Source organism: Anolis carolinensis, chromosome 6 (assembly GCF_035594765.1).
Source record: "Anolis carolinensis isolate JA03-04 chromosome 6, rAnoCar3.1.pri, whole genome shotgun sequence".
NCBI classification, from domain to species: Eukaryota; Metazoa; Chordata; class Lepidosauria; order Squamata; family Dactyloidae; genus Anolis; species Anolis carolinensis.
In genome coordinates, this window is record NC_085846.1 from 13,259,009 (window position 1) to 13,329,745 (window position 70,737).

Below are 70,737 nucleotides of genomic sequence, written 5' to 3' on the forward strand. Positions count from 1 at the left end.
CGAGTGGGGAGGGGAGACAAGCACATATGGAATTAAAAGATCAGGGGGTCCCACCTTACCGAGCAAAGACGTCTTTCTGTAGATACGGCAAAAACTTGCCTTCACATCTATGACTAGGATGCACCCAAAAATTAAATGAAACCTTCTCAAAATGTCCAAGCTCTTATCTCTCCCCACCAGCTGTTCTCTTATTGCTTCTCCAAAGGTTCTTATTGCCTATTTACCATTCAACTCCAATCTGAGTTCTTCTCGATTGGTTTGGTATTTTTCACCGAGTAAACATTCTTAGTTGTGGCTTCCAGATATTTATCAATTGAGATCCATCCATAAATTTGGAAGCGCAATCTTTTTATATAAAAACTTTTAAAGATCCACTGATAAACGTCTACATGGGTTTTATTTGATTTGTCAGCTGTTGCCTTGTTTTCTTTCCCATGAGTCTTTACAAAGTTTGATGGTTGTGTTACATCGTATTTTGCTTTCAATTGTTGAGAATTTTGTATTCCTTAAGCAAATTCTATTCAGCTGGTCTAATCCTGTTCTCATGTCACTAGGTAACACAGCCTCCTTCGGATAATGCCATGAGAGGATGGATGAGAGAGACTGGTGCAGGAAGCAAGACATTTTAAAGCTTTGGCTTTTGCCAAGTGAAGGGGCGAGGGCTGACTTTTTTTCAGCCATCAGAAAATTTAATGCAATGTATAAAATTAAACCCAAGACATTTCTCTAGATCAGTGTTTCCTGCTAACATTTGCCTGTCCTTACTTAGGTGAGTGTTGCCAGAGTATGTTGGCCTTGCAAGTGTTGTGTCTTGGCGGTGGACACATAGGAGACTTTAGAGCCCTATTCTTGACTCGCATGTTCTTCCGCAGTGAGGACATTGGTTTCCAGGTAGAATGCGGTCCCCGTCAGGGTTGGCTTGATTCGCCTTCCTCCATTCGTGCCTCTTCAAATTCCACAGCACTACTGGTCAAAGCTGACCTCCAGCTAGAGTGCTCAAGGGCCAGGGATTCCTAGTTCTCGGTGTCTATGCCACAGTTTGTAAGGTTAGTTTTAAGCCCATCTTTAAACCTCTTTTCCTGTCTACCAACCTCTGTTTTCCATTCTTTTGGGAGTATAGAAACTGCTTTGGGTGATGGTGATCAGGCATTCGGACAACGTGGCTAGTCAAGCGGAGTTGATGGCTTAGGAGCATCACTTCAATACTGGTGGTCTTTGCTTCTTCCAGCACATTGACATTTGTCCTCCTGTCTTCCCAAGAGATTTGGAGGATTTTTTGGAGCCAACGCTGATGGAATCATTCCAGGAGTTGAGTGTGACATCTGTAGACAGTCTAAGTTTTGCAGGCATATAACAGGGTTGGGAGGACAATAATTTTATAAACAAGCACCGTGGTATCCCTACGGATGTCCCAATCTTCAAACACTCTCTGCTTCATTCACTTGTCCGTACATGTACTATACCCACAACATTTGGTGATATTTTTACATATCCATTGTGTTTCCATGCCGTGTCTGTGTATGTGTTGTGCACACAGAGGGCCATTCCCCCAACAATTCACCAATAGAAATCTGGATTTGTGGGTCCAAGCAACATTGCAGCATAGTCAGGATGGATAAAGGTATTAATGAGGATGAACACATCACATTGAGAAGTGGCAGGAGTTTGTTTCTGCAAGATTTTCCTGGGAAAGGCAAAAAATACACTCTCTTTTTTCGAACTCAGTTTAAAGCAATTGAAGTAAGCTGAGAGGTAAAGGGAAGGAGAAGACAGAAACTGGGACATTTGAAAAGCTGGATATGATGGAAAAGTCCATTGAAACCATACCTGCCAAATTGGGAGTGTTGGGGGGTCTGTTTTTACCTGGATATGTGCTTTCTCAATATATCCTGACATAATTGTTATTATTACTGTAATACTACATTTCCTTGATACAAGGACACACTTTACCCCCTATATAAATGTCCATAAAAATAGAATGCATCTTGAAATCTCGAGTGCATTATATATATATATATCTATATACAAATCAGGACTTTTTTGTGTTGGTGGTACTGAAATTAGTGTGCATCCTAAGATAGTGTCTTAGAATCCAATAAATACAGTATTTTGTAATTCTAGTATCGACCTGTACCCTTAGAGCAGGTTTGGGGTTGCCAGAGCCATAACTGTAGTGAGATCTTTCACTTCTTATCGTTGTGTAGAAAAGAGGATTTCAGCAGGTGTTGCTTGTTGACAGTTTGCATGATGAACATCCCGGCTGAAATTCTCTCTTGTACACAATTATTAAAGGTACCAAAATTCTCTTCGGTTCTCTGCATCTTAATTCTATCTGAGTTGCTTGAATTTAAGAATGCCAGCTCCTATAAAATCTTTCAGTTCTTTAATATCTTTCTTCCCCCATTAGTTTCTAAAATAGCTGTTACTGCCACCTTCCTACAACTTCAGTTTCCAGATACTCAGAAAAACTGATATGCCACAAAGGAGAGGCATGTGGTGTGGCACTTGAAAGGAGGAACACATTTCATCATCTTAATCTTGGCGTGCCAGGAGGTCGAAACCGTTACAGCCAAGGGAGAGGAACAGGAAGAAATGAAACTTACCAGGCACAAATAAGGTGCCAGGCAATGGGGGATAGTCTGATAACAGTCTATACCCACCCATTGGCGCAGAAAGGGTTGGGCCGCAGAAGAATGACCCACTGCGATAGACAGCAGCATCCATGTAGATCAAGTATGAGCAAACTTTGGCCCTCCAGGTGTTTTGGACTTCAACTCCCACAATTCCTAACAGCCGGTAGGCTGTTAGGAATTGTGGGAGTTGAAGTGCAAAACACCTGGAGGGCCAAAGTTTGCCCATGCTTGGTCTATATCCATCCATTGGCTCAGGAAGGGTTGGGTCGCAGAATTTGGGGCCGCAATTTGGGGACATCTTGTACTCTCGGCTCTCCATATCCATGAATTCTGCACCCACAGATCTCACAATCATAAAATATTCAACAATAAAATATATATAAGCAAACTTTGATTTTGCCATTTTATGTAACACCATTTACTATGCCATTATATATAATAAGACTTGAGCATCACTGATTTTGCTACCCATGGGTGAATCCTGAAACCAGACCTCAGAAATGTCCAAAACCTGTGCTCACAGTTGTAACTTCAAGAAATATAGACTAGCCTGGCACCCGTTTCCCATAGCTGCTGGGACTTCTGTATAGGGAGGTGGAGAGCTGTTATGGGCCATATTTTCTAGTCAATAGAGGAAAACAACAATTGACTTCAATTTAGGATGCAGAAAGGTGGGGTTTCAGTTCCTTCCTAAAGGTATGAGCTAGTTTAGTCAGTAAATGATAGAGAATAGTTTCTTCTGCCTAAATGTTAATACTTAGGTAGAGTGGCCAGATCTTAAGACACAGGTTTTAAACTCCAGAGTTTATGGGTCGTTCTCCAACTTCACTATAATCCACTCTGGCCAAGAGGCAAGGGTTGCAGACAAATGTTCAGTCAAGAGCTTTTTACCAGCCCCACCCGCGACTCTCATATTTATCCTTCCTTGCTTCTCTCCTCTTCAGTTCTTATAGTTGGTTATGCAGTTTCCTTCCATTTATGAAGCCTAATGGATTCTGACCTCTGCCAAAAAAAAAAAAAACTCAAAAGGGTCTGTATGCTTCCTAAGTCAGCTATGCTTCCATCCTTGCTACAATGAAGCCCTCCCTCTTGACATCATTCAGGGACACCACTTGGCCCTAGATTTTGGCTGGAAATCCCAAGGCCTGGGATGACTCTTCCTTGATAACTTTATATCCAAGAGAGTCAAAGTGGACATGCCAATAAGCACCCAGAGTGGCCAGTTAACAGGGCCAGCAGCAAACAGAACTGGGGTGCTTATACATGACACCATTACCTCAATATGGTTCCACTTGAATTGCGAAGCCTGCGTCCTATAGAATGGTGGGATTTGTAGTCTGATGAGGCACTAAATTTCTCTGGTTGAGAATTGTAATTGCCAGTCCCAGGAGTCCACAGGATGAAACCATAGCAATCATAATGCTTCAGTTGTATAGTGTGAGAGGGCCCTGACGTCAGCATTTAACCCAGGCATGGGCAAACTTGGGCCCTCCAGGAGTTTTGGACTTCCAACTCCCACGATTCCTAACAGCCTCAGGCCCTTTCCTTTCCCCTTCATCCGCTTAAGCAAAATACACGGTTCTGATGCAGAATATTAATGTATTTTGTGCATAGGTAAGAATTTTTGTAGGAACCATATTTTCTGTGTTTTACACACATACATATATACATAAATTATACATATTTTTGAGGATTCAGTCAAAAGGCACAAAACAAAAGTATGCTGCATGAAGAGACCAGTGAGGGAATTATTTTGTGGGAAAGAGAAATACATAGATTTACATCCCTCTTATGTCCTAGTAACAAAATATTCAGCCAGTTATAATAGAAACATTCTTAGAAAGGATAAAAAAAATCAGTAATAAATACATTAGAAGCCAACAAATAAAAGATACATTTTTAATTACACAATTTACTTAAACTTACATTTCTGGTAAAATTGGTTTTATTTTATGTTATTTAATGTTTGGGGATTTTTTTGCTCATTTTTTTCCAGTTCCTTGAGAGTTCCGGTCGCTTGAGTTCTGGCTAATGGAGAGTCTATTTTAGTAGCATCATATAGGCCATCAAAATCTTTCAGCCTTTCAGGAAGGAAGGATGAGAGGAAAAAGTGGAGTAAGGTCTTGAACACTTGAAACTCACTGAGGCACAGACCTGTCTTAAGTGCCCCGCTGACTGTGCCGAAAAAAACCAGCCAGGTCCTGTAGAGTAACCCGTGGCTGGACCCCCCACGTTGGTTCATTCTGGTCCCAAAGAGGGGAAGACGTGCTTGGGGTGGATGCCTCCTGGGAGAGGTCAACAAGGGAGTCACAATGCCTTAGTTCTGGGGAAACATCCAGAAACCAGTCATTGGAGCGCTGGATCCAAAGCGGTACAGTTTCCGACTGCCTCGAGAGGACGTCCGGCTCTGCCTGATTCCGCCTTGGCTCTATCCACAAGGTCCCACCCTGTCTCCAGACAGACGGCACTGGTTTGCTATTGTGGGGCAGATACCCACGGAGAACCCGTTCGCAGAGGATGGCGGAGATCACCATGAAGACGCCTGCAACGAGGGCCAGGCAGGTCATAGCCAGCAAGCAGTTGTCGCAGTCACTGAGCAGAGAGGCATCAGAAGGAGGAGGCATCACAACATCTGTACGAGGCACCAATGCAGAAGAAGACCAGACCAAAGCTGGATCTGGAGCTCCTATGGTATCATCAGCTGGATGCTATGAAGGGGGGGAAACAAACAAAGGCAAATCAGTGGTTTGTAATTATGGACTGTCAGGACCCAGGCTGCAGAGCACCAATAACCATACACAGAGGCCAGAATCTATCTAATATCTTTATTGAAGGAATATATAAAGTTAATAAAAACAAGTGTAGAAAATAGTCCAGAAATAGACCTTTCAGGAAAGGTCAAAATTAGTCCAAGGAAACAATGTCCAATATGAAATATTAAGGTCCAAAGTTGTAATCCAATAACCGAAACACTCACTTTGCCAGGCAAGGTGAGGGGAGATGACAAGGTCTTTTAGTCCATGAAACTTGAGCGAGGCTAGGAAGTAACTTGATTCTTGGAAAAACGAGGCTTGATTCAAGGCAACAAGGAAACAAGGAACAAGAACAAGATCCGTGGTAAATTCTTGGCAAAATCCGGGAAACAAGACGAAGCTGAGTCTAAGAAAGCAAGGCAGGATTCGTGGAGTAAACAAAGCTGGGAACGAAGGCTTGGCGACAGGAACGGAGGCTTGGAAGCGGAGTAGCTGTCCACACACGCTACTCCGGTTGCTGACGAATTGACTCCGCAAGATCCCTTTGTGGGTAAAACACCTAAATAGGGTCCCGTTTTCCCGCCCAAGAGCAGTTCTCTGGAGAACCAGAAACGAAAGCTATTTTCTGAGTCCAGATGCATGACTCCCTAAACTTTCCCATGGGAAGCAGGCTTAATCAGCTGAATGCTTAGCAGCTATCCTAGCACTCCTGCGAGACGCCTGATCGACTCCTCTCTGTTGTTTACAAAAATCATGGCGAGAAAACGTAGGAGATTTAGGCTCAGGGCTTGTTTGACAGACTTCTGGAAGACAAATCTCTTGCAGGTGCAAGGTTTCCAAATCTGGCTGGGAAAGTTCCAATTCTGACTGAAACGGCGAAAAACCCAAGTTCTCCTCCTCATCTGGCACAACAGTGCCAGAAACGGGACTACATGGCCCATGACTCATCACACTATCCCCCTCCTCAAGCCCCCTCTCAAACTGGGACTCTCTCCCCGAGGCGCGAGGCCGCGGCTTGGCGGGATAGGTCTGATGGAAGCGGCGGGTTAAATCGGGGGCATGGACTGTGGAAGCGTCTTCCCAAGAGCGTTCCTCGGGGCCAAAACCCACCCAGTCAATGAGATATTGTAGGCGGCGGCGGTGAAAGCGAGAATCCAAAATGTCCTGAACCTCGAACTCCTCCTCCCCATCCACCAAAACAGGAGGGGGGGCCGGCCGGTCTGTATCAGGGCGCACACCATCCGCCGGAAGGAGCAGGGAGCGATGGAACACTGGATGAATGCGCATAGAGCGTGGAAGTTGGAGTTTGAAAGTCACGGGGTTAAGTTGCGCCACCACTGGATAGGGACCAATGAAACGGGCATCTAACTTCCGGCAAGGGCGATGGGAGGGCAAAAAGCGAGTGGACAGAAGAACCCGGTCTCCTACCTTGATTTCGGGGCCCGGCTGGCGATGTTTGTCCGCGTGACGTTTATAGTCCTCCTTGGCTTGGTCTAGTTGCTGGAGCAAGAGTTGTTGCACCGCTGTGAGTTCCTGCAGCCAGTCCTCTGCTGCGGGAACTTCTGAGGTTTCAATGACAGGGGGAAAGAAACGTGGATGGAAGCCGTAGTTTGCAAAGAACGGGGTTTCTTTAGTAGAAGCCTGGACCCCATTGTTGTAGGCAAACTCTGACAGCGATAACAGGGAAGCCCAATTGTCCTGCTGGTAGTTCACATAACAGCGAAGGTATTGTTCCAAAGTGGCATTGGTGCGCTCAGTTTGCCCATCTGTTTGGGGATGATGAGCCGAAGGTAAACGAGAGTCTATGCCCAATAGTTTTTGTAGTGCTTTCCAGAAACGAGAGGTGAATTGGGACCCACGGTCTGTGACCAAACTCTTGGGCAATCCATGCAATCTGAAAACATGTTGGAGGAATAGATCTGCAGTCTCTTTGGCCGTGGGAAGGCCATCACAGGGAATGAAATGGGCTAACTTGGTGAAAAGGTCCACCACCACTAGGATCGTGGTGAATCCACAGGAAGGTGGTAGATCAGTGATAAAATCCGCAGAGATTATTTCCCATGGGTGGGATGGGGTAGGGAGGGGATGCAGAAGCCCTGAGGGCTTTTCCCTTCTTGTCTTGGAGCGCTGGCATACTGGGCAGGTGTTGACATATTTTTCCACATCCTTGCGGATCTTGGGCCACCAGAAATCTCTTAGGATCAAATGCATGGTTTTAAATAGTCCGAAATGCCCTGCTGGCTTGCAGTCATGACACAGACGAAGTGCTTTTTCCCTGCCCGGTCCTGGGGGGATGTAAACATGATTTCTATAGCAAAGTAGCCCATCCTTAAGCGAAAAGGGAAAATGTAGTCCTTGGCGAAGTTGGTCCTGTGCCCAGGCATCTGCTTGCTGACTAGCCCTGATTTCCTGAGCACAAAGGGGCCCTGGAGTAGAGGGAGTTGATTCAATGGGAGTGGATTTGGTGTTTCCCACTGTGAGCGTGGCAAAGTTCTCAGGTTGTAGCAGCTGGGACTCCAAGGTCTCCTTGCGCCCTGCAGCGTATTCCGGTTTCCGTGACAGAGCATCTGCTTGCTTGGTCTGGGCTGGGGTTACATAATGAATTTGGAAGTTAAAACGTTCAAAGAATAAAGCCCAGCGTTGTTGCCTCTGATTTAGCTTGCGGGCAGTTCTTAGATGCTCTAGATTCCGATGATCAGTATGGACTTCAATGGGAAATTTGGCCCCTTCTAACCAATGTCTCCAAGTTTCAAAGGCTGCCTTTATGGCCAATAGTTCCTTTTCCCAAATGGTGTAATTTCTCTCTGGTGCGGTCAATTGACGGGAATAAAAGGCACAAGGATGAAGATGATCTCCCACTGGTTGTAGGAGTACAGCCCCAATTGCCACATCGGAGGCGTCCGCCTGCACGACAAAAGGGGTTTCAGGATCTGGATGCTGAAGGATTGGCTGGGACGTGAATAATTTCTTTAGTTGCTGGAACCCTTTCTCTGCTTGATCTGTCCAGCGGAAAGGCTGTTTCCCACGGATGCAGCTGGTGATTGGGTCAGACCAGCGGGCAAAGTCTGGAATGAACTTGCGGTAGTAGTTCGCGAACCCCAAGAATCGTTGCACCTCTTTCTTGTTGGTTGGCGCCCGCCATTCCAATACTGCTGAAACCTTTGCCGGGTCCATGGAGAGCCCTAGTGGCGAGACGCGGTACCCCAGGAAATCTACCTCTTGTAGATCAAAAGCGCATTTTTCCAGCTTGGCATAAAGTCCATGATCCCGCAATCGTTGTAACACCATTCTGACGTGGTTCTCATGTTCTGATTGTGATCTAGAAAACACCAAAAAATCGTCCAGGTAGATGATCAAGAACCGATCTAGATAATCCTGAAAGATGTCATTGACAAAATGCTGGAACGTTGCGGGAGCTCCACATAAACCATAATTCATAACTCGGGACTCGAATAATCCGAATTTAGTCTGGAAGGCGGTCTTCCACTCGTCCCCTTCTCTGATGCGAACTAGATTATAAGCCCCCCGAAGATCCAGCTTGGTGTAGACCTTGGCTCCTCGAAGTCGGTCTAGTAGGTCCGAGATCAAGGGCAGGGGATAGCTGTTCCGCTTAGTGATATTGTTCAATGCTCTATAGTCCACCACCAAGCGTAAGTCCCCTGACTTCTTTTTCACAAACATCACTGGGGAAGCGGCTGGGGATTGAGAGGGTCTGATGAATCCCTTGCGAAGGTTTGACTCTATGAACTCCCTGAGAGCTTCTTGCTCCGGTTCAGTCAGGGAGTAGAGATGTCCTCGCGGGATCGGGGCCCCCTCCACCAAGTCAATGGCACAGTCATAAGGTCTATGTGGGGGTAATCTCTGGCGAAGTGGCCCCCGTTTCCGCAGTACCAACAGAGATTTAGGCGTTGGCGGCGGGCCTTCTCGGCGGCATCTAATCTGGGACGCACATTGCCCAACTGCATCGGCACCTCCTCGCTCCCTCTGGGGTATGGGGCTGGTGGCGGGGGTCTCCATACTGGACGCGGCTGGACGCCGGTGGGAGCGGGAGGTTTCACCCCAGCTCTACCGCTCTGGCCTCGGACCCATTGTTTTCTGTTGGCGAGCATGACTTCAGCTCGTAAACATTGATCAATGAGTGCTTCAAGAGAGTGGGGAGGATCCACCTTGGAGATTTCTTCCAGCATCTCAATGTTGAGACCCTCCCGAAATTGTCCTCTGAGGGCTACATCGTTCCAGCCGGTGTTGTGGGCCAGCACTCGGAACTCGGCTATGTACTGGGACAAGGGTCTGTCCCCTTGGGAGAGGCGCCGGAGTTTGTGGCCGGCTGCCTCCAAATTGTCCTCGATTCCCCAGGTCGCCTTAAGGTGGTCCAAGAAATGTTGCGCTGACCTTAGATGTGGGGAGACTTGGTCGAACAGTGCCGTCGCCCAGTTGGCCGCTGGCCCGTCCAAGAGACTGTAAATCCACGCCACCTTGATGTCTTCTTGGGGAAACTCGGCAGCACGGGCCTCTAGATAAGCCTGGCATTGGCGACGGAAAACATGAACCTTAGAAGCTTCTCCAGAAAACTTGGTTGGCAACGCCATGGCCGGGAGACGGATTCCGCGCTCCTTCAAACCCCTTATTTCCCCATCCTGCGCATTGAGCTTGTCACGGATGCGGTCCACTTCGTCCTTGTCGATGGTGTAGCTAAGTGGCTGGTCACCCGGCACGGTTCCGGTAGACATACTGGCCTAGGTTAATTGGTGCTTAGGGTGGCGGAGTCAAACTGTCAGGACCCAGGCTGCAGAGCACCAATAACCTTACACAGAGGCCAGAATCTATCTAATATCTTTATTGAAGGAATATATAAAGTTAATAAAAACAAGTGTAGAAAATAGTCCAGAAATAGACCTTTCAGGAAAGGTCAAAATTAGTCCAAGGAAACAATGTCCAATATGAAATATTAAGGTCCAAAGTTGTAATCCAATAACCGAAACACTCACTTTGCCAGGCAAGGTGAGGGGAGATGACAAGGTCTTTTAGTCCATGAAACTTGAGCGAGGCTAGGAAGTAACTTGATTCTTGGAAAAACGAGGCTTGATTCAAGGCAACAAGGAAACAAGGAACAAGAACAAGATCCGTGGTAAATTCTTGGCAAAATCCGGGAAACAAGACGAAGCTGAGTCTAAGAAAGCAAGGCAGGATTCGTGGAGTAAACAAAGCTGGGAACGAAGGCTTGGCGACAGGAACGGAGGCTTGGAAGCGGAGTAGCTGTCCACACACGCTACTCCGGTTGCTGACGAATTGACTCCGCAAGATCCCTTTGTGGGTAAAACACCTAAATAGGGTCCCGTTTTCCCGCCCAAGAGCAGTTCTCTGGAGAACCAGAAACGAAAGCTATTTTCTGAGTCCAGATGCATGACTCCCTAAACTTTCCCATGGGAAGCAGGCTTAATCAGCTGAATGCTTAGCAGCTATCCTAGCACTCCTGCGAGACGCCTGATCGACTCCTCTCTGTTGTTTACAAAAATCATGGCGAGAAAACGTAGGAGATTTAGGCTCAGGGCTTGTTTGACAGACTTCTGGAAGACAAATCTCTTGCAGGTGCAAGGTTTCCAAATCTGGCTGGGAAAGTTCCAATTCTGACTGAAACGGCGAAAAACCCAAGTTCTCCTCCTCATCTGGCACAACAGTGCCAGAAACGGGACTACATGGCCCATGACTCATCACATGGACTGAGCTTTCCTCATGATACCTGTTGAGCATCCTTCATTTGGGTATCCAAAATACAGCCGTCCCTCCACATTCATGGTTTTGACTTGCAGATTTGATTATTCATGGATTTGAATAATCTAGGTCCTCCAGTGTGACTTTATGGTCAACTTTCTCCAGTCATGCAGGAGGATTAGAGATTTCTAGAGAAAACACCTCTTTAGAAATCTCTAATGTCCTCCAACATGACCCTGTGGTCAACTTGCTTCAGTCATACTGAAGAACATAGAGATCTTTGAAGGGAACACTTCCTTAGAAATCTCTAAGGCCTCCAACATGACCCTATGGTCAACTTGTTCCAGTCATAGTGAAGAACATAGAGAGTTATGGAGAGAATACTTCTTTAGAAATCATTAAAGTCCTCCAACATGAGTCTATGGTCAATTTGCTTCAGTCATACTGAAGAATATATAGATTTCTGAAGAGAACACTTCTTTAGAAATCTCTAAGGTCTTCCAACATGACTCTATCTGTGATCAACTTGTTTCAGTCATACTGAACAACACAGAGATTTCTGAAGAGAACATCTTTAGGAATCTCTCGGTCTTTCTGATCAGTGTCCAGGTTGACCACTGAGTTATACTAGAAGATCTAGAAATTCCTAGAGAAGTGTTCTCTTAGGTAAAAATTAGTCATTTCTTTGATGGCATTTTTTCTCTTTTATGGAGGACCTGTGCCTCTAATCTCAGCAAATGGGGAGGACTGACTATACTCCAAAATCAAAAATTGTCCACACATGTGGCTGAAATAGTGACACCTTTGCTTTCTGATGGTTCAATGTACACACACTTTATTTCAAGACATAACATTCTTAAAAATGATCTTCAGGTTATGTGTATAAAGTGTATATGAAACTGAAATGAATTTCTTGTTTAGACTTTAGTCCCATCTCCAAGATCAACAATTACGGTATGTACATGTATGTAAATACAACAGTTTGGACTGCATCTTCTCTGATGAACCTACACAAGCCCTGAGATCATCAGGAGGGGCCTTACTCTCGGTCCCACCATCGTCACAAATACAATTGATGGGAACGGGAAAGAGGGCCTTTTCGGTGGTTGCCCTACAGCTCTGGAACTCCCTTCCTAAAGAAGTTAGAATGGCTCCCTCCCTGCTATCGTTCAGGAATCAAGTAAAAACTTTCCTGTGGAAACAGGCCTTTCCTAAAGGAGAACAATAGTACTGAAAATGCCAGATCTATCGTGTGCAATGTTGGAACCGTAATAGACCTCTGGCAATGGACCTGAGTATAGCCTAAATGAATTGATACCAGTTGGGATTTTAATCTATTGGATGTTTAATTGTGTTTTTGCAAATAAAAGAACAACAGAGCAGTTACCCTTTACAATCAAAGCTCAAAATAATTCTGCGACTTTGCAATTATAACTAAATATTTTTATCTGTGTTAACTGAGGATGGTGACCAAGATCAGCATGATTTTGGAAATGTTGGTCAATTCTGCTCCTTTTAAAAAAAATTATCTTGAAATTAATTTCCTTCTTGCATTTCTTTGCAATCACATTGGCTTAAAGAAGTGCAAGTTTTAATATGAAAACTGGAAGATGATGAATAAATTCTACTCCGATCAGCACATTATACCTGTTTTGCCCAACCTGTTGGTCTCCATATGTGTTAGGACTGGAATGATAGAAACTGGCCAGGAATGATGGGAACTGTAAAAGCAAAATACAATGAATAGGAAGCTGGTTAGCAACTGACTACTTCAACTTCCCTACAGAAGTATTGGAATGACATCTCTCATCAACAGAGAGCAAGCACTGGCTATGTGATGATGGGAGTTGTAGTCCAAACCATTGGAGGGGGAGACCAGGCTGGGCAAAATATGGCAGAATATGATGTTGGGACGTCATTTTAAGAGATGTAGTCAGGAGGCACCTGAGGAATGTCTTGAAAGCCATGAAAATGCATTCTTATATTTGGCCTCCCTTTCCTAACATGGTGACAGATTAATGCGTCCGTTTCTGAGAAAAATGCTATCTTTTTTTGTAAAAAAAACCCACAACAACCCTATTGCAGACAGTAACAGGATACAGGCTTGAAGTAACAGGATACACCCCTTCCTTTGTGGTGTTGTGTTGTCAACAACTCAGTTACTCCCATCAAAAAGGCTGATTACAATAAAGCAGTTCCCTAGGGATGCCAGATTGAAAACTAGAGATTGTTCCTGTGACTTTAATAGCTGTGTAGAGGAAAGGTTTCAGCACTCATTGTTCATCATGCAACCAAGCAACATTAGAAGTTCCCTCTTGTTGTCGTGTGCCTTCAAGTCATTTCAGATTTATGGTAACCCTATGGTCTCCACAGTCATTGTCCAACGCTCAGACTACACTACACTGGCTCTTCTATATAGCCATTAAAGCAGGCATGGGCAAACTTCGGCCCGCCAGGTGTTTCAGACTTCAGTCCCTAATACCTGAGAATTGTGTGAGTTGAAGTCCGAAACACCCGGAGGGCCAAAGTTTGTCCTTGCCTGCATTCAAGGCATAGGAGCTCTTTCCAGTTTTCACTCTAACAACCCTAGATCCCATGTTGGCTGTAGTAGAAAATGAAAGGAAAGGGAGACCAATTGTACATGTTTCATATCAACTTAGAAGCAACCCCACAAGAGTTGTGTTTGCTAGTTCCTTCTTCTGAAATATAGTTTTTGGTATTCGCTGGTCTCCCATTCAAGTTTTAACTGAGGCTGACCCTACTAAACTTTCAATATCAGAAAAGACCCGGTGCCTTTAGGGCATTGGGACCATTTCAGGAATCCTACTAGGTTGACATTTAGAGGAACTGGTTTTTATGAAGTCAACAGGATTGCCAGAGTGAAAACTGGGGAAGGATGCTATACTTTTAAGACTTTTAAGTGTCGTTTTAATTGTATTTTAATATTTTTATGTTCACAACATGGAAAATGTGGTTATTTTAAAGTTTTTTATATTCATATTTTAATGCATTTGCTCTATTTTAATTGTTAGGCCACCGTGAATCCCTATCTCCAGAGAAAGGCAGGATAAAAATTACGCAAATAAATAACACTGTGTAACAAAATTTGAAAAATGTTCTGTTCCTGGTTTTAAAGTGTTATTTCCTGTTTTATTGTGTGGTCCTTTCTTTGAAAGTAGTTGTTATACTCCAGAAATTTTATTTTTGTGGCTGCCACAAACTAGATTTTTTTCGTGTCAAAGGCGAATTGGAGTCGCTTCTGGTGTGAGAGAACTGGCCGTCTGCAAGGACGTTGCCCAGGGGAAACCTGGATGTGCTACCATCCTGTGGGAGGCTTTCTCATCTCCGCGCATAGGAAGCTGGAGCTGACAGATGGGAGCTCACCCCATCTCATAGATTCAAACCTCCGACCTTCAGGTCACTAGTTCTGCTGGCACAAGAGTTAAACCATTTTGCCACCATGGCTCCTCACAAATTAGGTTGAATTGGTTGACGCTCTATGAGGTATTCATTGTGAAATTGTAGCAAAATGTGCTGCAGGATGTCCCTTCCGCAAAAACAAAGTTTTTTGCAGTTTTATAAACCTTTTTCATGTTTTTATGATAGAACTAATTAGGAAATGGCATTTATAACCCAGGAACAAAAATCATGTTACATAGTGTAATCAATCAATCAATGATTGTATAGAAGAGGGAATTCCAGCAAAGGCTATTCATCAAGCAAGTTCCTTCTTGTGTATAGGTTTGAGCATTGGAATATGACCTGGGTTCAAATTCCCACCCAGCCATAGAAACGCACTGGGCGAGATTGGGTGAGTGACACACTTTCAGCCCCAGAAAACATTGCAATAGGTTCGCCTTAGAGAAACAACTTGAAGACACCCAACAACACCACACCCAACAATGAAAGGTACCTTTCTAGTTCTTAATTTGGAACCTTAGCTGTAATGGAGAGGAAGGAGAGAGTAAATGCTCACCTCCAGTATGTTAAGGCAATTCTATTCCCTGGTTTTTGAATCCCGAAAGGTGCTGTATGCAATTCTGCTTCTGAGAGCCTCCAGGACAAAGTCGAAATTGGTTCATCTTTTGACAACAGTGGGGGGGGGGGGGGGCGGATGTGGTGGGCGAGACGTAGAGCAGTCACATCATTTCCGGAGTACACCCCGCAAGAAGCTCACACAATAGCGCTTCCTAAAACCAAGCTTGTTTCGTAAGGTTCATATTCACTGAGAAACACAGCTGCCACTTTGCTATCCCCCTAAAAAGAGTTACTAGCATTTAATACTGTCACCAGATGGACACACATTAAATTTAGTAATTTTGGAGAATGATAAAATCAGGAAAGAAAATAAAGAACAACACTCAAAAACAGGGGCATTCCAGATAAGAAACTATCAGGGCCAGCTAATCACCTCCCAACAAAGTATTCCAACAAAGGGAATTGAAGACTTGCATGTTTAGATGAGCCTTTGCAAATGTCTAGCCCAATGGTCTGCAATTATGATACAGCACAGCACTTATATCCCATTCCCTTGGTCCTTAGCTACAACTTGCGCTATCCCTTTCCTTTCTTCTTGTCTACAGTTGGCCATGTTTTTACAACAGATAAACACTATAGGTTAAAGGCTGCTTTTCTGAGTTCAAATTGTTGTTTCATATACTAGTGGTTTTATTTTGTATTGTATGGAGGCTGGGTACAAAAATAAAATTGTTATTATTATTATTCCTCCAGGCAGGAAGCAGCCAAGCTTTGAAGCTGCAAGGCTATTCAATGCTAATCAAGGTAATCAGCTGCAACGTTCACATTTGCCTCAAACAGACAAGAGTTCTTTCTTCCACCCTGGACCTTCCACAGATATATAAATCCCACTTGCCTAGTTTCCAACAAGCCTCACAAGCCATAGATGTGGGTGAAACATCAGGAGAGAATGCTTCTGGAACATACAGCCCGGAAAACTCACAGCAACCCAACAATATGACTTTTTAAAAAATAAACCACAAAAGAAATTACACAGCATAAATTTAATTCAGCTACCAGGGAGCATGATTAAATTAGGGGAGAGGGGTTATTACAGCCAAGACAGTTCAAGTTTTCAGGTTGGATTTTTTTTCTCTTCCAGGGACAAGGGTAGAATATATATATATATAATATATTTACGCACAGACACACACGTGCTCAGAACTTGAACAAGTATATAAAAACTGCTGTAACCATAAATAAAGGAAATGGACCAAACCAAACAAAAACAATTAGAATGAAACACCCACCAGCTAATTTTTTAAAAAGAAAAACAAACACGAGGAAAACAAAAATGCCAACAAATTAATGCACCAAAAGAGTGTGTTTTTTTAAAAAAAAAACTACAAGGAAGATAGAGGTAGATTTTTGAAAGGGTATGACAAAAGTGAAGGAATACATTGAATAACATGATCTGTTGGGGGGAAAGGGTAAAGGGAATAATCTGGCTGCAGGGAGTGAAATTATTTTAATGGTAGGAGAAAGGCTTTACTGAAATTTATAGGGAACTCCAAGTGGCTTTATATTCGTCTTGATAGCAAAATGAAATACAAAAGTGGCAAAAGGAACAAAACCTTGGAGGATAATTACTATTTGAGAGTATACAACTCCCCAAATAGTCTAAAAAAGTAACTTTTTCAATGTTTTGCCCACTCCAGCTGAGGTTCTGGGGGAGCACTCAAACAGTAGTCAAGGGAGACATTAAATATTCTTCTATATCTGTAGTCCTTAAATGTTGGTCCTCTAGGTATTTTTGGACTCCAACTCCAAGAAGTCCCAGCCTGTACGGCAAATGGTCAGAAATTCTGGGATCCAAACTCCTAAACATAGAGAGCAACGAAGTCAAGCCTCACTACTTTATATATAGTTCAAGCTCCTGCTTCCCAATGTGCTTTTTTTGTTACTGGGGCTTCACTATGTGAAATTCAATGTCTCTCTGAAGGCTATTGGTTCCAGGTTCTAGTCTAGACTAAAACCAAACTATTGAAATTATTGAACCCTATCAATGAAATGAATCCAGCACATTTGATAGTTCAAGTTTGCCCAGAGTGAATTCATGGTATATTGGCATTGGAATCATCCTTGATTGCAAGGAATGGCAAAAGATTCAGAGTAGAAAGTTACTTTTGGGGCATCTAAGGCAAGAACAGGCAATATTTGCCACCCATGCTGGATGAGTCTGATGGGAAATGTAGGTCAAGACATCTTGAACACCAAATGTTCCCAAAAAATGACCTGGCAAATTATTAAGGTTTATTCAGGGGAACTTTGAGGGCTATTGTCCACATACACATCTAAGACGTTTGAATGTTTTGTCCCCCCAAAATACTCATTTGTGGGTTCAGAGGGCAATTTAATCATGTTTCCGACCATTTTAGGCCTTTTTTTCAAAGTCCCAAAATGTGTCAACATTGACCTCACGTACAACCTAGTGGTATTTCTTATTTTTAAAAAAGAATTTGGGGTTCTAGCATATGCCCCAATGTAAGAAAATTAAAATAAAATACCACATGTTTGGAGGGTGTTGTTTTGTGGAAAGGAACAGGCAAACACAGCCAGACTGATTCAACTGCAGATTCAAGAGCAAGGGGAAGGAGGAGAGGTCGAAAGAAGTGTCATAAATATATCCACTCCCACATCACTACCCCTTTGGATGTGGCAAGATGCAGCCCACACACAGGATCACAAGGAAAGGCTAACTCGGGAAGAAGGGGGGAAATACAAGTGTGTCAGGTCCAGTGCAGATTTGGGCAGGCAGGGAGGTCCTACGAGGAAGAGACCTACAACCTACGGGGTTTTCCAGTGCAGAACAGTAACGGTGGAGGGAGAAAAAGACACCAATCAATGCCAAAAGAATCTCTTCCTAACCATCCCACCACAAATAATATTAATCATAATAATTAAAAAAGACATCATCATTCCCCAACCCCACCCCAAAAGTCTGTCCATGAGTCAAAATATTCAAGAGTGCAGGATTAAGAACAGTGGCTCTTCTCTTTTTTCTCCTTTTCCCCCCTTCTCTTTCTTTTTGTCTCCCAACAGGAAGCTCGTCTGCCTTCTTCATTCTTTTTCTTCTTTCCAGTCTCCCTTCTTTTCCTTTTTCTCTGTCTGTTTAAAAATGGTCACCTTCATCTCTCTTCCTTTTTGGAGACTTTGGAAGAGTGCCACGCTGTGGAGCTGCCAAAAGGAAAGCAAAAGAACCAGTTTTAATGTTTGATCTGAAAGGGTTGGGAAACTCTCTAGTAAAGATGGCCGGGGCCATTTCAGCTGGGTCAGTAAAAGGGACCTACCGAATGAAGGTTTTGAAGGCAGCCGACTGGGGGTTGATACAGAGTGGGACCCGCTTCCCTCGTTGTTGGTCCAAGATAAACCTGTGCACCAGTTCTGAAAAAGAAGACATCATTTGAATGACTTCGTCTCTATTTTCCATTCTCCATGGAATTACCCTCAACTTATCCACAAGCCACATCAAAATCCTTAATTTTGGCCCCCAAGCATTCCCTCGACTTACATATGAGGTTAATCTATGTCAGAAATACTAAACATTAACTAGGTATTTTTAATTACAAAAATGTGAGTCAAGCACTGAAAGGGTTAAATGGATGAAATGACTCAGCAAAAGCTGCAGTTCAATATAAGCAAGAGTGACTGTAGCTTAGTTTGCCTCAGTGTTAGTCAGAGTGAGGTAGGCCTCACCATGGGAGAATGCCTCAGTATGAAATATGCCTCTGTGTGTGAGAAGGCCTGGTGTGAGAAGCTTCAGTGAGAAAAGCTCCGGTGTGAAAGATGCTGTGTGTACAGCTACGGTGTGAAGCTCCAGTGTGAAGGCTGCTGTGTGTAAACTTACTGTGTGAAGCTCCTGTGTAAGTTCGTTGTGAGAGGATGCTCTGTGAGAGCGAAGCTGTTTATCTACATGAGAAAGAAGCCCAGCATGGAAGCAGTGTTAGCTTCAGAGAGAGGTCTCACTGTGAAGTAGACCTCAGTATGAGGTAACCCTCACGGTGAGAGAATGCCTCAGTGTGAAATATGCCTCTGTGTGTGAGAAGGCCTGGTGTGAGAAGCTTTGGTGAGAGAAACTCCAGTGTGAAGGCTGCTGTGAGTAAAGCTCCTGTGTAAAGCTTCAGTGTGAAGGCTGCTGTGTGTAAACTTACTGTGTGAAGCTCCTATGTAAGTTCGTTGTGTAAGCCCAGCGTGGAAACAAAGGAAGTATAAAGAACTTTATTTGCGTTATGGCAACCTTGTTTTTGTAAATAGTGTAACCATATTACCTTGCTATAAAGAAAAGCCTCCTAAGGAAGAGATAACATTGGTCTGTGTGTTTTTGTTGTTTTTATCACTTTTGGCTACTGGTGCTGGGTCACACTGCTGCTAATAAGTTACTCTGCTGTACATTTATGGGGAGGGTCTTTTGTTAATAAGCCCACTCGCTCAACCACCTATAAATCAGTATATCTTTGTTCTCCTCTGATATAACCTGTCATAGATTACACTATGTAATGTGATTTTTGTTCCTGGGTTATAAATGTCATTTCCTAATTGGTTCTATCATAAAAACATGGAAAAAAGTTTACTAAACAGCAAAAACTTTGCTTTTGTGTGACATACTGCAGCACATTTTGCTGTAGTTTTACAATGAATTTTCCATAGACTCTCAACCAATTCAACATAGCTTGTGCCAGCCACAAAAACAGAGTTTCTGGAGTATAACAACTACTTTCAAACTAAGTACCGCACAATTAAACAGGAAATGAGATTTTCAAATCAGGGACAGAAAATTTCTCAGTGAAACTTACATCTTATGTGAGAGTTTTTGCCTTCCCATTCCACCGACCAGCCTTTCTTTTCCTACTTCTGGGAAGCTGGACTTTCACAAATCTGCACAAGGCCTACTACATACACAGAGCTACCTTTGAAAACTTCTCAGAAATATCTGTTACTTCACAGCAGAACTGGCTGGCATTATTAACTGGAGACAATGCAGATAACCTTTAACCCAATCTGTTTGTAAATTCACTTCAAAGGGTTTGGATTATCTTTTGAATTCCATAGGTCTCTGGTACCAAAAAGATAATCTTTCCTATATGAGCCACAAGATCAAGAGGAGCTTCTCTTTGTCTCACCACCTTCTCAGGGTGGTTTATCAGGATTCTCTAAACGGTTGCACAATGATGTTGGAACTCCTTTTCTACAGAGACTAGTATAAGTACTCAGAAGCCAAGAGCATTTGGGATGAAGCCAGCTACCTTTGACCTGCCAGACGGAGGTGAGGTTCTTCTCGTAAGAGCCATCAAACTTGGGGTCAGCCCGGGGCTCAAAGTCACTGGTGTAGACTCGACCCGAGGAGACAGAAAAGCAGCAGGTGCACATACAGGTGTGGTAACGCAGCCGCCCCTCGTCCAGGTAGGGGTGAGAGAGCGCGTCCTTGGCGGAGATCCTCTTGGCCTGCAGCAGAGAGATGGAGACTCAGTAACACAAAGATTCTTGCCTTATGCATACAAGACTCTTGGGCAATGGATTTTTGTCTATAGCAGGCATGGGCAAACTTGGGCCCTCCAGGTATCTTGGATTTCAACTCCCACATTTCCTACTGGCTGTTAGGAATTGTGGGGGTTGAAATCCAAAACACCTGGAGGGCCAAAGTTTGCCCATGCCTGGCTCAAAATTTACTTTTGAGCTAGGATTGTATCTTAACATATGTCCAACGGGACTTCAGGCAGGCAGTGTTGTATAGTGGTTTCAGTGTTGGACTAGGACTCAGGAAAACAAGGTTCGAATTTCCACTCAGCCATGGAAACCCAATGAGTGACCTTGGGCAAAACACTCTCTCAGTCTCAGAGGAAGGCAAAGTCAATCTGCTCTGAACAAATTATGCCAAAACACCACACAAAAGGCTTGGCTAAAGTGTGTGTTCGCATCAGTAGGTTAAATATTTTTGAATATTTACATAAAACTGTAATTTAAAATAACACTGTCCAACTCTGGTTAAAACATTATTCTAACCTTCTTCAATGTAAATGGGCTTACGTATCCTTCCAAAGATAATAAGAGTAAAATAATAAATGTAATAAAAAATAGAGTAAAATAATGGAAATGTAATAATAACAGGAATAACAGAGTAAAATAATAATAATAATAATAATAATAATAATAATAATAATAAATAGAGTAAAATAATAAATAACCTTAACTCGAGTATAAGCCGAGGGGGGCTTTTTCAGTCTTAAAAAAGGGTTGAAAAACTCAGCTTATACTCGAGTATATATGGTACTTTGATTACTCATTGTTACTCCAAGGTGCGCAGGCTGACTAGAGGTAAAACCCTGCCACATGGCAGATGAGCAGGAAACCCCTTATCAGCATCATTAACGTGTGTCATCAACTATGGCACCAGAAGGCCTTGGTACATCATGCCAAACAGTTGAAGGTCACAAAGTTAACTGAGAACAGGCTGTGGATTCATGTGTAAATATTTATGTTAGTAATGTTCTCCTATTTATTAGGGCTAGAGATAGGTCACACCTACAATCCATTTCCTTCAACTGATTCTTCCTTGTATAAGCTCAGCAAATTGTATTAATCAAATCAAAACTTGTAAATACAGAAGGCAGACTATGCCAAGAGCTATACCCAAAAATTATTACTGGATTTCGTATGTCTCAAAATGTCCACAAGTGTTCAAAAGTTCAATTGTTGTACCTAGAAAGGTATTCCTGAACACAACACCCTCTGTGAGGGTTTGTAAAAGAGTCACCATGATGTGGTGAGTTGATTGGAAAGGACATGTGGCAGCAGCTGATTGACTGAGCCAGTCAGGAGCCAGAATTCCGATTGGCTGCTGCCTCTAGCTTGGTACTGAGGCAAATGGTTTTAACTGCCACTTTCATCTCGGAGAGGGAGGAGCGTGCTGACTGAAAATGGTCAGGGAGGAAATGGTTGCCATACTCTCCGAAGCCTAGATATTTATAAGGAAAATGAGGCCTTATAAATAAATAAATTTTGAATTCTCTGTGTGAATTCAAAAGACTGTTGCATATATTGTTGCCCTGTTTGAACTTTTGAACTGAAGTAAAGATACTGTTACTTGTTGCACAAGCCTGTATGACATTCTATTATATTGCAGGGTTTATCTTGATTCAGAAACTGTGGTAAAGCTTCTATTTACTTCTATTTATTTATTTCTACAACCATCAACACCCTCTACTCACCGGGTCAAAGACCAGCATCCGGCAGAGCAAATGGACGGCTTCATGGGTGGCTTCTCCTGAGAGCATGTAAAGGACAGACAGCGACGGCTGGAAGAAGACAATTGGAAAAAGTGAAGAGGTTGTTTCCAGTCCCACCCATTTTCCCATCATGTATCGCCTAGCCTTCTGAGTCCCAACTGCACTCACTGGCTTGTGATTCCCACGCAGGATGTGGGCCCGGGCCCCTTCGCAGGCTGAATGCAAGGCGGCAGCAGGAGGTGTCCCCAGGAGGTCCGTGATCAGGTCCAGCTGCCGTCCAGAGTGAGGAGAACCCAAGTTGAGAAGTGGATGGAGAAAGAAGCAAAATAAGCAAAAGCATGGTACTGCCTATTCCTATCTTTCCCAACCTGATGCTCTCCGGAAATGGTACAATTGTTCTGGTTGGAGGTGATAGGAAGAACTCATCGGCACAATTAAAGGATCTCATTTTGGGAAGAGGTCGGCCAATTTTAACCACTTCCCAGAGCTCATGGCTTCTCAATCCACCTTTTAATGTGAGGACTTTATTGTGTAGATAAGAAAAATACTTTATTCTAATTGATTTCACCTCTTGCACAGGCTTAAAGAATGGGTATTTCTTGGACAGAGGAGAGAATATATACATTCAGTTACGCCCAAAGGCTCAGGATACCCAATTTTTATGTATCTCTTTAAAAACTTATTTGCTCACCCTATGGAATATTGGGGATACTTCCACATTTTGTGGTCTTTCTAGAATTAATAACAACAACAACAACAACAACAATTATTATTATTTGATACACAACACGATTAGTACACAGCAAACAAGATCATTATGCTGGCTTTTGTATTGGATCAGACACTTCCCAAGTGTCTAGGACTATATGATGTATCAGCGAATAATGCATGCAGATCCAAGTAGGGTGGCCTTTTGCAGCTGATACATGGTAATTTTGTCGGTGCCAAAGGTTTTCAAGTGCTGGCCAAGATCTTTAGATACTGCACCCAGTGTGCCGATCACCACTTAGACCGCTTTTTCTGGCTTGTGCCAGAGTCTTTGCAATTTGATCTTTTAAATCCTCGTATCACATAAGCTATTATTAATAATAATAATAATAATAATAATAATAATAATACCGGCCTCTCCTCATGGCATGAGGCAGATTACAGCATAATTAAAACACATAAAATAGTAAAACTTCTATATACATATTAAAATGTATTTCTATAAAAGATACATATTAAAATAGATTTTTTATAAAATTTACATATTAAAATGTATTCTATAAAATACATATTAAAATACACAGAACAAAAATTAAACACAGGATACGAGTTTAAAATTCATGCTTAAAACTGGCTGGGTAGGCCTGCCAGAAGAGATAGGTCTTTACATGTTTTTTAAACTCCAGCAGATTGAATACTACCACAAATTATGCAGTCAAGTTTCCCACACTTGGGGAAATTTCAGGGGTCAGCAGACCCAGTGTACACCATACTGGCTGTTGTATTGGATCACATGTCGGAAACTTCCCAAGTGTCTAAGACTATGTGATGTATCGGTGAATAATGCCTGCAGATCCCAGTAGGGTGGCCTTTTGCAACTGGCAGATGGTAATTTTGTCAGTGCCAATTCTTTTTAAGTGCTGGCCAAGGTCTTTAGGCACTGCACCCAGGATGCTGAGCACCACTGGGATTAATAATAATAATCATAATAATCATAATTAATTTTTATCCCACTTTTCTCCCATGGGTGGGATTCAAAGCGGTGTACAATGGTTTAAAAAACACACGCAAATACATATTCAACATATTGAACATATCATAAAACACTTTAAAGCAAATACTCAATTTGCCTACACCATATACAACAAATTAGTAACTTACAACAAATGCCATTAAAATGCCCTAACTTCAGGCCACTGAGGTTATTTGTAAAAGAGGTTATAAAAGATCCTTAAAAACAAAGAATAAGGAAATATCTGCTCTTTCGGGCTCACCCTCCTTCCAGATGGGTTTTTCCACTATAAATACCTGCTGAATAGGGCTCTGAGCCTGGAAGAGGATACGCCTGCCAAGGAGTTCAGCGAAGATGCAGCCCACAGACCAAATATCAATGGGACGGCCATAGTGTCTGGTCCCCATCAGGATTTCAGGGGCCCGGTAATATTGAGTTACCACCTCTTGAGTCATGTGCTGGGACTCATCGGGCTCCTCTACCCGGGCCAAACCAAAGTCACAAATCTGAAGGGGAGGTGACAAGAAATGAGTCAAACACTAGAGATACCAAAGGCAAAAGGTACATAAAAATTGACATAGAAATCTGCTGGACAAACTATTCCCCTTGACACAATATGCTAATCCAAAATCATTTGTATAATGGGAGATTTTTTGTGTGTGTCAGGAGCAACTTGAGAAATTGCAAGTCACTTCTGTTGTGAGAGAATTGGACGTCTGCAAGGACGTTGCCCATGGGACGCCCAAATGTTTTACCATCCTTGAGAAGCTTCTCTCATGTCCCCGCATGGAGAGCTGGAGCTGACAGACGGGAGCTCACTCCATTCCCCAGATTTGAACCTCTGACCTCTCGGTCAGCAGTCTAGCCGGCACAAGGGTTTAATCCACTGAGCCACCGGGGACACCATGGGAGAAAAGCAGCATATAAATTATTATTATTATTATCATCATCATCATCATCATCTCTCATTATTAGTATTATTATGGGAGATGATAATAACATTATTTATTTATATGCTGCTCTTTTCCCAAAATGGGAACCCAAAGCAGTTTCCAACAGTTTAAAATACAATAAAAAATTAACCACTGTCAAAAAACCCAAAAACATTGCAAGCAATCACATTGTACATAAATAAGCATGGAGGTTTACAAACTCCTGTGATGGCCTCTGACTTGGAAGGATTTTCCTCCTAGTCCAAGTAGAATGGAGGTAAGTTCTATTGATTATTACATTTATAATGGAATTCTGGGTATGCCACACTTTCCCTCTTCATTGCTTCTCTGTATGTTCCACATCTAAGATAAAGAAGAGCCCTCTAATCTGATTTAGGTGATATGTTTAATTTTGCACCAAAATAAAATCTTCCTGAACTAACGTCATACTGTGCCCTGGGTGTGGATATGTACACTGTTACTTAATCTGAACAGCTTTAACCTTGCAGTATTATTTGCTTTTAATAAAAGACACATCTCTTTATAACTTTTATTGCTCCTGTTCTGCATAAGAACGTTACGCTGTAGCTTTATGATATTTTCATTTGGGGAGTGGGTTGAGTGGTGATAATGACTGAGGCAAGGATTAGTGACTTATCAGGGGGACACCCAATAAATCCATTACAGAGACAGATTGTGAACTCAATTTTTTACAGTTCTCTTTGCATGGTTGCCACCCACATCCTGCAGGAAAAAAACAAAAGCAATGGGGAAAAACAAGCCAAGCAATGTGTTTAGCTTGGAGAAAAGACGGCTGAGAGGAGATATGGTAGCCATGTTTACATATTTGAAAATATGTCACATTGAGAAGGGGGTCAAATTTGTTTTCTGCTGCTCCGGAGACTAGGACACAATGAAGCAATGGATCCAATGGCAGGAAAAGAGATTCCACCTAAACATTAGTAAGAACTTCCCAAGGATCAGAGCTGTTCGGCAATGCAATATACTGCCTGGGAATGTGGTGGAGTTTCCTTCTCTGGAAGTTATTGAGCTGAGGCTGGATAGCCATCTGTCAAGAGTGCTTTGGTTGTTTGTTCTTGCATGGGAGAGGGTTGGACTGGATGGCCCTTGGGGTTTCTTCCAACTCTATGATTCTGTGAATGCAATTAAGGATTCCCCTGTTAGCTATGAGCATAAATTACCTTGAGGACACAGTTGCTGTTGACCAGTAGGTTCCCAGGTTTGATGTCCCGGTGAAGAACACCAGCAGAGTGCAAATATTTCAGCCCTGATAGATGGGGTGAGGGGGAAAAATTAAGGCTTATACAAACAACAATTGAAGCAAATGGATGGAACAAAGAACTGGCATCACACTTCACACCTGTCTCAGGCAGACAAAGAGTTCTTTCTCCCACTCTGAACATTCCACAGATATATAAACCCCACTTGTCTAGTTTCCAACACCTCGCAACCTTTGAGGATGCCTGCCACAGATGTGGGCAAAACGTCAGGAGACAATGCTTCTGGAACATAGCCATACAGCCCAGAAAACTCACAGCAACCCAGTGATTCTGGCCATGAAAGCCTTTGGCAACACATTGAGCAAAAGTTCTTACTGTGTCAAAATGACAGGATGGATACCCCTAATTTGAAATGATTGGGGACAGAAGTGTTTTGGATTTTTTTAACATTTTGAGTTAGATTGGAATATTTGCTCAAAATAATGAAATATCTTGGACATGAGACCCAAGTAAATCCCAGAATTCAGTTATGTTTCATTTACACTTCATATACATTATCTGAAGGTAATTTTACACCAGAATATTTTTAATAATTGCATCTAACAACCATCAGAAAACAAAGGAGTCACTATTTGGGAAAATTTGGATTTCCAGATAAGGCCTACTCAACCTGTATGATGTTATCCACTTGCTAATACAACTGGTAAGAAATAGTCAATTAAAACTCAACTAAGTCCATCAACTAACATTTCTTTCAGCAGGTTATAAATGTGGAAAGAACAACTGAGAGTGTCAAAAACACTTCAAAGGGGGAATGAAATGAAATGGTGGAAAGAGGACTAAAATGAATGCATAATGGCAGAAAAAAAGGTTTCAGAAAGATAGGAATGATTCAGTCCATTAGAGAGAGAAGAAAATGAGAGCTGAAATTAAAATAACAGAAAGGAGAAAATTGGAAGGGCAGATGGAAGAAATATTTCAGGAACAAAAACTTCAGAGAGAGGCTGGAAAGATCATAGATAGACAGGCTAAAGCCATATTCAGTGCAGGAAACTGAGAAATGAAATATTAATTAAAAGGTGGTCATTCGGCAATAACTGAAAATCTAGAGGAACAGACAGACTACGATTGTTCTAAGATCTTGCCATCTAGATGGTTTTCCTTATGAGTCTGTCCTTCTCCATCTTAAACCAATTAGATAAGAAGAGAACAAAACTTTGTATTCTTCTTTTGTAGCAATCTTTAGTTATTTGGAGAGTGCTATCTATCATACTAGCATGGAGCTTTGGTTAGAGAACTGGACTAGGAGTTCAAGAGGCCAGGATCCAAATCCTCACTTGGCCATGGAAACCCACTGGATAACCATGAGCAGGCGATACTCTCTCGGCCTCAGAGAAATCATGTCCATTAAACTTTATCTAGATTGGAAACACCTTGAAATCATGCACTGACAGCATATTATATCTCACCGTGCCATGGTCACTACTGTATAATTGTCACCCTGACCCCTTTTTGGGGGTCCCAAAATGTTTTTTTCCCTTTCCTTTTGTAATTGTCGCAGGTAGTTTTAAACACAAACAAACCAGAGCTCTCCTCAAAGACAGTTTAAACCAGTGTTTCTCAACCTGAGGGTCAGGACCCTTCCGGGGGTTGCAAGGGGGTTTCAGAGGGCTCGCCAAAGACTCTCTGGTGCTTTCTGGATATAGGTGAACTACATCTCCCCTAAATCACTGTCAATTCCTCCCAAATCCCTCCAGCATTTTCTGTTGGTCATGGAGGTTCTGTGTGGGAAGTTTGGCCCAATTCTATTGTTGGTGGAGTTCAGAATGCTCTTTGATTGTAGATGAACTAAAAATCCCAGCAACTACAATTTCCAAATGACAAAATCCATCCCCCCTAACCCCAACAGATTTAGGCGTATTGGGTTTTTGTGCCAAATCTGGTCCAGTGAATGAAAATACATCCTGCATATCAGATATTTACATTATGATTCATGACAGTGAAAAAATTACAGTTACAAAGTAGCAATGAAAATAATGTTATGGTTGGGGGTCAACACAACATGAGGAACTGTATTAAGGGGCTGTGGAATTAGGAAGGTTGAGAACCATTGGTTTAAACAAACACCCAGCTATTGCTGCTTCCTCTTCTTTGTCTTGCAGGTAAGACTTTAAAAAAAAAAACAGAAACCAGAGAATATAAGGCAGCATTTTATTTCATCAGATAATAGTTGTACCCCCTTTTCCAAAAGGGATAAAAAGTGCAAGTAATATGTGATGAAAGATGATACTTCTGTAAATCAAAGCTAGAAATAAAGTTAGAAACAATATTTCTTCAGAAGACTTATTTCCCACACATCTAATCCTCCAAAACTAGTTCTAATTTATTTATATCCTTCCTAAATTGTGGAATCTAAAATTAAATATGAAGCTCCAGATGAGGTCCATGTCAGAAATATTAAAAATTAACTAGGGATTTTTAATTACAAAAATCTGAGTCATGCACTGAAAAGGTTAAATAAGCTAGCATCGCCCTAAGGAGAGTGAGTAGGCCAAAGCCTGTTAGAGTCAGTGGGCCAAAGCTAGTGTTGTCCTGAGGAGTGTGAGAAGGCCTCAGTGTGAGAAGGCCTGGTGTGAGTAGGCCCTGGGTAGAGCACCTTGTGTGTGTAGGCGGCTGTGTGTAAAGCTACTGTGTGAAGCTCCTGTCTAAGTTCAATGTGAGAGAAGGCTCTGTGAGAGCGAAGCTAGAAGCTGTTTATTTGCATGAGAAAGAAGTCCAGCATGGAAGCAAAGAAGGAAGTGTAAAGAACTTTGTGTTAATGAAACTCTGCTTTTGTAAATAGTGCAACCATATTATTTTGCTATAAAGAAGAGCCTCCAAAGGATGAAATAACATTGGTCCGTGTGTTTTTGTTCTTTTTATCACTTTTGGCTACTGGTGTTGGGTCTGCCATCTTCTATCTGCACACCTCTCTGGCCTAAATGCCAAATTTTGCCCCAAAAGGACCAAGTTTCTTTTAAGGTCGAAAAGCTTAAGCACCAGACTTACCCCTGAGGATCTGATATAGAAAGACCTTGATGTGATCAGCGCTGAGAGGTTGTGGAGACACGATGACTTTGTGAAGGTCACTTTGCATCAACTCGGTGATGACGTAACTGATGGGCATCAGTCAAGGAGGGTGGCGCAAGATGGACGGGAACCCGGGTATCTGACTCCCCAACCTTTCCCATTGTAAGTAAAAAAGAAAAGTTGGTTCCCTATTGTTCAGGAGTTGAACCAAGCGCGTTCAGCAAAATCAGGGGGAAGCACAGAACTTGGGAAAGTAATGAGAAAATGAAATAAAAGGAATGTGAAACAGAATGTTGATCAACTAGTGATAAAAAGCAGGAGAAGCATTTCCAAAATGGAATGTTAATGTGGAGAGAAAAACAACTGTCAGACTGAAAACTAGAGAGAGCTTATTACCTTTAACGTTTCACATAGAAGTGGGGAATTTCAGATAATGTTCTTATCGCACAAGATAACAAGCAACAATTATAGGTACAGAAGTCCAGATTTTAATCTTGTAACATAGGCCCCATCTACACTGCCATGCAATGCAGTTTCAGAATACAGTTTAACAGCATTGAGCTGGATTATATAGCAGCATAGCCTCATATAATTCAGCTCAATGCAGTTAATCTGCTCTCTGAAACTGTATTACATGGCAGTGTAGATGGGCCCCAGAAGAGAATGCAAAGGCAATTGGGGCAATGGGACAAACTCCCAAAAAAGGCCAGAAGGAAGAAAAAACAACCAAAGAATGGGAAAAATGCAGAATGTTTAATTGCAAAGGACAAACAAGTAAAGTATATAAACAGCAAATAAATGTAAAAATATAATACCACAATCTTCCCCAACTGGACAGCCTCCATACATGTTGGACAACAATTCATTTCATCCACAAAAAGCATGGCAAATTTAGTCCATCTGGATGAAATTAAGTTGGAGAAGACTCTGGTAAGGAGAGGTGTGAAAGCAGAGAGAATGAGATCTGCTGAAACGAGGAGTGAAGAAAAACATGTGAGAGATGATGTTGAGAAAAGAGCTGTGATTTTGCCAAGAATACACTAAAAACTGTGAAAGAATTGTGGGAGAAGACAAGGAAGGAAAAAATTGAAGAAAGGTTGACAGCAACTGCAAAAGAACTAAACACAGATGGTAAACAAAAAGCCAAATGAAACAAAATACAAAACAATGGCAACCGAAGGAGTGAAAAACAAACAACCTAACAAACATAACCTCGGGAAATGTAACAAGAAAATAAAGAAAACAAATGCCTAATGGTGGGGGGAAAGGACACCTAGGGAAAAAAAGCAGCAACATATGGAGAGTGAGACATGATTGATGAAGAAATAATATACAAATAATTACAGCTCCATCAGGTTATGTGTGGGATGAAGGATACATTTCCTCAAAACAGTCTATTTGTGGAGGCTGGAGAATGTCCAACGCTGAGAGGACCTAAGAGGGAAAAATAAAAGAGCATTCACAAGGAAAAGTGTTTTTTAATTGTCGGGTCATAGACACACAGGTGGGATAAGATACCTATGCAGTTCGGGACAGTCCAATTTACATACCCTTGCAGAAGTAAAAACAATGGAGTTCAATAGGGCTGCATTCATACTGGAGAACTAATGTGGTCTGACACCACTCTAAACCACCAAGGTGCAATGTTATGAAAGTCTGGGAGTTACAGGTTGGTAAGGCACCTGCAATTTTTTGGCAGATAAGATTAAAGATTTTGTGAAACTACCAAGACCAGTACTACACTAGTAAATATCAGCTGTGAAGACAACATCGGGCAGGAGGACTCTCACTTTCTTGGCTGTTTTATGGGACTTCCAAGGTGTATTTAAGGAAAAATTTAAGAGCATCTTATACAGGGAGCACTGACTGCTGCCCACTAGCAAATCTGCACTATCCAGCACTTGGGAGTGTTGCATTTCTGAATGATGACTCCCGCTGGCTGGACCCCCTTTGCTGACATTTTTGGCCAATGGACGAAGGCCACAATTTATTAAAGTGGGGTGACAGATGTAGTGCCATTGAGCAGTACTGAACATTTATGCTTGACATGTTTATGAGCCAGGTTGTTGTGCAAGGCCATATGCCTTGACTGCATGGTTACGCATGGCAGATCAGTGTGCAATGCTGCCATATTTCTTCAATCCTAAGATACCATTGATTTTAGTACCAATAAGATATAGCACCCACAATTCTAAGACATACCATGTTTTTAGAGATGTTTATATAAGGGGAAAGTACATCCCACTTGGCCATGTTGAATTAGTGTGCCATGTTTGGTTCAGATCCCTCATCTGGTGAATTCAGTATTCTCTGAATATGGGTGAACTATCACTTCTGGATGTCAAGGTCAATCACCCTGCCAGTATGCAAATGTGGACATGTTGGGTCTGTGTGCCGAGTTAGTTCCAGGTCCATCATTGGTGGGGTTCAAAGTGCTCTTAGATTACAGGTGAACTACACATCCCAGTCCCTACAAGTCCTATAAATCATGGTGAATTCTCCCCAAACCTGTCCAGTATGTTCAGTTACTGATCAATTCTCTGTTTGCTGTGTGCTATAGGAAAGGGTAGGGAAGGGTTAAGGGAGAGGCAGTGGGTGGGGTCATGCAAATAGAGAGAGAAAGGAACACTGGGATGTTCTCTCTGTAGCCTGCAATGTCCTGCGTGGGATTGACTTGGTGGCTCCAAAAGCACTGGGAACTATCGCCTGTTTGTGGAGACCGGAGGCTGTCTGTGTGAGCCGACTCCTGTGCCACATACAGATTTTCACTTTTCACTTTTATTATGTGTATAGATTGGAACCACTGTGTTTTAATCAATACTGTTTATTGTCTAATTTGTCCATTTTGTTTTCTATTTTATACTGGTTGTCATTTATTTTGTATATATTATCCATTGTATTTATCTATGCCGTAAGCCGCCCTGAATTCTTTCGAGGAGATGGGGCGGGATATAAATAAATACTGTATTACTATCTTAGAATCGAAAAATACAGTACAGGCAGTCCCGGGTCACAAACATCCAACTTGCAAATGACTCATAGTTACAAATGGGGGTGAGACAACAGGAAGTGAGAGAAATCTACCCCTTGGAAAGGAAATCCACCACTGAAAGAGTTATTACAGGTAAAAGGTGTCTCAACTGAAGCTTTCTCACCAAGCCTTGTTTCCATAACAAGCCACATTGTTCAAAATCCAAACATCACAGAGACAGAAAGTGAGGGAAAATCTTCTGAACAGGGGCACAGACAGCAAAGCAAACACCACAGGGGTGTTAACCGTTCCCTATGTGATCCCAAATTAATATTTTTGGCTGGAGTTACACTTAAAAATGTACCTATTCCAACTTACAAAAAAAATCAACTTAATTTTACAGAACCTAACTCATTCGTAATTTGGGGATTGCCTGTAATTGGTTGTGTACCACTGCAATTCAGTAATAGTATGATACACTGCAATTGAGGCATAGTTCCACATGTGTGAAATTATGTTACGTCTCCCTTATCCTGACCATTGCAACCAATACATATTTCTCCCCCAAGCTCTGGCCAGACAGATGCGAGAGGAAGTCAAAAGGTTAAGCTCCAAGCCACAGAAGGCCCTGCAGCCTGAGCCCACTCACGTTGTCATGCTTGAAGTAACAGAGCATTCTCAGCTCTCTGAAGACCCGTTTGCAAGATACCAAGTTCTGGAAAACGTTGGGCATCTTTTTGAGTGCAACTCGAGATCCGTCGCGGGGATCTGTCACTGACCTGCAGAGAAAAACACAATGCCGTTACTGGTCCTGTCCTGTAGTCTCTTCCTTGGAAACATTCCATGTGAAAGGGATCAAGGAGTCTTATCAGACCACAAGCAGAACACGAGTCCATGGTGTGATGCAGCAGCTAAAAAAGTTGTACAAGTATAGCAGCTAGATCAGGCATGAGCAAACCTGGGCCCTCCGGGTGTTTTGGATTTCAACTCCCACCATTCCTAACAGCCTCAGGCCCCTTTCTTTTCCCCCTCAACTGTTTAAGTGGCTGAGGGGGAGAAGGAAGGGGCCTGAGGCTGTTAGGAATGGTGGGAGTTGAAGTCCAAAACACTGGGAAGGCCCAAGTTTGCCCATGCCTGGGCTATCTGTTAAGAGTACTTTGCTTGTGTTTTCCTGCACAGCCTCCAACTCAGTGATTCTAGGATTCCTGCCCACCTTTCCTTGTTTCCACACTTACCATACCACGCCAAAAGCACCATAACCGATGGGCCGGTCGGGTTCTGGTTCAACCATCACTGCGCTGCCGGGTGCCGCCTGCTGTTGTTGCGGAGAGGCTATCTGTACGCCATTATTGCAATAGTACTTCTGCCCACCGCCCAGCCCAGCCGCTAATGGGGGTTGGATGAGCCCGGTCAGAGCCCCAAAAACATTGCTACAAAGCTGAGCTTGTAAGGGATGATTGGGGTCCTGAAAAGCCATTGGACGCAAGGAAATAAATATCAGCTCTGGATGCAATGGGGCGAGAGAAGTTGCTCGGACAAGCTGCCGCTTCCAGAATTGAAAGTGTGGGTCATAAGAGTTTCACGGTATCGTTCCAAAGACAAAGAAGTTGAAAGTGATGCAAGACTTTTGAGGGTGACTAGCAAAGAAGGACCATGTACAAGAAACCTCGCCAAAACTAGATGCTCAAAAATTATGGGGTTTCAAGAATCTACCTAAATATGGACTCGGTTTTAGGGTTTCTCTAAAATTCTACCATCTTAAAAAGAACGGTGGGATTTTGCGGTACTTTGAGAATAAGAAATCTCTAAACAATTGCAGAAAGTGTGAATTTGATTTGATTATGGATCAGTTTGAAAGTTGTCTTTTTTTCAATACACTCAAATTTGGGGAGAATTCAGATGACAGAAGCCCTACTTTGATCTAAACCATTGCCCTCTGATTTGGGGAATATTTTTTAGTTAGGTTTAAGAGTTTTCTATTGAGGATGACATGAAGTTCAGAATGCCGGGTTGCAAAAAGAAAAGGATCATTTCTCAAAATGGATTTGTGGGCATCTGGACTATTGAAAAAAGCAGCCACATTGGATAGGATTGTTCAATTGGGCAGGTAAAATAGTAACAACTTTTCAATTAGATTTCTGCAAAATAAACAATTACATTAGAAATGCGAGCACTCAAAATTTATCTCAAGGTTGTAGCAGAGATATGGAGCATTTATTATGGTATTTTCCTTTTGGAAGCTTGGAGGTTGTCTGGAAATGCTAGGGGCAGCTCAGGTTCTTTTCCAACAATTTGGGGAGCATAAATGAATTAGAGAATCAGGAAAGTGGGGGGTCAATATCAGAAGTGCACTTTAAAATACAGAGGGAAGGAGCCTATTGCCTTGATAAGAGGGATGAATCAGGAATCTTTGAAATGTGGATCTGTAAGCGGGAGCAAAGAACGGAATCCACAAAACTATGAAAAAGATGGTTGTGATGTTTATGGGTCTGTGGAAGGGGAGAAAAGTTCCTCAGTCTCAGCCTAGTCCTTGGGTTGAAAAGCTGCAGGCTCCAGGGAAACCCAAGTCTCTCTTTCTTCTATCCAGAATTTTAAAAATAACTATGAAAGAGATGGTTGCTATGTTTATAGGTCTGTGGAAGGGGGAAAAGTTTCCCAATTTCAGCCTAAGTCCTCTGGTTGAAAAGCTGCAGTCTCCAGCAAAACCCAAGTCTCTCTTTCCTCTGTCCTGAATCCACAGAACTATGAAAAAGATGGTTGCTATGTTTATGGGTCTGTGGAAGGGGGGAAAGTTTCTCAATCTCAGCCTAAGTCCTCGGGTTAAAAAGCTACAGTCTCCAGAAAAACCCAAGTCTCTATGTCCAGAATCCACAAAACTATGAAAAGGTGGTTGCTATGTATGGGTCTTGTGGAAGAGGGGAAAGTTTCTCAATCTCAGCCTAGTCCTCTGGTTGAAAAGCTGCAGGATGCAGAAAAACCCAAGTCTCTCTCTAGGTCCAGAATCCACAAAACTATGAAAAAGATAGTTGCTATCTTTATGGATCTGTAGGAGGGGGGGAAAGTTTCTCAATCTCAGCCTAAGTCCTCTGGTTGAAAAGCTGCAGGATGCAGGAAAATCCAAAGTGGGGGTCCCAAAAGGTATTAATTGAAATGTATGTCTTGAGAAGGCGGATAAAGAAGGGAAGGAGGAGAGGATCCTGTGCAGGGGAAGGATTGCTTCCAATGGGGAAAAAGAAAACAAAGAATAGGGAAATGATGAGGTGCCCCTGGAGATGGGGGTTCCTACCGGCTGGGCAGCCCCTTCCCAGCAGCGGCAGGGTGGAAAAGCGGGGCTGCCATGGCCTCCCTCAGCCAGGCCTGGGGCGGGAAGCGGGCGGGGGTCTCCCTGGCCCCAGGGGGTCCCCGGGGGAAGGAGGCGAGAAAGAGAGCCGCCCTCCCTCCCTCCTCCTGCTCCTTCCCCCGCCAGCCCAGAGGGCGAACCCGAGGAGCAGCGGCAGGCAGGGCGGACGACACCGGCCGGGTCTTTGTTAGAGGCGCCGCAGGTCCATCTTGGCAGGGAAGGCAGGCGGAGAGAGAGGCAGGAAGGAAGCGAGGGAGAGGAAAGCAGGAAGGAGGAAGCGGGCGAGGAGGAGGAGGAGGAGGAGAGACACAGAGAGACACGCAGACAGAGACTCGGAGGACCCCACCTAGTGGCCGCGGAGGGAAAGGCAGCTCCGAGGGCGAAGGGAGGGAAGGAAAAGGAGAAGGATCTGCAGGGAAAAGAAGGAGAATGATGGAGAGTGGAGCATTGGGAATAAGAGGCGAAGAAAGAGGATAGAGGCTGAAGTGGAGGGGCCTAAGGACCCACAAGGACCAGATCTTCCCTGGTCCTGGAAGCTAAGCAGAGTCATCCCTGGTTAGGACTTGGATGAGAAACTAACAAGGCGTCCCAAATGCTGTATTCTCTGTTTCAGACTAAGTACTTGTCCAAACCAACTCTAACTGTTCCTTGCCTAAGGGTGCATCCCAGTGATTCCCAAAGTGGGCGCTACGCCCCCCGGTGGGCGCTGCAGCGATCCAGGGGGGCGGTGATGGCACCTATTAGGACATGGAGGCGGGGCCAGGGGAGGGGCGAGGCCTCTTCCCAAGTGCAGGAGAAAGGGCTGAGCAGCTGAAGTGCCTGTTAGGTCACAGGGGGCGGAGCTAGAGGAGTGGGCGTGGCTTCTTCCCAAGAGCCCGAGACAGGGCTGAGCCTCTATACCTCTCCTGAGAGGCCTTTTAGGACTAAAGGGTGGGGCTAGGGGCGGGGCCTCTTCCCAGGAGCACGAGACAGGGCTGAGCCTCTGTATACCTCTCCTGAAGCGCTTGTTAGAACACGGGTGTGACGGCGCGAGTGGCGCCATCTATATGTTGGAACTATAAGTTTCAAGATTTGAATTGCTGTATCATGCCTGATTTTGCCCTTACCCTGTAAATGTAGTTGGATTGGTTATTTATATCTGTCAATCAATGTTGTTTGTACCTGTTACATTGCTCACTCAGCAAAACTGTTTGGCTCCACCTCTTCCTGGAGTAGGACTGTGTTTCCTCCTTTTCATTCCACTCTATCGGATGGACGTGAAAGAGAGGCTTGGCTCTGAAAGCCCTTCAAAAGTTACCTCTCAGCACCAATTCTGAGGTTCTTACCCTTGGGACTCACACTTCATGTTCAGGGCCAACCTGAACAATGTTGAGGAGTCTCAAGCGCCTTCACATCAGTCCTTTGGCAACAGAGGAAGACTCTTGTCTTCAGATATAGGTCATTGGACTGAGGCTGAGTTTGCTCCGGCATTCACAGCCAGAGAAAGAGGGATCTGGACAAGCTTCATGGACTTAAACAACCAAAGACTGTAATGTATATTTTCTTTTACCCCCTTTGTGAAGAATAAACCCAGTTTTTGAGTTAACTACAGTGTTTTGGTCCTTGGGAGTTCCAGTTTCCCTAAAGGAGGGCAAGAAGCAATCCCCTGGGGAAAGATGTCACGTCCATGCCTCTTTCACTAAGAGTCTACAGCCCCAGGCGCGACGGCACAACGGGGGTGAAGAATAGAAGTTCAGCCCCACCAGGCACTTGGGAAGAGGCCCCGCCCCTGCCTCTAGCCCCGCCTCCTGCGTCCTGGCAGGCGCCGCAGGACATGGATAGAAGCTCAGCCCTGCCTCAGAGCTCGTAACTCTGCCCATCCCAGTCCTGGCTGCCCATTTGTGGCTTGGGGCCAGTGTGGTGTTAGTTGTTTGAGCATTACACAATGTAACACAATTTTTATTCCTGGGTTGGAAATGTCATTTCCTAATTGGTTCAATCATAAAAACATGGAAAAGTTTGTTAAACTGCAAAAACTTTGTTTTTGCGGGACATCCTGCAGCACATTTTTCTATAGTTCTTCAGTGGATATCTCACAGAGTCTCAATCAATTCAACATAGTTTGTGGCAGCCACAAAAACAAAGTTTCTGGAGTAGAACAGCTACTTTCAAACTAAGTACTGCATAATTAAATAACACTTTCAAACCAGGAACAGAAAAAAATTCAAATTTTGTCACATAGGAGCTTGGGAGACCAGAGCTTGAATCCCTGCTCAGCCACAGAAGCCTATTTGGGCCAGTCACACCCTCTCAGCTGAAGAGGAAAGCAGTGGAGAACCTGCTTTGAACAAATTTTGTCAAGGATAGTCAGTGAAAGACTCGTAGCTCAGTTGCACACGCACCATAACTCAGATGTGTTTGCCAGGCTATAAAGTGTGGAATAGGTCTTGCTGTTACCTAACTATGCGCCTCCCAAAAATTACCGTAATAGCTTCTAAAACATGCAAGAAGAGCTGTAAAGTAGGGCACAGTGAAGTGGTACCTGTCTTTTGTAAGGGACCTCTCTGGACTTTCCTAGAATACTATATGGCTGGGCGCAGTCGGGCTGGCACCAAACTTCTTGGGTGTGGTCTGTCTTAATAGTCCGAAAGGAATGGAGATATTCCTGTTGTCTCTGGTAATCTCTATAGACCTTCTAGGAGCCCCACCCCATAATTGCTGGCACACAAGCTCCACGTCTCTGCTCCATCGTGGCCTTTTACCTTAAAGGCCCATCTCGAACCCGGATAAAAGAGGACAGAGACTGGCATATCCTACTTTACCATAGTGTTGTCCAGAGTGAAAACTGGAAAAGTTTCCTGTACCATTAATGGCTGTGAAGGACAGGAAACTTCAGCCAGTGTAGCTTGTTATCTGGTTGCACCGCTTAGCGGCTGAGAGGGAAAAGGACAGGGCCTGAGGCTGTGAGGAATGGTGGGAGTTGGAGTCCAAAACACCTGGAGGGCCCAACTTTGCCCATGCCTGCTCTAAAGGAACACTTTTCATCTACCACAAACTGAAACTGACTGGCACAATCTGGGGATCACAACCAGATACAGTGAAGACATGTGCTACTCTGCCGCTGAATATGCATGCCCAATGTGGAATACATGTCACCATGCCTGTAGTCAAGGGGGTGGTTTACGGGTTCAAACCACCCCCAAAATTTTCCGGTCAGAAAGAAAATCCTGGTTTACTCAATCCCCATGCCAACTCTATGCAAAATTGCCATGCCAATTCTATGCGAAGATAAAATTAAAGTCCCTCCAGAACTCCAAGCACCGTCTCAACCCAATTTTGATTATTCATACTATCATTACCTACCTTTCTACCAATTTATATTGCAATAGAAGCAATAGCTGACATAGTAGAAGTGACCATAATGGAAGTTACCAAAATGTGGTGGCTAGCAGGCAGAGCCTAAGGTATGGGAAGGGGATTTGACCTGGATTGCAGGTGAAAACTGAGTAAACTGAGGTATCTCCCACTGACTGGTTCATCTAATCCAAGGCCTGCCAAAGAAACAATGGAACAGGAGCAAAGAGAAGAAGCTGTGTCATTGTTAGAACTTGGACTTCATATGAACAAGACTGTTTCTGATGACCAAGTGGAAGCTCAGTTAGTGCAAAATACACAGACCCCATTGCCAGGATATGTATCTCCTGTTTTCAGCCCTAATGCTTCAGTAGATTTCCCTGGTTAGCCTACACATTGCATGTACAAGGTGCCCTCTGTAAGTACGGTGTGGTGTTTGGAGGAGAAGTTGTATGTAAAAGTGGTCATCCAAAGTTTGGTGCATTGGTTGCTAAACCATTTGTGCAATGGAAATATGCAATAGAAGTCCTCAGTAGACACCAAAAACCAGAGTACCATCAGAACAACTTGTGCTTGGCTGAAAACCTCTTGCTAATTCACAGTGGGAAACGTCTTGATGTAACCCGTCATCATGATACAGGAAAGCAGAAGAAAACAGAAAGAAACATCTGCCAATTGTGGAAACTATTGTTCTTTGTGGCCAAGAAGAACTAGCTTTAAGAGAGAGCAATGATTCAGGACTGATTATCCGTGAAGAACCTTTGCACAATGATGGTAATTTCAGGGCCTTGTTGAAATCTCTTGTGAGATCAGGAGACACTGGCCTGAAAACTCATCTCTTGGGGGGCGGGGGGGTGGTGGAATTCAACCCCACCCAAATGTTTTTTCTGCCTACGGGCCTTCATCTCACCATGTTAAAACAGTGAATGTGGCTCTTAATGAGACATGCCACATTATTACAGGATGTTTATGCCCTACACCACTGCCACTGGAGAAATTATAATGTTTAGCCAGTATGGCACCACTTGACATCCGCCGGGAAGTTGCAATGAAAGGACCAAGGCATTGACATTTCTGGCCCATCCTTTTTTCGGATATCAGCAAGTCTGCCAATGCCTTAAATCAAGAAATAGCTTCCTCAATCTACAGAGATACTCGTTGGAACATTACAGCAAGCAAGAGTCCAAAAGTGGCAGGCTAAAACCCAAAACCTCAATCAGTGGCTGATAATGGATGAAAGACTCCCTCCTGGGCACACAGAAGATTAGGTGACATGGAAGGCATTGAACAGACTGCTCTGGCACTACGAGATGCAGAGTTAACCTTGACAAATGGGGCTACAAAGTGGAGTCCACAACATGCAAGTATGGAGAAGAGTAAACCACAGGCCACCTACTACAATACAGCCTGAGCCCTGCCAAATACACTATGGAGGACCTTCTCACAGCGACATCAGAAGCATTCGAAGTGGCCAGCTTCTGGTTAAAGGAAATTTAGCATAAAGCCAAGTTTTCAACTTTGTGGTTTTTCTATACTGTATTCATCAATTCACTTCTGACATGCTAAATAAATAAATACATCTACCACAAGGATTTCTCTCAGTTAATTGGTGTTCCCCAGTGAGCAGGCCAACATGAGCTGTTCGAAAGTACTGCAATGAAATGACATCTTTTAAATTATTTAGAATGAAATAAATACATTTTCAGTATTATTTATTATCAAGAACAGCTAATGAAGCATAATTAAGACCAAGGATCTGGACCTCAAATAGCAAGCATGGCAAGAAAGGGGAGCATTTGATCCCAAAGCTTAGTACTAGAGTAATCTATACTCAGGACAGGTTGGGAGTTGTAGTTTAGTGAGGCACCAATGTTCTTTGGCAGAGAAGGCTAAAGACCTTTAAAACTATAACCCGCATGATGCCATAGTATTGAACCATGGCATTTAAAGTGGTATCAAACTTCATTCATTCTACAGTGTAGATCAGGCATGGGCAAACTTCGGCCCTCCGGGTGTTTTGGATTCCAACTCCCACAATTCCTAACAGCCTACCGACTGTTAGGAATTGTGGGAGTTGGAATCCAAAACACCCAGAGGGCCGAAGTTTGCTCATTGCTTGGTGTATAAGCACCCAAAGTCCCAGACTATAACTGTAACCACTACATGACACTATCTCTGGTTTGTTGTGCTTAAAGCATATCCATATTGAGCAGTTCTTCACGCAGAGAGCTGCGAATGGTCATTCCAGAACCCATCTGGGCCTCATCGTAGCAGGTGGTTGCCCTGGCCCAGGACAAGGAGGGGCGATTTGTTTGGAGAACTCCCAGGAATATGCCAATTAAAGAGTTGTATAAGAGATGAATGATGTTTGCCCAGCAGGCAGGCTCCCAAGATAAAGAGTTGACACCCCAAACCTCACGGACAATATAAAAGATGAGATTTTCCTTCAGCTGATTCTGCTGAACCCAGGCACTGATCTGCATCGACCAAGAGCTGCAATGTAAGTTGAGGGTATTTTCCACATTTATCTTCCTTCCCTTTGGACACAAAGAAGTTGACATCCTATATGGTGTCCCTCTTTGATGGGGTTTGGTAGGACTTTGGGATGGTTTCTTAAACTACAGAGAATCCTCTACATCCAGTATTTGTAGAGTTTGGGGATATCTGTTTCAGGCAAATATAAAGAGGTTCATGTCTCTTCAACAGAGCTTGGAAAGTTACTTTTTTGAGCATGGCACATAAAAGAATGCCTAGCTTGTCCAGGAGGACCCAAATGAATACATAAAAAGAGTGCATAGGAATCCCAAAATGAAAACATGAATTGGGTTGCTGTGAGTTTTCTGGGCTGTATGGCCGTGTTCCAGAAGCATTCTCTCCTGACGTTTTGCCCACATCTATGGCAGGCATCCTCAGAGGTTGTGAGGTCTGACCTGCCATAGATGTGGGTGAAACGTCAGTAGAGAATGCTTCTGGAACATGTCCATACAGCTTCGAAAACTCATAGCAACCCAGTGATTCCAGCCATGAAAGCCTTCGACAACACAATACATTGGGAATTGGGAATTTAACTTAAATGTACTGGCAGAAAAGATGATTATGGGACTAGACAGTATGCTTTAATTCTGTTTTAATTGTATTTGTATGTTCTGTTTTTATTGCACAATGTGTTATATTTATATTTGTAATACGGCATTGAATTTTGCTACAACTGTAAGCCAATCTGAGTCCCCTTCAGGGTGAGAAGAATGGGGTAGAAATATAGTAAATAAATAAATTAATACATTAATTCATTGATAGCTGTATATACATGTGTATAAGGCAACCTCATGTATTAATTGGGGGTAGGTTTTGGAAAGTTAAGTATTTATATTAACCCATGCATAAATCGACCCATAATTTGGGGCCTGATTTTTGGACTAAAGTATATAGACTTATACATGAGTATATATAGTAAGTGAAACTGTGTATGTCAGTTCCAAGGATACGGGGATCATACTGTAAAAACATTCCATCAAGCTTTTAGAAAATGCCTGTTGTGGATTTTTAATGATGTTATGTACTTGTCTTTATGTGATTTTAATGGATTTTAATGGCTTTATATATTGTCCAAATTGTTTTTCAAAATTCATTTTATATTTGTACATTTCTGATCATTTTTAATCTGAACTGTTTTGATTAAGTTGCAAGCTGCCCTGAGTTCTATTATTGAGAAAAGGATGGGATAAAACTCAATAAAACAAAGTAGGACCACAGGGAAGGCTTTTATTTGAAAATCAAGTCTTGATAGAATTACCTGGCTTTTAAAAAAAGATATAACCTTATTTGTATAAGTAGATAAGCAGCAAAGCCTGGTCTTTCTTGGCTTATATCATTGTAGCTCTTTGGTTGTTCACAAAGAATCCAAAGATCGGAGCATTGGAATTGGACAGTGATATTTGCGTTCAGTTTGGGTCCAAATTCCTGTACAGCGAGAAAGCCTTTTATGAACCGTCAACTAGTTCCTATTTTTCTCCTTAACCCTCATTCATAGGATTGTTGGGAAGATCAGGGAAATATGGAACCATATATTTTATTGTATTTATTACACCCTGTCCTATATCCAAGGATCTTCGAGAGGGACACAATAATATCAATTTGAAACAACACAAATAATGCAAATGCTAATGGTCTATTAAACCATTAATGTGTTAATTAATTAATCCAAACAAAGGATTCCCCCAGGCAGGAAGCAGACAGGCTTTGAAGCTGAAAGGCCATTCAATGCTAATCAAGGTAGTCAATTGTAACATTCACACTTTCCTCAAGCAGACTACAGTCCTTTCTCCCAAACCTGGACATTCCACAGATATCTAAAACCCCACTTGTCTAGTTTCCAACAGACTTCACAACCTCTGAGGATGCCTGCCATACATGTGGGTGAAACGTCAGGAGATAATGCTTCTGGAACATGGCCATACAGCCCGGAAAACTCACAGCAACCCAAATCATTAATTGTGTCAAAGCAGTTCTGAAACAGTTGAAAACTACCGGCATTCAGAAATGTGGATGAAATCAGTCATGCCTCTTAAGCTTTAGTAAGCATTTATGCTTTTACTTGGCAACAGAATGATAGCTCTGTCGGTACCAGTTTGGCCTCTAAATAGTAGGTTATTCCATAACTGGTCTGCAACTCAAATGTGCTTCCAAACTGATTGGACAAAGAGAAGATCCCACTGTATATATGACTTCCATACGGGAGGATATAGTATAATATATTATAGGCTGGGTATCCCTTATTCAGAAATCCAAATGCTCCAAAACAGTCCAATTGGGTGGCTGAGTTCAATTAGTTGCTTGGTCCAATGTACAGAAACTTGTTTCATGTACAAAATTATTAAAAGTAATGTATAAAATTACTTTGGATCCCATCTTCAAGGTACAGTAGAGTCTCGCTTATCCAACATAAACGGGCCGGCAGAACGTTGGATAAGCGAAAATGTTGGATAATAAGGAGGGATTAAGGAAGAAGTTATTAAACATCAAATTACATTATGATTTTACAAATTAAGCATCAAAACATCATGTTTTACAACAAGTCGACAGAAAAAAGAGTTCAATACACGGTAATATTATGTAGCAATTACTGTACAGTAGAGTCTCACTTATCCAAGCTAAACGGGCCTGTTGAAGCTTGGATAAGCAAATATCTTGGATAATAAGGAGGGATTAAGGAAGAGCCTATTAAACATCAAATTAGGTAATGATTTTACAAATTAAGCACCAAAACATCATGTTATACAACAAATTTGACAGAAAAAGTAGTTCAATACGCAGTAATGTTATGTTGTAATGACTGTAATCACGAATTTAGCACCAAAATATTACGATAAATTGAAAACATTGACTACAAAAATGGCTTGGATAATCCAGAACCTTGGATAAGCGAGGTTTGGATAAGTGAGACTCTACTGTATTTATGAATATAGCACCAAAACATTACAATGTATTGAAAACATTGACTACAAAACATTGACTGCTAAAAGGCAGACTACGTTGGATAATTGAAGGTTGGATAAGTGAGACTCTACTGTATCATTAAGTATATGCAAATATTCCAACTTCTGAAAGGCAAACATTTATGTTCCCAAGCATTACAGATAAAAGGTACTGGACCCATAATAAAATGTAACAATCATATAATAATTTGTAATGATAAAAGCATTAATGGATTAACAATAAAAAATTAATGGATTAAACATGCAACATTCTCTCTTTTTTAGGATGCTTTGTTTCACCCTCCTCGCCTTGCTTTGTTGCGGCTTCACCAGTGCAGGTAAATCCTTCCTGGGGCACCTTTTCCCTAAAGGGTTCTTGTTGTCCAGGAATAAGTTGTTGCAGGGGATGGTTTCAGTGAGGCAGTGAATTTCATTCCAGGTTTTACTATGAATTTTAAAGAAGCTCTTCAAGGTGCTGAAGACTATCCCCAAAATAGGACTAGCATATTGGTTAGCTCCTCTAAGTTCAAACTAAAACCTGGAGCAAATTTGTGCACACACCTCAATGACATGGAAATCACCAACTTCCTCTGCTTCTCATTAACCCTTTTTCTGCTCTGGGATTTATTTTAGGAGTCATCCAGGCACGCTCTTCATCCTATTCCGGCGAATATGGCGGGGGTGGCGGAAAACGCTTCTCACACTCTGGGAACCAGCTGGACGGACCCATAACAGCCTTTAGGATTCGAGTCAGCCGCTATTACATTATAGGGTAAGGAATGTATGGGAGCCTGGAAGACAGGAGGCTAAGCTTTATTTTGATATTGTTGTAGATGGTTAACAATTGAGCAGGTGATGTATGAGGGTTGAATGAAAAGTAATGCCTCCATCTTCGTAACTCCTTAACAGATGGCAATACTGGTATGCGGCAGGTACTGGCTTCTAGAGATTCTCCTCTACAGTTCCATTTGGCGGGAAGCCTTACTGTGTTTCCCCAAAAATAAGACAGTGTCTTATATTAATTTTTGCTCCCAAAGATGCACTAGGTCTTATTTTCAGGAGATGTCTTATTTTTCCATGAAGAAGAATTCACATTTATTGTTGAACAAAAAATTGAACATTTATTATATACTGTACAGTAGTTGTCATCACAAACCAGCATAACCAGTCAAACTGTGAATCCTATCAAGAATTTCTTGTTACTACCATTATTTCCATGTACAACACTCTATGGTACGTACATTTACCGATCCCACATGCTCTGGTGTTCTGTTCAGTGGGCATGCTTCCAAACAAAAACTTTGCTAGGTCTTACTTTCGGGGGAGGCCTTATATTTAGCAATTCAGCAAAACCTCTACTAGGTCTTATTTTCTGGGGCTGTCTTATTTTAGGGGAAACAGGATAGCAATGAACGGTTGTGTTGTTAAAGTGCGAAGTACGGAACCCAGCGCAGACGGTCGGTCAATGCAACTTAAGCAACGTGCAGTCATAGAAGATAATCTGATTTTTATATGGCAGTGTAGATGGGGCCTCAGAGAGGCCTGCATCCTACCCTGGCTCATACATCTTCTGCCCTTTCCAGTATCCAGGTCCGGTATGGCAAAGAGTGGAGCGAGTACAAGGGAGGCTCATCTGGAGACCTAGAGGAGATCTTCCTGCACCCAGGAGAATCCATCATCCAGGTCCAGGGCAAATACAAGAGCTACCTCCGCAAACTTGTGTTTATCACTGACAAAGGGCGCAACTTTCCCTTTGGGAAGGACACAGGCACCAGCTTTAATGCTGCTCCGCTGCACCCTGGCACCGTCTTGCGTTACATCAGTGGCAGCTCTGGTTCAGTCATTGATGCCATCGGTTTCCATTGGGATAACTACCCCACTAGCTGCCCCAATTGTGGAAAATGAGCATAAAACCGCAAGAGACAAGCTGCTCAATGAAAACAGGAAGGGGCACCCCAGTGGAAAGTCTTTGGCTTCACCCCCATGTGGCCCCCATCCCCATCCATTCAACCAACCCTCTAGTCCATTCTCCCGAAATCCTCATCTTGCCACAGTCCTGGCCCACTTCTTCTAAGCTTTGTCTCTTCTCAAATGGCCACCACAACTACTACTAGCAAATAAAAGCAAATGTTGAAACAGGTCATCCTGTGTTTCTTTATTTGTTGCTAACCTACATAGTTACGATGGGAACAGAGGTCCAGACTGGTGTTGTCAAACTAGGACTTTGTTTGAATGCCATGAGAGCTCTCTACCTACTTTGAAACAGCGAATTAAGGTCAGTTGGAGCTGCACTAAGCACCATTAGCAGAGCAAAATTCACCTTGGAATATCATGAAAGAGCTACATTATTGTAGTTATTCAACTTGTTAATATCCATATTTTTATGTTTACGGTATCTATATGGAAACCCTCCAACCATCCCTCTGCGGCATATATTCTGCAAGAAAACTGTTACAAAAGTACTTTTCCAAAGAAATGAAAAATTGCAGATGAGGGCCGTGTCTTTAGCAACAGACTATCAAGCATTTCTTTCTTTTCAACAAGAGCAAAGCAATTCAACTGCTGTTCCTTGAAACTGTCTCAGTATTAAAGGAATTCAATGCTGAGGCATTTAGAGTTTTGTCACAAGGACCTCTCAATAGATAAAGAGCGTTGCAAATGAACATGATAAAGCATTTTCTCAATGCTATCTTTCTGTAGCAAAATTGTTTCAGAAAGAATGTCAAGGGGAATTTGTCTGCTGTGAGGACCAGCTATAAAACTGCTAAATGTGTTACTGAGAGTGAGAGATCACTAACTGATGGTAAATTTGTTTAAAAATTCATGGCCAAGATACTGAAGAAACTGTGCCCTCATAGAGGACCTTATATTAGTTATGCCAATGAATAATTATTATTTTATTTCTTATCGGTCTCTCCTTGTGGCTTGGAGAAGAAGAACTAGGCACATCTACACTGTAGAATTAATGACGTAGTTTGACACTGTAACTGCCATGGCTCAACGTTATTGAATCTTGGGATTTGTAGTTTGGTGAGGTGCTCCTTGGAAGAGATGGCTAAAAATATTGTAAAACTAGAATGCCCATGATTCCATAGCATTGAGCCATGACGGTTAAAGTAGTGTCAAACTCCATTAATTCTACAGCGTCAATGTGCCACAGGCCCGGGCTGTGGCGCAGGCTGGAGAGCAAGCCAACTGCAACCAGCTGCAATGAATCACTCTGACCAGGAGGTCATGAGTTCGAGGCCCGCTCGGAGCCTATGTTTGTCTTGTCTTTGTTCTATGTTAAAAGGCATTGAATGTTTGCCTATATGTGTAATGTGATCCACCCTGAGTCCCCTTCGGGGTGAGAAGGGCGGAATATAAATGCTGTAAATAAAATAAATAAATAAATGCATTCTAGGACTGGGCTGTGGCACAGCTGGTTAGTAGCCAGCTGCAATAAATTATTACTGACCAAGAGATCATGAGTTCGAAGCCAGCCTGAGTCGGAGTAAGCTCCCGACCATTAATAGTCTAGCTTGCTGTTGACCTATGCAGCCCGAATGACAGTTGCATCTGTCGAGTAGGAAATTTAGGTACCGCTTTATACGGGGAGATTAATTTAACTAATTTATGACACCATAAAACCTTCCAGCAGCATGTGGAAGAATGTGGAAGTACTCCATCAAGGACTTGGCGTCTCAAGTGGACGGTGAAGCGGTAGCTCCCCCTGTGGCCAGAATTAAGCATACTCTCATAAAACCAGAAGCTGGAAAATGTTAAATTGCCTCTGTGTCTGTGTCTGTATGTCGTATGTCTAATGGCATTGAATGTTTGCCATGTATATGTGCATTGTGATCTTCCCTGAGTCCCCTTTGGGATGAGAAGAGTGGGCTATAAATACTGTGAATAAATAAATAAATAAATAAATAAGAGAAGAGCTGCACACAAAACTTTAAATAATTTTCTTTGGAGGATGGATATTGCTCAACCATGTATTTTTATGTGACGTTGTTGTGTGCTAGATTTCTAGATGAATGGCGAGGACTGTTTAGAAAGCTCTTGTGAGCTTTCTAGTACTTATCAAATGTATAGCCTAATAAGTAGATGATTGATAGCTTAGCAAACAGATAACTCAGTCTAATATTAACAACATAGCTTCTCCAACAGGTACAACTAGACCGTAGTAAAATACGTAGAATCACAGTATCATGCTACATTTTTGCTTCTCATGAATCCCAGAGCCTGTGAGGGCAGGAAATATACTACAGTTGTCCCTCAACTTTGCGGTTTTGACTTTTGAGAATTTGATTATTCATGGATTTTATTAAGATATTCTCTCTAAGAATACCTAGATCCTCTGGTGAGACTTCTTCTGGTCAACTTCCTCTGGTCATCCTGGAGGACCTAGGAAGAGAACACCTCAGGACCTCATAAAAGGCAAAAAAAAAAAAATCCGGGGAAAACCAACTTCTTACCATAGTGTTCTATATCTATTCACACCTATAAGTTTCCTCTATCACACGTAGTGGACTGCAACTGTCTCATCTGCAATCACCCACTTCATTTGCTATCACATGGAGAACTGGAGTCTTCTCCCATATCGCTTTCTTTTCCTTTTTTTTTTTTTTATAAAAAAAAGGGTAACTGCACAACACTGGAAGTGCGAAACATCACAAAAAACAGTGGGATGATTTATTGATAAAGTTATTTATTCAGGAAGGAGTCATGATGCACACATTTTTAAAGAAATTCCTCACTTTTTAAAATCATGCAAGGAGTATTCAAACAGATGGTTCTTTTTTCCTACGTACATTTCTGTATCGAACACTCACAACACAAAAATCCAAAGGGAATTAATTATATGGAGATTATAAAGTAGTATAGCAGCTTGTTTTGAAAATCTGAGTATTCATTTTGAGAAAATGTAGGACTTACCGGAAAACAAATTCTGAAGTTCTACCTCTAATTGGAAAAATTACTTCAATTAAAGGTCATGGAAGAGGGAATACTGTCAATGCATGGAATAATCAGGATTGTGAAATGTTGGGATATCATCATACAGAGAAATTATAAAAACAATAATTTGTCATCAAAGGGTCCACCCTCATGCAGTAATGGTGGCTAGAGAGAAAGTGAGGAAAAGTTAAGACCACCCACTTAACACCCTCAACTCTATGTCATAAAACAGTATTACATGTAGAACTCCAGCAGTTGCCATCATACCTGAAAGTTAATGTGTTCTGCTGGTTCTATGCGCATAGAGACAACTTGAATTGATAGATACTCAGTTCTGAAAACTCAGCATTACTACACACTGTAAAAACGGGATCCAATGCGTGACCCCCAGAAGTAGTTTTGTGTCATGTAAAATGAGGAAATTTCTATATGTGTGCATTTGTATGGAATTGCTGTTCATTTTGTTTATTTTCATTTGCTTTGTATTTATCCCCGTTTCCAAAAACGGGGTCCCTATACGAATAGAATTTTCGTCTTGCTTACGAAAAAAACCATTTTTGGGACCATTGGCAGCAAAGGGAGGGCTTCCAAGGTTCACCCCCCCTCCCCGGCTCAGTTTTTGGGGTAGAGGGGTGAAAATCGCACCCACCAACTTTTAAAATGTTTAGGTCTTCCTCAGAGTACTATTTATATTATTATTATTATTAACACCCATTGGCACACATCAGCTGTTATGGGGAAGCAATCTTCTCCCAGACCCAACTTAGGGCCCCAGAGTAACTATTGTTATTAATATTAATATTATTATTAACATCTATTGGCACACATCAGCTGTCATGGGGAAGCAGACCTCTCTTTGATCCAGTTTAATTATTGTTATTAATATTAATATTATTATTAACACCCATTGGTACACATCAGCTTTAATGGGAAAGCAAAGCAGCTCTCTGTCAGTATCTGCTTATTTTTAACGTGGCCGAAAATGAAAGCAAGCACATCATCATGCAGCTTTCTCTTTCATGTCGCATTTTGTTTCGTCCGAAAATGGCATCTTTCATTTTGTGCATCTGGATGGCTGATACTAAACGAATAGATGAAAGAAACAGATGAAACAAATACTGCGCACATCTCTATATGTGATGAAGTCCCTAAAGCGAAGACCTCTTTAGCAATCTCTAGATCCTCCAGTATGATTCCTTCAAGAGTCAATCATAGCTTCATGCTGGAAGGCCCAGAAATTCCTAGAGAGGTGTTGTCTCAGGTGAAAAAAAAGCAATTTCTTTATTCAGAGTTTTTCACTTTCACAGGAGTTTTGGGGCCCTCACCACAGCAAATGTGGAGGGCTGACCATAATTATTGGAGTGTAAACGAGAATAGGGGAAACTTGAGTTTAAATCTCCATTCTGTAATGAAATGCATTATACGACCATCAGCCAGTTTTTCTTGCAATATAATCAGTCCTACAAAGTGTGTATGGAGTTGCCAATACTTTTGATGCCTTCATTTCCTTGAAGAAATTATGAATTATAATTCATAAGATGCCCAACTTGATTTCCTGATGTGTTGGTCAGTTAGGTAAAATCAAATATGGAAGACCCTGTTCACTACAGTTTCCTACTTGTGTTTCAGGAACGTCTGCTGAGAATCAGATCTTAAACTCTCTCCCTAAGGATTGTGTAGGATGTGGTTGCAATGCCTCCAGGTGGCGATGTTTGGCCATAAGAAACAGAGGAAGCGCATTCTGTGTTCTCCACTCACATCCCCCTCCTTGTTCTATGTATGAGAAAGAAGCCGGAGGACTATTGTAATGAGGAGTTAGGTAGCTTCATCTCTCCCTGTGAATGTGCCTTCGAGTTGCCTGCTGACTTATGGTGACTCCATGAATCTCATAGGATTTTCTTAGAGCAAGACATAGTAGTAGTTTGAGTATTTTTATAATTCCTCTGAAGTATAACCTCCAGAAACCTGGGATTTATTGATGGTCTCCAATCTGAGGACTAGCCACAACTACCTTGCTTAGCTTCCAAGATAAGATGAGATCTGGCCAAGAAGCTACAGAATTAAAAACCAGACTTGTTTGGCAAGCACCGTTAGTTACTAGGACACCTGAGAAATTTGGAATAGATTCTTGTCTTTGAAGGCTTCAGTTAGTAGAAAGATCTGCACCTGGGGAGCGGTCCAAGGACAGTTGATAAGAACTGGGAACATGGCCTTCAAAGACAAGTATGATGGATGGCCTGTCAAGACCTAGAGTCTAGACACACAAGGGTACAAATTAGTACAGAAGTGTAAAATCACATTGCATGTATAAATAAGAGCTTTGCATGCATAAACAAGGCAATTTGCATGTCTAAATAAGCCGCCTTGGGCTATGTCAGTGAGCTTCTACGCAGACAAGGCAGAGCTGTGTACTTGTGGGCTAGTGAAGGGATATGGGGTGAATGTGAAGGGCTGACTTTAAAGCTTTAAACCTTTCCCACAGGTGTGGTTATTGCTCTCAAGCCTAAAAGGGATACTTGCCTTTGGCAAAACATCTCCCAGTCATATTTCCCATACCTAGAATTAGGAGACATGCCTCTCTTAATGTTTTGACCAACAACATTCATCAGCCTCACAAGATAACAGATTTTTAGAATTTCAGTATCAACCCTTTGAAGTGCCAAAAATTCCCCTGGCTTGGATGAAAGCTACAATTGCACCCCAACATATATTGTAAAACAAATTCAAAAATCATAGAATTGAAAGAGACCACAAGGGCTTTCTAGTCCCACTCACTGTCATGCAGGAACCCACAACTAAAACACTCCAGAAAGATGGCCATCCAACCTCTGTCTAAAGACCTAAAGAAGGAGAGTCCACCACCCCCTGGGGCAATCTATTCTATTGTCAAGTTTCAAGAAGTCCTTCCTAACATTTGGTGGAACCTCTTTTCTTATAATTTGACCCTATTGGTTCATAATCCTAGTCCCATCATTAGAAGAAAACAAGTTGTTCCATCTATATAGCATTCCTTCAGCTATTTTAATACACCAGCTGCTGAAGCCATTGATGATATGGCTTGGATTGCAGACATTTTACTGCCCTCTTCTGAACATGTTCCAGCTTTCATTACATCCAGGTTCCAAGTCTGAATGACTTCTATGAATCTCTGTTCACATAGTAGAGCTTCCTCCATTCTTCAAAGGGGTAGACAATGAATAAAGAACTTCAGAACTTGAGACTATTTAAAATTGGCATTTTATTGGTTGGTGTTACAAACAGCCTGTGATTTTGATCATGTTTTACATTCGACAGAAGAGAGAACTTTAATTAAACAGGACAGGTTTGTTGGCTCAATTGATCAACAGTAGAAAGACATCACAGTTTGCTAGAAGGAACAAGAGCTGAGCAGATGGATAAAATATGTGTGGAGGAAGATAGAAGGGTTTGTGAGGTGGGGGGGGGGAAGAGTGATAAAACATCAGAAATATATAAACAGTGGTTTTTGATCCCTCCTCTTCCAGATGTTTGGAACTTCAACTCCCAGAATTCCTGAGCACTGGCCAAGCTGGTTGAGGATTCTGGGAATTGGAGTCCAAGACATTTGGAGGACCAAACCACTGGTTTGAACAGATAAAATTGAATCCACCCAGAAGAATTTGTGGATACTTGGGGGATTGGAATAACCATTTGGCTCATAATAGGAGGTGATATGGGAAACAAATGGGAAAGAGGGAGCAGCCTTGCACTTCAGAGTTGAGTTGTACCTACCAACCTAGACCATGCACCACCATAAAGCCAGAGCTTGGAAGAATTACGTTTTTGAACAACAATTCCCAGAATCCCCTACCTGGCATGGTCACTGGGAATTATTGTCCAAAATTATCCTTCTAAAGCTCTGTGCCCATTGCTGTTTTCACTCTTCTCTCTGTCCGGGTTTAACATCCCAGTGGAAATGGATGGCCTTAATAAAATAATCAGAGCGGCCACTGACGTAACGCAAAACAGTGTCCTTTTTGGGTGGAATTGCATTGAAAAGGATGCCCCGGTCCTGTCCAAAGGAGAACTGGCGCCCTTGATCAGTGATTAATTCGAGTTTGTGAAGATAGCTGCTATAACTCCCTCTGATTTGTGTAATGGACTCGCCTGGGAACAATGGGACCTCTTGCAGTTTTCCAAATGGGCCACCCACGTATTGACTCCATCGCTGCCCATAACAGATCTGGAGGCTGGAACAAAAGAAGAGTGTCTACTTGACAATGTCCCTTTTAGAACAGGATTCTCTTTTTCTTGTGCATTACAACTCTCAGAACCTAACTTTTTGTGCAGTACAACCCCCAGAATCCCTCTTTTCATGCACTACAATTCTCCAGTGTTTCCAGGTCTTGTGTGGCACATGGACTTTGGCATTTTTGTGGGAAAATTGCCTTGTTGAGTCATTAGGAGATACTCACTCTGGTAAATAAAAAGGTAAAGGTTTCCCCTGACATTAAGTCTAACCGTGTCTGACTCTGGGGGTTGGCGCTCATCTCCATTTCTAAGCTGAAGTGGAGTGCCATTACCTTCCCACCAAAGCAGTACCTATTGATCTACTCACATTTGCATCCTTTCGAACTGCTGGTTGGCAGAAGCTGAGGCTAACAGCGGGAGCTCACCCCGCTCCCCGGATTCGAACCGCCAATCTTTTGGTCAGCAAGTTCAATAGCTCAGCGGTTTAACCCGCTGCGCCACTGGAGGCTCCAAAAATACTTTGAACTGATTGTCTGGGTCATCACTGTGTGTCTTAGACACTGAAACCTACCCAGATTCTGAAAGAATTGGATAGTTTGGCACCATTTTTACACAATGTCTAAATCATGTACATTTTTTTTCATGGCAAAACTATAAGTCTCCAAAGAAAACAGCTGTTACAGGTACATTTTCAGCCACAGAAAGAAAGGGCAACCCCATTGTGCATACCATCTCCTCATTGAGTAGCATATGTTTAATCTATTGCAAGATCAGAGCACTCTCTCCCTCTCTCCTTTCAAATGGCAAGTGTTTGAACTCTCTTACCCCACGATGAAATGCCAGACAGCTCGGATCCTAATAGCAGTGATCGGCCCTTTCTTTTGGATCCGAGCATGTGTGAACTCATCTCCTTCGCGCCCACCATACTCCCGAGAAGAAGAAGGATGTGATAATGAAGACACTTGTGGCTCAAATTTCCCTGAAAGTAAAATTTCAGAACACAAAAAGTTGAAAGAATAGCCTATTCCTGAACTCGAGCTTGGACTACAATTCCCACAATATCTCAGTCATCACTGGCCATGGTGAGGCCAGCTCTGTCTGGGTGCTGTAGTCCAAACAAGTAACTTTTACCAGCTCTCTACTGAACCCAACGACAAAAAAAGGACAGTGGAACAGTGGCTCTTTTTCCCTAGCCAGGACCTACCTGCATTGATGTTGATACCACAACAGAGGAATGTGAGGAAAATAAAGCAGAACACCCTAGAAAGAGAGATGATTGAGGAATATTTGATTATATGCACTTCATTTTTCATTTCAAGGATCTCAAGATGACATATAAAAGTCACACCTCTTTCCAATTTGACCCAAACAAAAACTTTATGAAGGAGATGATGACATAGTAAATGTTTTCAGATCACTCTGAAATTCATGGAATTTTTTTGTCAGAAGAAACTGCAAGTCACTTCTGGAGAATTGCCTGTCTGCAAGGATGTTGCCCAGGGGATGCCTGGATGTTTTTGATGTTTTTACCATCCTTGTGAGAAGCTTCTCTCATGTCCCTGCATAGAGCTAGAACTAATAGAGGGAGCTCATTCGCACTGTCCCTGGGTTGGATTCGAACCGGCAACCTTCAGGTCAGCAACCCAATCTTCAAATCAGCTATCCTACCAGCATAAGGGTTTAACCCACTGCACCACTGAGGGCAGATGAGCCTGGACAAAAATCTAGATTTTTTTTGGACAAAGTTCAAAGCTCCTATTACCCTGCTCTTCCTGATTTGGGAAGACAAATTCATAGGAACATAATTCCAACTCATTCATAGAAAACCCTACAAACACTTACTTATCTTTAAACAGAAGTGGTCTTTCCCATCCCATTTGGAAGGAAGCAGAATCCCTGTATTTTGCCAGATTTCTAGGGAAGGTTGTATCCTTTACTTACATTGTTGCCTGTGCAGTAGTAGCCATGGCACGATTTGCGGCTTGATTCTGCAACAGCAACTGAAGAGAAACCTCAGATTTTATAGCAGTTGCAATGGAAGGTGTGGAGCAATTTTTCCTTAGAAAACCAAGAGCCACAAAGAGGAACTAGAAGACCAAAGGTGAAGAAATGATGGGCGAAGGAGCACTGCTATGGGGATGGTTTTACAGTCAGGTGGCACATTTATATGGGCACTATACCTTGAAATGGGAGAAAATAGACTCCGTGACATTTACATGATGCATGGAGCCATCTTGGCCCAATACTGGATACAGCCACTTAATACGGCGTGCTCCAAGTTAGAGAAAGTTGGGGAATGTGCTGGAGCTTCCCCAAAGCTCTGGAGCAGCCCTGCACTTCAGAGTAGTGTGAAAACTGGGCTGTTCTGATTCAGAATCAGCTCTGCTGTGTGTTCATAGGTGTCAGTGACACCATCCTGCTTTCCCCATAATCTGAGATGTAGTGAAAACAAGGTGTTACTTACCTGTGTCATGTTGTCATCAATATAGATGTAGCCATAGAGCTCTAAAGAGCCATCCTCCAGTTTGGAGTATTGTAACTTCAGACTAGCCCCATAGTAAATTATTTGTGTTAACTAGACCCAGGATCAATAAGTTCACAACTGTCCTATAGTTAACCTAAATGTTTATTTCATGAAACTTCAGATTACAAAGAGGTAATATTCACAGATTAACTGGCAGTATGTATTTATTCATTGACAAAATATAGTCGGCCCTTGAATTTGTGAGTCTGACTTTTGTGGGTTTCACTACTTGCAAATTTGATTAGAATGTTCTTTCTGACCCATGACCCATCTTCATCCTGGTTGCACAGGCACCTCTGTTGATGTCAGCATGGAGTGTCCACAATGACTAGGAACTCAGACAGGTCTCTTTGGTCAGTTGGGAGCAGCAATGCAATAACATAGCCTCGATCCACTCCCTTTGCCCTGTGATGAAGTTTGCATGAGAAAAGGGATGACAATGGTATCTCATTTGGACAGCAGACTGGTCCAAATAGGACCAGATCCTACTGTCTAACCCAAGGCTGCAAGATTACTCTGGACTTTCGAGCAAACTAGAACATCCACCAACTTTTACAAATGTGGGGCTAAGTCAGATGGACCTGAGTTGACCCGCGATACTTTCTGGAAATAGAGAAACATTGTTAGATAGCCAGCGTGAGTCCATACAAGTTCTGTATGTCTTTGAATCTCAAGTTTTAGGCTCCTGTGGTTTATATTTAATAATAACACTTAACAACCTCAGTACTGATCATTCCTAGGTCTCAGATTTTGGCCTGGAAGCCACAGAGTTTGGGGCATTTCTAAACTGGCAACCCTAGTGACCAGTTCAGGGTTGTCTAGCTGATTCTCTAGCAACATTTTCTCATGTCTCCAGTTTTATTGTCCTTTAGAGAGTTTCTCCCAAGTCGCTAGCAAAGTCCCCAGAGCCTAAGAATAAGTGTAGTGACATGCTGAGCCTATTTGTGATTGTGCAATCACTCACCACACAACTATGGATGACTTCAAGATGCTATTAAAGTCATTCTACTTAGAAGTAACATTTCTCACTCTGAAAATCCCTGGTTTGAAGCTATGTAAGAGTACATTTCTCTTCAGCTTCCTTGCCCCTCAACATGGCCTTTTTGTTTTTCCTTCTGGGCTTCAGACATTTTCTTAAATCAAGGCCACTGCAGTATCACACTGCAATGCGCCTGCCTTTCTTCTTTATTTAAAGCATTCATATATCCCATTTTCAGCTGGAAAGGCTCCCAGAGCAGCTTATCGATCAATTAAAAAAGCCAAACCAAACAGATTTTGCCTTCAGGCTTGCAGCCTAACAAGACAGAAGGAAAGAAGGAAAGAAGGAAAGAAGGAAAGAAAGAAAGAAAGAAAGAAAGAAAGAAAGAAAGAAAGAAAGAAAGAGAACAAAAGGCAAACCAAGAAAACTCAGACAGTGGTATCATTGGGAAGGTATTTAAGAGGGTGCGAATTGCATTAGCGGCCACATAAAAGGGTAAAGGTAAAGGTTTTCCCCTGACATTAAGTCTAGTTGTGTCCGACTCTGGGGTTGGCGCTCATCTCCATTTCTAGGCCGAGGAACCGGCGTTGTCCGTAGACACCTCTGAGGTCATGTGGCTGGCATGACTGCATGGAGTGCCATGCAGTGCCATTACCTTCCCACTGGAGCAGTACCTATTGATCTACTCACATTTGCATGTTTTCGAACTGCTAGGTTGGCAGAAGCTGGGGCTAACAGCGGAAGCTCACTCTGCTCCCCAGATTCGAACCGCCAACCTTTTGGTCAGTAGGTTCAGCAGCTCAGCTGCACCACCAGGAGCTCCTCAGCAGCCGCATACTGCATAAATATACCTACAAAATTAAAACTCTATTCTGTTTTACTTTTTGAACCTTACAGTACGCATCCGCTCCAGTCAAAGGCATCATTATTATCAATTACATTGATGTCTCGAATCCCTCTGTGTTGTCTGCCCATGCTACAAGCACACCGTTTTTTCATTGCTGTTTGTTTTATAATCCTTGATTTTGTTAAATTTACTGAAATTTTAGCTACAATATTGTGGAAAGATCTGGTATGGGAGTGACCCAATAAGTTACTACAGTGAGTGACCAATCCTAATGACACATGTTTCTTATCATGACAAGCTATGATACACACCAAATAACAACTATATGTCAGTATGTGTGTATAGGCAGATGCAAAGCAGAACAGTGGGTGAGTCCTGGCACTACGACTGAAAGAGAAGTAAATCCATAGACCTCCCCAAAAGCATTTGCAGGTTGCCTCAACAAATCAATTACCCATATATACTTGAGTATAAACTAACCCGAATATAAGCTGAGGCACCTAATTTTACCACAAAAAACTGGGAAAGCTGATTGACTAGAGTATAAGACAAAGGTGGGAAAGGCAGCAGCTACTGGTAAATTTCAAAATAAAAATAGATACCAATAAAATTGGGCTGTGGCGCAGGCTGGAGAGCAACCAGCTGCAATGAATCACTCTGACCAGGAGGTCATGAGTTCGAGGCCCGCTTGGAGCCTGTGTTTGTCATGTCTTTGTTCTATGTTAAAAGGCATTGAATGTTTGCCTATATGTGTAATGTGATCCACCCTGAGTCCCCTTTGGGGTGAGAAGGGCGGAATATAAATGCTGTAAATAAATAAATAAATAATAAAATTACATTAATTGAGGCATCAGTAGGTTAAATGTTTTTGAATATTTACATTAAACTGTAATTTAAGATAAGACTGTCCAACTCTGATTACCATATATACTCGAGTATAAGACGACCCGAATATAAGGCGGCCAGGACCCTCACTCGAGGGAGGCTTTTTTCAGCCCTTAAACTTTAGCTCAGGCCTGGGCAAACTTAGGCCGTCCAGGTGTTTTGGACTTCAACTCCAAAACACCTGGAGGGCCAAAGTTTGCCCATACCTTCCCTAGCCAGTTATCCAAAATATTCCAATCTACAGAAATGATGTGGAAGATGGCTTGAATAGTCATGATTTACTGCTCTCATTTTTTCCATTTATGCGAGTTTTACAAGTTCCCATCACTTTAGATCCCACCTTAGAATCATTGGCAACATTTCTGGCTTGAAGCCATGTCAGAAGGCTTTCATCGCTGATTCTCTTTTCAGCATCTCTGCCTCTCTTTGTTGAAGCCCTTGGGCCATTTTCTTTAGGAAACAGAGACACGGCGATAACCTCATGAATTGCGCCTGTCAACATTTGATGAATTATTTATTGTTTATCTTAAGACTTTATACCTAGCACTTAGTTAAAACAGTTCCAAGAGAAGTCTACATGTTATATTTACAATAAGACAAAAAGTCTAAGTGCTCTTTATCTTTGCGTTTGCCATGTAGAGATGAGGTACAAAATAAAAAAGAAGGAAAGGTGCTGAAGGTAAGAGGAAATACTCAAGGAACATGACTTACCATGGCTTCCTAGGTGAGGGGTCTTCACAGAACAGAAGGGCTTCACGGAAGGGGAGTTTGTCAGGACTGAGAGACTGTTATCATCATGGCAATATTGCCATGGTGAATACTCAGTTATTCTGTGTATTCAGTTATAACTGTGTTAACAAATTCCAGCCATCATCAATGGGATGTCGTTTGAGGCGGCCATATAGAAAAGCCAGTTTGAAAGCATCATTTTCTTGAGAGATTTTTAACCCCTAGAAGGAAGTCCAGGGGCCTTGAGATTGCCCAGCCACAATTGCCATGACTCAATAATACATAATCCATCTAAAACACAGACATGTGCTTTTCACCTTAAGAACAGACAAGCATCTTGAGCTCTGAGGGTTATCTGGGAAGGAATCCCACTGGAGCATTGCAGCACACCAAAAAACCAAGGAGTTACCCTGGACCTACGAGAAGTGCTGACTGACTATCAAGCAAAAAATGGGTGCTAGAAATAATATCGTATGAAAGCTGATTGGCACCACCTGGGGATCACAACCAGACACATGAAGACATCTGCCCTTGCGCTTTGCTACTCTGCTGCTGAATATGCATGCTCAGTGTGGAAATTGTACTGTTTATCCTAACTTGGCATGCCAAGAGATGAGTCATTGAACATCAGATTTAATATGCTCCCACCTTTGGCCTAGCTATTAGGAATGAGTGTAGAGAGGATTTTTTGTTAGCTGGCTCTTTTGACAGTCCACATACTTTGGACTGTCCACATAGTCCACATAAACTCGTGCTTGGCTATAAGTCTTTCTTAGGACCTCATGACATGTAGGAACAGGAGAAGTCCCAGGAGACTGGAGGAGGGCAAATGTTGTCCCTATCCTCAAGAAGGGAAAACAATTACCATCCAGTCAGCCTGACATCAATGGCAAGAAAAATTCCTTAAGATCATTAAGGAGGCAGTCTGCAATCACTTAGAATGAAATGCTGTAATTGCTAAAAGTCAGCATGGATTTCTCAAAACAAGTCATGCCAGACTAATCTTACATCTTTTTTTGATAGAGTTACAAACTTGGTAGATGTAGGGAATGCTGTGGATGTAGCATATCTTGATTTCAGTAAGGCCTTCAACAAAGTCCCCATGACCTTCTTGCAAGCAAACTAGTCCAACGTGGGCTAGCTAAGCAATGCTACTATTAGGTGGATCTGTAATTGGTTAAGTTACCAAACCCAAAGGGTGCTCACCAATGGTTCCAATTTGTCCTGGAAAAAAGTGACTAGTGGAGTGCCGCAGGGTTTGGTCCTGGGCCCAGTACTGTTCAACATATTTATTAATGACTTAGGTCAGTGGTTCTCAACCTGTGGGTCCCCAGGTGTTTTGGCCTACAACTCCCAGAAATCTCAGCCAGTTTCCTAGCTGTTAGGATTTCTGGGAGTTGAAGGCAAAAACATCCCATAGGTTGAGAACCACTGACTTAGATGAAGGTTTAGAGGGCATGCTTATCAAGTTTTCAAGTGACACCAAATTAGGAGGGACAGCTAATACTCCAAAGGATAGGATCAGCTTGTGGACCCCTTATCTAGAAGCTAGATATATTCAACCATCTTTGCTGTTTAGGCTGAGATGGCAGTTCTCTAAAAATGAGTTTCACGTCAACGAATCTTGTGTATGATCACTCCAGGTGCCTGATACTCTAGTCGCCTCACATTGTATCCCACTCCTTCTCTCATTTCCCCACTTTTGGTTATGTTCCTCCTTGTGGTTCTTGGTGTTGGTGTTCCTAAGAAAAACTTACACCACTTCTTAAACTGCGACAGCTATAAAATCAGGGGTTCTCTCTGACTTGAGTGATGCAGAATCAGACACGGGGCATCCTCAGCACTGCTCAGGCCACCAAGTAAGCCTGGGAGGGGAAAGATCTTGCTGCAAATCAGCTCACAGTGGGGACATTTGGAAAGTTGTTCTACCTCCAAATTTAATACAACTTGATGGTGGGCTATATACAGTTCTGGGTATTCTACTTTCTATAGCATTTGGGAGGTGCCTCTGGAGCTAGGGAAACATATAGTTTCAGCCAAGACTGGGGAAATTTTAGCCCATTAGGCTATTAGGAATTGTGGGAGTTGAAGTCCAAAACACCTGGTGGGCCAAAGTTTACCCATGCCTGTACTAGGGCAATTTTACCTCAAAGAACAGTGTTACCGCTTGGGAGTTTTCCTTAGAAAGAAGATGAGTAAAGAGAAAGGAATGCTATAGAGGTGTATAAAGTTCTATCTGAAGTTCACATGCTCGTGCCATTGGTTTCCTTCCCATTTAACATTATTAGAGCCATCCTAGGAGATCCTGGGAAAAGTAGCCTTATGAGGCTCCAAGAAACATCTGCTAGAAAGCTCTGGTCCACTGTCCTGAACTACTCCATCTGAACTTTCTAGCAGATCATTCTGAATAGTTCCCTAAACTAGAAGTCCCCAAACTCTTGATGTGAAGGAAGTGGAGTGAAAGAAGTTCTCCCTTTCTCATTATGTGAGAAGCCTGAGTAACCCAAGCTGAATAACTGGAGGTGCAAGACAGATAAAAGGAAATGTATCTTCACACTGAGCATAACATAACATAGCAAAATGGAATATCTGTCATTTTCTTACAATTCCCAGTGCTAGGTATGTTTATTTCCACACTGAAGGGATTTTCTATTTTATTCCAAAATATATCAGAACAAAAAAATATACTTTTACTTCTTTGTTTCTTTTTTTAAGTTCTTATTAGCATTTTTAACATACTTTATGTACAGATGTACTAGAAATAGGATAACTCTTTACATTTATTTATGCATGGATTTTAAATTGCATTGAAATGCTTTTAATGTAAGCTGCTTTAACTCTCCTTTGTGGCGAGTAAAGACAGGGTACAAATAAAATTATTATTATTATTATTATTATTATTATTATTATTATTATTATTGTATATACATATATTAAATAATTATGTATGTACACAGATGTACATAAAATTCCAATCGTAGTTGACTTCATGATCAGCTTCCACTCGAAGCTGACCGTAGGGTTGTACTGGAGGACCTAGAGAGTCCTAAAGATATGTTCTCTCTAAAAATCTCTCTGTACTTCCAGCAGAAATTGACCACAGAGTCACACTGGATGACTTACAGATTCCTAGAGAGATTATAGTAAGCAAATAATTAAATCTTCAAACGTTAAACCCACATATATGTAGGGATGACTGTAAGTCCCAATCATAATCTTAATTTCAACATTCATGTCTCTCACTCTTCTTGACTCTGGCATCCACATAGCTTTTGACAATCAGTGTGCATATTCACACCCCTTCCTAACTGCTACTTTATTGCAATCGCTATACAACACACACACACACACACACACACACACACACACAATTCCTTTAATAACCAACATTTTAACTTGTCCTCAACCTCACGTCCTCAAGTCCAACTTTTTGGCTTTCCCCATATATAAAGCTGACTCCTGTGTGAAACTGATGCTAGACTAGACAAATCTTTGATCTATTATATGGCATTAAATATTTGCCTTTTATGTTGTGAACCGCCCTGAGTCCCCATGGGGAGATAGAAATAGAGTTTGACTTTTACTTACTTACAAGACTTCCTCTGATCTTTTGCTCTTGCCAAACACTTTTTCTAGGATGTCTGGCTTCACACTGCTCACTTTGCTCTTTGTGGGAAGCACCATTACTTCCGGTAAGTAGTCATCATTTCTTAGCTTCTTGAACTGATATTACAACTTCTTGCTAAAAAATGCAATGTGGTAAAATCCTAACAGTGTTGGCCACAAAAAGTGAGTTTTGAGAGTATAGAGAAATGCCACTGTATGCATCACATTCAACTCTTTATTTCCTTTTTTTCCCCAGCATTCCTTCTGCCGCTTTCAGACTCTTCCTATTCTGGTGAGTTTGGCGGAAGCGGAGGGAAACGCTTTTCGCATGCCGGAAACCAAATGGAAGGACCTATCACTGCCTTGAGGGTCCGGGCGAATCAATACTACATTGTGGGGTGAGTGTGTGGTGATCCTATGGGATCTTGGGAGAAGTAGCTTTTGGGGGTCCTTAAAAATCTGCTAGAGAGCTTGAGGCCACATCCCTAAACTACAGTACTCTCCAGGTAATAAGTCCAAATGATTCCCCAAACTAGAACTTCCAGAATTCTTGGTGTGGAGAAAGTGGAAGGAGATAAGTTTTGCTCCTTGTCTCACGATCGTATGGCAAGGCAAGCTGAATAATTGAAGGTGTAAGGCATACAAAAGACATTAAAACATAGTTTCAGTACCTGGATAGCTCCCCAAACTCAAAGCAGCTATGCAATAAAACAGAGAGCAAGTTAAATGACCTACTTTAATGGAGCCACCATTCACCATTGCATGGCACTGCTCCATGGATGGGTACAAGAAGGCTAAAAAGAGCATGATTTTATCAGTTTGTCCAGCTTTCCTCCTTTTCTACATTCTTTTTTGCACATGGACTAATTTAACGCTGACCCATTGTCTAATTCCAGCCTCCAGTTCCGCTATTGCCGCCAGTGGAGTGACTATGTGGGTGGCACCGATGGGGAGATGGAGGAAATCTTCCTCTATGACGATGAGGACATCATCCAAATCACTGGAAGATACGACAGCTATATCCAGAATCTTGTGTTCATCACCAACCAAAGGCGCAGCTTTGTCTTTGGAGCCTACAATGGCTATAGCTATTACGGCTATCGTGGCTTTACCTTCAATGCAGTTCCACTTTATAGAAGCGCGGTCTTACGTTACATCAGTGGCCGGTCTGCTTCTTACATAGACGCCTTGAGCTTCCACTGGGGCAAACCACACAAGAAATCTAAGAAGTGTAGAAGTCACACAGTGTATCAGAAGAAATGAAATACAAGTTATTCATATTCACTGAAAGAGAGGCAAAGCAAGGAAAGGGTGTGCTATATTTGCAGGCAATGCTTCGAGCTTTTGCTATGTGCCACTAATAAGCTATATCAGGAGTGAGCAAATTGTGATAGTCCAAAATGGAGGGGGATTGTGTTTTGGCCTAATTGTATAAGGGAAATTAGGATGCCTATCCCAGGTTAAAACAACCACCTCAGTAGCTAAGAGGTGGTTGCCTAGTCTGCCATTTCTAATGTGTCTTCTTTTATCAGACAACTTTCTTCCACCTTTCCATCCACCAAACCACACAGTCCTTCTCTACCCACTTTTCCACAATTTAATTATCTCTTTTCTCAACCAAATCTGCCCCAATCTTTTTATGTTTCTTCAAAGCTCTCTATGTCTTTAAGTGCTGAGCAATAGTTTTGTTGACAAGCAATATCAATCCAATAAAAGCATATTTGAAACAAACTACCAGTCATTTCTTTATTGACTATTTGCTTTGCAGAAAACATCATTGTGTGAACAGAGATCTTAACAACTCACTTCACTCTGGGACTTGAAGTCATTAACTTTGAAGGCCAACTTCAAACGTTTTGTAAATGGAATGAAGACAAGCAGAGCAATAGTATTCATGCAGAAGTGGTATAAGCTGCCATTCAGTATTCCAATTGTTGTTGTCTAGATTTGGATCTAGATTTGGCAGCGGTGAAGCCGATAACTAATTCTCCGTTGGAGGGGGATTTCTCTCCTCCATACGTAGAGGATTACTATGAACATCTTGTACAGACGAAACAGCTGGCTTTTCAAATTGAAGACTCTATATTGAACAGGGGTAGATGGACCTCGGAAAGAGTGATCCAGAGGTCCTTGGGTCAAATTCTTTCAAGGAGCCTGACGACAGTCAAGATAAAGATGATCACTTGGCTCCATAAGGGCTATCAATCATATGATCGCTCTTTACGCCTTATCTTCACTTTTGAGGATAAGTCTATAACAGAGGAATTATGGGCCCTTAGGTTCCGGCTGCTCTCATGGGGCATTACCATTAGAAGAGTATTTGTGGACCCCGTGATTCGCCCTTTGGTGGCCAACCTATCTTTACACACTCAACCATCTGTTAGGCCCAGAGATAATAGGATGTGTAGTCCTCAGCGTAGGCTCCCCCCTTTAGAAAAGTCTCAATTAGAGACTCTGGCCCAATCATTTTCCGTACCAGACCAGCAACTTTCACCCTCTTCAACCTCACTACGTTTTTCCAGTAGGCCCCATTTATCCCCTTCTTTTGAAGTAAAGTTAGATGGTGTGTCTAGTAACCTTTTGGATCCAGGGAGCTGACTAGATTCTCTTAAGGATGCTCCAATTGAGCCAGACTCCTTGGGGGGTGGGGAACAGGCGGGGGGTGGCTCCATCGAGGTCGTGTGGGGGAGGAGGAGGAATTGCCGTCAACGCATTTCCAGGGAGAAGCGCAACAGGGTTCTTGCGACCCTGGAGAAGGATAGGTGTGGTAGCCTCCATGGTAGCCCCTCCCGGCTGAAGGTCCTGCTGTTTAATGCCAGATCCGTCAAAGGTAAATCATCTATTATCCAGGATCTAATCATGGATGAACATGCGGATCTGGCCTGCATCACCGAAACCTGGTTGGATGATCTGGGTGGGGTTAGTCTTACCCAGCTTTGTCCTCCGGGTTTCGGGGTGCATCAGCAGGCTAGGCCAGGAGGGCGGGGAGGTGGGGTTGCGGTGGTCTTTAGGCAGTCCATCGCCCTGGTCAGATGCGTCGCTTTGCAATCGGTCGGGTTTGAGTGTCTCCACTTGAAGGTGGGTACCCGGGACAGTTTGGGGATTCTGCTGGTGTACCGTCCACCCCGCGACACAGCAGTCTCCCTGCCTGAGCTAGCAGAGGTGGTTTCTAGCGTGGTGTTGGGTTCCCAGCGCCTGTTGGTGCTGGGCGACTTCAACATTCACGCTGAGACCACCTTGACAGGTGCAGCTCAGGAATTCATGGCCGCCATGACGACCATGGGTCTGTCCCAAATAATATCGGGTCCCACTCATCAAGCTGGACATACACTCGACCTGGTTTTTGTTGCGGGCGACGGTTTGGTCGGAGTGGAAGAGCAAATTATTCTTCCATTGTCATGGTCCGACCACTATCTGATCAGTTTAAGACTAACCGTCTCTTCCAACCTCCGCAGGGGTGGTGGACCAATTAAGATGGTCCGCCCCAGGAGACTTATGGATCCTGAGAGATTCCTGAGGTCTCTTGGGGATCTGTCTACCATGGAAGCTGACGATCCTGTCGATGCCCTGGTCACTCGTTATAATGGCGAGTTGTCCAGGGCAATAGACACGATCGCTCCTGAGCGTCCCCTCTTGCTGCGTGGAGTTGCCCCAGCTCCCTGGTTTACTGGGGAGCTGGCGGAGATGAAACGTGCAAGAAGGAGACTAGAGTGCCGCTGGCGGACAACTCGTGACGTATCTGACCGAGCACGGTCTAGAGCCGCTATTAGGGCCTATTCCGCGGCATTGCGGGCAGCCAGGAAAGTTTTCTCGACTGCCCGCATCGCGTCTGCAACAAATAGATCTTCAGAGTTGTTTCGAGTTGTTGGGGAGCTCCTCCACCCTCCTCAGGTTGGGGGAGCACCCGACATCTCGTCAACTCGGTGTAGCGAGTTCGCTCACCATTTTGCAGACAAAGTCGCTCAGATTCGTTCCAACTTAGACGCCGGCCTTGATGCATTGCCAGGTGAGGTAACCGAGGCATCTGTCTGTTCGATCTTGTGGGATTCGTTTCGGCTTGTGCAGCCTGATGATGTGGACAAGATTCTTGGAGCGGTGAGGGCGACCACCTGTGCCCTTGACCCTTGCCCATCTTGGCTCTTAAAACAAGCCAGTGGAGGGCTAGTTGATTGGTTTGTGAGAATAATCAATGCCTCTTTGGAGCAGGGCATATTTCCATCTGGCCTAAAACAAGCTGTGGTGAGGCCTGTTTTGAAGAAAGCCTCCTTGGATCCGGCTAACCTCAGTAACTACAGACCAATCTCTAACCTTCCATTCTTGGGCAAGGTCTTGGAGCGGGTGGTTGCTTCCCAGCTCCAGGGATTCTTGGAAGATACGGATTTTCTGGACCAATCGCAGTCTGGTTTCAGACCTGGCTACAGTACCGAGACGGCTTTGGTCGCCTTGGTGGATGACCTCCGCAGAGAGCTGGACAGGGGGAGTGTGACCCTGCTGGTTCTCTTGGACATCTCAGCGGCTTTCGATACCATCGACCATGGTATCCTTCTGGGACGTCTCTCTGGGATGGGCCTTGGGGGTACTGTTCTGCAGTGGCTCCAGTCCTTCCTAGAGGGCCGTTCCCAGTTGGTGAAGCTGGGGGACACCTGCTCGGACCCCTGGCCATTGACCTGTGGGGTCCCGCAAGGTTCCATTTTGTCCCCCATGCTTTTTAATATCTACATGAAACCGCTGGGTGAGGTCATCCGGAGTTTTGGAGTGCAGTGCCATCTCTACGCGGATGACACCCAACTCTACTACTCCTTTCCACCTAATTCCAAGGAAGCCCCTCAGATACTGGACCAGTGTCTGGCCGCTGTATTGGCCTGGATGAGGGCGAACAAGCTGAGGCTCAATCCTGACAAGACAGAGGTCCTCCAGGTCAGTCGTACGTCTGATCGGGGTATTGGGTGGCAACCTGTGCTTGACGGGGTTGCACTCCCCCTGAAGGCGCAGGTCCGCAGCTTGGGGGTCCTCCTGGACACTGCGCTGACACTTGAGGCCCAGGTGTCGGCCGTGGCTGGGAGGGCCTTTGCACAACTAAAACTTGTGCGCCAGCTGCGACCATACCTCGAGAAGTCAGATCTGACCATGGTGGTCCACGCCTTAGTTACCTCTAGACTGGATTACTGCAATGCGCTCTACGTGGGGCTGCCTTTGAAGACGGCTCGGAAACTACAACTAGTACAACGATCGGCAGCCAGGTTTCTAACTGGGGCAGATTACAGGACGCGCTCAACGCCGCTGTTTAAAGAGCTCCACTGGCTGCCATTTATTTTCCGAGCCCAATTCAAGGTGCAGGTTATCACCTACAAAGCCCTTAACGGTTTGGGACCCACCTACCTTCGAGACCGCATTTCCCCCTATGAACCCGCACGACCTCTTCGCTCGTCGGGGGAGGCCCTCCTCTCGCTTCCACCAACTTCGCAGTTGCAGTTGGTGGGGACGAGGGAGAGGGCCTTCTCCGCCGTGGCCCCCCGGCTGTGGAACTCGCTCCCCAGGGAGATTAGGCAGGCCCCTACCCTACTCTCATTCAGGAAGAGCCTGAAAACTTGGCTATTCCATAAGGCCTTCGTTGACTGATCCTTGTGGGATCATGTTATTTACCTATTAAGCAGTAGACCCTCTGGATTGTTTTTAGGATTCATTCAGCACTTTAAGTATTACACCTGCTGCATAATTATCCCTCCCTGATAACTTGATATTACTTTGCACCTTGGCCTGGATCTTTTGACCCAAATCGGGATCTTAATATTATTGTGTATATTGACTTTTATGACTGTTTTTAATCATGTTGAAGTTTTACTGCTCGGTTTAATGTTTTATCTGATTTGTGCTGTCGTGTCTGGGCATGGCCCCATGTAAGCCGCCCCGAGTCCCTCCGGGGAGATGGGGCGGGATATAAGAATAAAATTATTATTATTATTATTATTATTATTATTGTTGTTGTTATTATTTATATTTATATCCTGCTCTCTCACACCCCAAGGTGGACTCGGATCAGCTTACAATATGGCAATATTCAATGCTCCATATATAATCAAATAAAATACGATGCATTAAATACATAAATACAGATAAAAACATATACATACCCTAAAACTGTAAAAATCATGATTACGGATATATAACTGCTGTGTATTCAGTAAGACTATATAGTCTTGAAAGCCGCCAGTGGTGCAGTGGATTAAACCACTGAGCTGCTGAAGTTGTGGATTGAAAGGTCAGCAGTTCAAATCCGAGGAGCGGAGTGAGCTCCCACTGTTAGCCCCAGCTTCTGCCAACCTAGCAGTTCAAAAACATGCAAATGTGAATAGATCAATAGGTAACACTCTGGCGGGAAGGTAACAGTGCTCCATGCTGTCATGCCAGCCACATGACCCTGGAGGTGTCTGCAGACAACACCGGCTATTTGGGTTAGAAATGGAGATGGGCACCAACCCCTAGAGTTGGACGTGACTAGACATAATGTCAAGGGGAAACCTTTACTTTTACCTTATATAGTCTTTCAGTAAGACTATGTTCAACTGCTGGTGTTTAAGGTGAAAAAGATAGGGCATTTATTTAGTCTTACCATAGGATCATATAAATCCCCCTTGTGCCCCCATGTTCCAGAAGCATTCTCTCCTGATGTTTCGCCCACATCTATGGCAGGCATCTTCAGAGGTTGTGAGGTCTGATGGAAACTAGGCAAGTGGGGTTTATATATCTGTGGAATGTCCAGGGTGGGAGACATTTAATGTCCAGACAGTAAATAAAAAGCAACACTAAAAAAACAGGGGAATTCCAGACAGGAAACAATCAGGGCCAGCTAACACCTCCCAACAAAGGATTCCCACAGGCAGGAAACAGACAGGCTTTGAAGCTGCAAGGCTATTCAATGCTAATCAAGGTGGCCAATTGCAACATTCACACTTGCCTCCAACAAACAAGAGTTCTTTCTCCCCACCCTGGACATTATTCCACAGATATATAAACTCCACTTGACTAGTTTCCAACAGACCTCACAAACTCGGAGGATGCCTGCCATAGATGTAGGCGAAACGTCAGGAGTGAATGCTTCTGGAACATGGCCATACAGCCTGGAAATTTCACAGCAACCAGTTAATATTGCCATTCATAGCTGTCAATGTTAATGAAGTTTTAGCCCAGCATTCCAGTTTGCTTGCTTTTTCCCAGGGAGAAAACTTTAAGGGAGGCCAGTGCAAACCTTTCTTGGTGCAAGGATATTTCTTTTCTCTCTCCTATTGTTCTCTAAATGTCACTGTGCCACACAACATTGCTTTAAAAATAGTGCCAAAATTTCTTTATACATACTTTTCACAAATGAACACTGTGATGTGAATGTTCCATCCAAGTAACATCAGGATGGAAAAAGGCATGAATGATAAACCAAAAGGTAGGAGAGGCTGCAGTTGCTTGCTTTTCTCTGAGTCTAGGGAGAAGAGCAACTTTTTGTTCCAAGTATTGTCGAAGGCTTTCATGGTCAGAATCACTGGGTTGCTGTGAGTTTTCCGGGCTGTATAGCCATGTTCCAGAAGCATTCTCTTCTGACATTTCACC

General features: G+C 42.9%; 6 protein-coding genes across 9 annotated transcripts in view; 3 read left to right on the top strand and 3 right to left on the bottom strand.

Annotated features, from left to right (window-relative positions):
* spn (sialophorin) overlaps window positions 1–193 on the bottom strand; it is a 9,093-nt gene extending 8,900 nt beyond the window's left edge. For 2 of the 4 annotated variants that reach the window (XM_008121800.3, XM_008121799.3), the window contains exon 1: window positions 60–193. The gene's annotated coding sequence lies outside the window, so the exon portion shown is untranslated. Of the gene's footprint in view, window positions 1–54 lie in introns of all 4 variants that reach the window. The other 2 variants (XM_008121794.3, XM_008121796.3) reach the window with 2 other exon arrangements.
* A 15,911-nt stretch (window positions 194–16,104) lies between these two features.
* On the bottom strand, window positions 16,105–35,814 carry LOC100567618 (serine/threonine-protein kinase NLK2). Its single transcript, XM_008121801.3, has 11 exons — window positions 33,507–35,814; window positions 32,921–33,050; window positions 30,679–30,734; window positions 29,280–29,386; window positions 26,193–26,278; window positions 24,355–24,564; window positions 22,507–22,608; window positions 22,321–22,407; window positions 20,359–20,557; window positions 18,406–18,499; window positions 16,105–18,292 (listed from the first exon to the last, which is right to left on the bottom strand). Exons 1-11 carry the CDS (start codon window positions 33,746–33,748, stop codon window positions 18,244–18,246), a joined length of 1,362 nt encoding a protein of 453 aa, XP_008120008.2. The 5' UTR covers window positions 33,749–35,814; the 3' UTR covers window positions 16,105–18,243.
* Window positions 35,815–41,117: 5,303 nt separating this feature from the next.
* Window positions 41,118–46,559, top strand: LOC100567027 (zymogen granule membrane protein 16). The gene is made up of 4 exons (XM_003228214.3): window positions 41,118–41,444; window positions 44,704–44,756; window positions 45,052–45,190; window positions 46,002–46,559. Coding segments are annotated over exons 1-4 (516 nt in total). The 5' UTR covers window positions 41,118–41,442; the 3' UTR covers window positions 46,324–46,559.
* A 6,018-nt stretch (window positions 46,560–52,577) lies between these two features.
* LOC100567815 (zymogen granule membrane protein 16) lies at window positions 52,578–62,307 on the bottom strand. The gene is made up of 4 exons (XM_062984641.1): window positions 55,510–62,307; window positions 54,773–54,828; window positions 54,394–54,547; window positions 52,578–53,567 (listed from the first exon to the last, which is right to left on the bottom strand). The coding sequence occupies exons 1-4, from the start codon at window positions 55,533–55,535 to the stop codon at window positions 53,255–53,257; spliced, it is 549 nt and encodes a 182-aa protein (XP_062840711.1). The 5' UTR covers window positions 55,536–62,307; the 3' UTR covers window positions 52,578–53,254.
* On the top strand, window positions 61,352–64,863 carry LOC100568007 (zymogen granule membrane protein 16). Its single transcript, XM_003228218.4, has 4 exons — window positions 61,352–61,391; window positions 63,169–63,224; window positions 63,395–63,536; window positions 64,035–64,863. The coding sequence occupies exons 2-4, from the start codon at window positions 63,170–63,172 to the stop codon at window positions 64,399–64,401; spliced, it is 564 nt and encodes a 187-aa protein (XP_003228266.4). The 5' UTR covers window positions 61,352–61,391; window position 63,169; the 3' UTR covers window positions 64,402–64,863.
* Window positions 64,864–70,542: 5,679 nt separating this feature from the next.
* The window catches only part of LOC100568203 (zymogen granule membrane protein 16), a 3,692-nt gene continuing 3,497 nt past the window's right edge, over window positions 70,543–70,737 (top strand). The window contains exon 1 of the mRNA XM_003228219.4: window positions 70,543–70,573. Within this exon, the coding sequence (XP_003228267.1) occupies window positions 70,543–70,573 (31 nt within the window). The remainder of the gene's footprint in view (window positions 70,574–70,737) is intronic.

Bases quoted from the DNA above. Each gene is read 5' to 3' on its own strand.
- LOC100567618 (XM_008121801.3), bottom strand. From the start codon at position 33,748: ATGGCTTTTCAGGACCCCAATCATCCCTTACAAGCTCAGCTTTGTAGC. The intron at 24,565-26,192 runs GTAATTTATGCT...CCTCCCCTTCAG, and splicing joins ACAGCAACTGTGTCCTCAAG to ATTTGTGACTTTGGTTTGGC. The intron at 22,609-24,354 runs GTATTTATAGTG...TCTGGACGGCAG, and splicing joins CTCAGAGCCCTATTCAGCAG to CTGGACCTGATCACGGACCT.
- LOC100568007 (XM_003228218.4), top strand. From the start codon at position 63,170: ATGTCTGGCTTCACACTGCTCACTTTGCTCTTTGTGGGAAGCACCATT. The intron at 63,225-63,394 runs GTAAGTAGTCAT...TTTTTTCCCCAG, and splicing joins GGGAAGCACCATTACTTCCG to CATTCCTTCTGCCGCTTTCA. The intron at 63,537-64,034 runs GTGAGTGTGTGG...GTCTAATTCCAG, and splicing joins AATCAATACTACATTGTGGG to CCTCCAGTTCCGCTATTGCC.
- LOC100567815 (XM_062984641.1), bottom strand. From the start codon at position 55,535: ATGGCTACTACTGCACAGGCAACAAT. The intron at 54,548-54,772 runs GTAGGTCCTGGC...TTTTACTTTCAG, and splicing joins TGGTATCAACATCAATGCAG to GGAAATTTGAGCCACAAGTG. The intron at 53,568-54,393 runs GTAAGAGAGTTC...CTTTTGTTCCAG, and splicing joins GTCTGGCATTTCATCGTGGG to CCTCCAGATCTGTTATGGGC.
- LOC100567027 (XM_003228214.3), top strand. The intron at 44,757-45,051 runs GTAAATCCTTCC...GATTTATTTTAG, and splicing joins TTGCGGCTTCACCAGTGCAG to GAGTCATCCAGGCACGCTCT. The intron at 45,191-46,001 runs GTAAGGAATGTA...TGCCCTTTCCAG, and splicing joins AGCCGCTATTACATTATAGG to TATCCAGGTCCGGTATGGCA.